Genomic DNA, 54,937 nt, shown 5'->3' with positions numbered 1-54,937 from the left:
CTCCTGTAGTTTATTGGCTTATATTAAAGTTTAATTCATTCAAGTTTTCCTTTTCGTGTTTATTCAATTTTAGTTTAGACTTAAATTTGTTTCAATGAATAATTAGTGATGATATGACCCATTTTTATTTAGGTCTCGTCAAAGCAGATGGGTAGTCGGGGAGTGATGGGACGACACTGATAATGAATAACAGGAACAAACATGGACTACATTTAGAGCCATGGACAAGTTGGCCCTGGTCTTAAAGTATATCATTCGGTTGGATCCGATAATTTTACGCAATCTCTTCAATTCAAAGTGTGCCGACAACAATTTTATCAGGCCATCCTTTTCCACAGAGAAAAGGCTTTAAAAAGAAGGCAAATTATATATAAAAATACCCGAAGACGGCAAACGCAGGAGAAAAATTTAGTTAAAATGAAATAACATTGTTTTGCTTTTTTTGTTCAATAATATTATGCCACATAGAAGTGTTATTACGTTTGTCATAGTATTATTAATCGAGAATAACAAAATAGTGTTATTCCAGAGACATGGAAGTTTTTCTCCAAATACAGAGTGCTTACACTATCTCCAATGAAAAATGTGATGAGTAAGTGTGTGTTAAAAACGAATTCTATGTATTTTAATGTGTTGGAAATGAATTTTGATTTATGTAAAGTTGGAACCGGTCCGGTTTGTTGACTTTTTTGGTCAACCTGTTTTTTTTCACCGGTTTAGTTCGATGTTTTAGTTTTCCGATCCTGATGCCCACCCTTACTTATTATGCAATCAAACATGCGTTTTATAATTGAAGTGGTAGTTTAACGAATAAAATATTGATAAAACAAAGACCTCGCCTTTGTAATAGTAATTGGTATAGATGGTTATTATTTGTGGTAATAATTTCAAAACATTATAATGGAAATGGAAATATTTTTACTTACTATTTTAATTCAAGATGTATACTTATCACTCTTCTTAATACTTGACACGTGTCTAAAATTAAAAACATTTATTGTAGGAAATATAGTTGGATACCAACTCCATTCACTTAGGTAATATGGTTCCATACCAACTCCATTCACTCGTTTGAAGTGTCAATCTCAATCTTTAAAAAACAATATCCCCAAAGTTGAAGTTAGATGTGACAAGTTTGCTGTTCTATCTCCCTCCATTTATAATTAGGCATTGAAATTTATCCCACTTTCCCTTAACAAGAAGATAAGAAAATAGCCAACGGTCTAGCGAGTGGAAATAACTTTTACTTGCAAATGTTCTCATATCCAAATTTTCATATACTTTGACAGTGTGAGAAAACCTCATCAACCTCATCGATTTATAATTGGAAATTTTTTTGGAAAACATGGACATGTTAATGTGTGGGTGTCAGAACCCACTCAATCCTCACAAGTGAGAACCGTGTGGATCCACATCCACACCGTCCGATCAGAATCCTACGCCTCACAAACGAAGGGCCCTAACTCTATCTATCCCCATACCATAAAAAGGGCAATTAAGGGAACGATTTAATTTAAATCTTTCATTCAAAGAAATTTTTTTTTAATAAAAAAGAAGGCAATTATAATCATATATGGTTGTCACTCACTAACTCACCGTCTCTTTCCCTCTGAGTCTGTTCCTCACTCGTTTTTCACCTTCTCCTTCCCTCCGACGCGCTCTCTCTCTCTCTCTCAATTTAATACTCTGTATCGCGGCGTATATTACAATACATTGCATTTCATCCTTAGATTCGTTTCCATTTCGGCTCTGAGCGAGTGAATCGGATCCATGAAATGCTTGCTCGTTGATCTCTGCGTTTGATCCGAGGCTTGCCAAGATGATGATCTTTAGCCCCGTCACTGTTGGCCAGGTACTCAATTTCTCAGCTTCTAGTGTTTTCTTTCAGATCATGCTCGGATTTGAGTGTGCGCTTTTGAATTGATGTAGTTTTGTCGGTGATTTTTGTTCAAGGATAAGTAAGGATTTTACTTCCATGCATTGCAGGTTTCGTTTTTGCTTGGAGTTATACCTCTCATCGCAGCTTGGATTTATTCTGAGTTCTTGGAGTACAAGAAGAATTCACTCTCTTCAAAATTGTGAGTTCAAAACTTTTTGCGCTATAGCTCAATTGCTTATTGTATTAATTACCCATTCAAAAAATATATATAGAACTACATTGTATGTGTATGTAACTGATCGAATAAGCGTTTTGTGTTTGTGCTGAATAAGATTGGTTTTTGACACTAGTAGGTACTCTGAAGTGAATTTGGTTGAAGTGGAAAAAGAGGCGGTTAAAGAGGATGACAGAGCTGTTTTATTAGAGGGCGGAGGTCTCCAATCCGCCTCACCGAAAGCTCGAACTTTATCTGCCTGGTCGCCTATATTCAGGTTTCTAAATTACGGTCATTGCACAAGTTTTCAATTTAAAATACTCATACCATGTGCTTATGATTATTATATCGGTGTAGGTTCATTTTGATGGATGAGGCCTTCTTGCTTGAAAACCGGTTGACGCTTAGAGCAATGTAAGTCAATTTAGTCATGGATCAAATTAAGGAGTATTCTTTACTGCTGTATTGGAATGTTGACCTTTGCCTTTCTTTCTCTCTCGTCTACAGATCTGAATTTAGTGTCCTTTTGGCATACTTCTACTTATGTGATCGTACGGATTTCTTCAACACAGCAACTAAGGTGACGTTGATAACTTAGTCGTTTGTGTGTTAAGCATTTCAGTCTTCCTTCTCGGCATTGTTTGGTTTTCAATAAAGCAATGTCTCTAAACAAATATTTGATTACAAACGCTAATTTAAATTGTAGAAAGGAAAAAAAAGCACTAGTGAAATTCATCTATGTTCTCCATTTTGCCCTTTGTTTTTAAAATATCTCTTTGTGACAAGCCTTATATATTTGAATGTCATCTGTTTGTGCAGAGTTACAACCGGGATCTTTTCATATTTCTTTACTTCCTTCTCATCATAGTTTCGGCAATGGCTTCTTTCACGATACATAATGAGAAGTCTCCATTAACTGGGAAATCCATTCTTTATCTGAATAGGCATCAAACTGAGGAGTGGAAAGGCTGGATGCAGGTTGGTCAATTTGTTTTCATTTATGACGTATGCTTGTTGATTATGCTTATATGTTGGTCAGTTGATTTTGCAACCCATGTTCAACATAAAAACCATTAGTTCTTGGTGTATGTTCATCAAATCATATGCTTCTGTCATCTACAATACTACAAGGCATCTGATTTTCCATGTCTAACTTTGTCATTTCCAGCACAAAAAGTTCATCAGTGTTAGAGTGCATGGAGGATTTCTAAACACGTGCTATTAGGACTTATTAATTATATATCCATGTTAGTCTTGTCATCATTGAGGTCTTACCCTTTGTTCCTCCATGTTACAGGTGTTATTTTTGTTGTACCACTATTTTGCTGCAACAGAAATTTATAATGCAATCCGAGTATTTATTGCTGCATATGTCTGGATGACTGGATTTGGAAACTTTTCTTATTATTATGTTCGCAAAGATTTCAGCCTTGCAAGGTTTGCACAGGTATGCAGTTCTCTAGATCCATAAGATTGTGTGGGTGAGTTTGTCACATTTAGCATATATCTAACGCATTTCATTCCTTGTTGTTGAGCAGATGATGTGGCGGCTAAATTTCTTGGTATTGTTTTGCTGTGTTGTCCTTAACAACAGTTACGTGCTATACTACATCTGTCCCATGCACACTCTGTTCACTCTTATGGTTTATGGGGCACTCGGTATTATGAACAAGCATAATGAGATTGGGTCAGTGATAGCTGTAAAAATCATTGGTTGTTTCTTGGTTGTTATCTTGGTATGGGAAATACCTGGAGTGTTTGAATTGCTTTGGAGCCCACTCACATTCCTTCTTGGTAAGTAACTGGTCGAGCATTATTTTCCATGTAAAAACATTGCACATCACTGACCCGAATTCCTAATAAAATTGCAGGCTACACAGATCCTGCGAAACCAGGTTTACCCCTCTTGCATGAATGGCATTTCCGCTCGGGCCTTGATCGATACATATGGATAATTGGAATGATATATGCTTACTATCATCCAACTGTAAGACTTGATAAAAATCCTGTTCATTTTTCCCTATTTTCTGATCTAATTTTATCTTTCATGTAAACTTTCGTATTTGACTGGTGTTCGATATGGATCTGTTTGGGTTGTCATTCCTATGATTCAGTAGATAACCAATTGACGTAAGTCTTTATAGGTTGAAAGGTGGATGGAGAAACTGGAGGAAGCAGAATGGAAGCGTAAAATGTCAATCAAAACAGCTGTTACACTGATAACCGTAACGGTATTGTGATTCTCATAATCACGAAAATTCTGCTTCTTAAACATTCATCTCTGATGCAGTCTCTGAATTTCTAGGTGGGATATCTGTGGTTTGAGTATATATACAAGATGGACAAGCTTACTTACAACAAATATCATCCATATACCTCATGGATTCCTATAACGTATGGTATCTTGCCCTGAGTATTTTAACATTTTTGACTGCCCATAATTTTTTTTTATTTGCTAATATAGCATCTTGTTCTTGCTGATCAGGGTCTACATAAGTTTGCGCAATGTCACACAGCAATTCCGCAGCTACTCTTTGACCCTTTTTGCGTGAGTGTTTCATCTTGCGATCTCTCTGATTTTAATCTGTTTTCTTCTCATACATTAGAGTCATAGCATTTGCTGCAGACACCATCGGGTGTTATTCTTAAAGATTATGGTAGCTTTATCTTTTTGGTTTTCAGTAAAAAATTACTCCATTATAAAGATGCTTGTGATCTTTAAAACTTTTGTTTTTTTTTTTCCCTAACATTACTTTTGGTTTACCAGATGGCTTGGAAAGATAACACTGGAGACCTACATCTTGCAATTCCACGTCTGGTTAAGGTAAGCTGAAGCTCACTTTGTGCTCCAGTTATTTGCTAAAGATAGTCCATAAGTGTTTACTAATGTTAGCAAAAAGGAAAAATTGTCATAAATTCCCTGTGAATCTTAGGGTAATTTTAAATATCCCCTCTCAACTTCTATTTTAAACAATTCCCCCTACACCAAAGAAAAACAAAGAAGGTGGAGCGGTAGTTCCTTCTGTTAGTCTATAGGTAAAAAGGGATCAATATCTTAAATGGGAAATGAAATTTTCTTGATGAGTCACTGAGAATTGGTCGAACTTCAGTTTCCCTTTTAATTTTGGTTTTAATGGAAGGTCGCATGGTATACATGTTTATGCCTACATTACCTACATTTCTTATTCCGACTTGCATGAAAACTTGCAGATCTGGTGTCCCTGATGCTCAGCCTAAGTTGTTGCTCTCTATGATCCCAGAATACCCGCTATTGAACTTCATGCTCACTTCTGCCATTTACGTTGCTGTAAGTAAAGGATGTTGTATGCTGTAATCTGAAAATATCTGGCCTTTCTTTTTCATGCTTCAATTTTTGCTTGCTTGCTTGCAGATCTCTTACAGGCTTTTTGACCTCACAAATACGTTGAAAATAGCGTTTGTACCCAGTAAAGATGACAAGCGCCTTGTCAACAACATAATTACAGCCACAGCAATATCATGTGGATTATACTTCATCTCTTTTGTCTTCCTAAAAATCCCCCAAATGCTGGTAAGTTTTACTCCTCTGAATTGGTTAATCTCAGTCCGTTTCACGCTGTCCAAAATGAGTATGAGTGCAAATCATTCCTTGGCCTTAAAAGCTGAAAACCTACTCATGGAAATGCATGTACTAACCTCCATCCTAGTGTTCAATATCGCATTTCTTTAAATAGAAAGTGGAATGGTGGGATATGTACACTATGGTTTTCATCAGGAAGGTCAAGTGCCAAGGAATGACGGCCCTACGTAAAGCTGAAATTTTGTTCCGTCAAAAATTTAACTTGAACACTACATTGGAAATTTAAAGTTGAAAGTTTTAATATGGTTTCTCATCTCACTTTGGAATTTGGTTGATACTTGAAAAAACTCCACAGGTCTGATAATTCAAATACAAAAAAAGATATAGCACGCAAGGCCACTTGCTTGTAAAAGTTATTCGTGAACACGGGAGAATACCGTTCCACTGCAAGAGTTCTTTGCCTCCGTAACCCATTGGAGATACGGATTCATCTGCTGCTGATCGTCTGGGTTATTAATGGAAATGCAGATCATTGTATTAGTTTTTCTTTTCTTCTCAGCAATGAGCATTGTAGTAGTATTAGATTTTGGGACATAAATTGTATAGGGAAGGGTGGGTAATTAATTTGAACTCCAACCAGGGGAATACCTTTGCCATACTTATATTCAACTTTTGCTACCATTATAGTAAAATGATCCAAGAGTTTGTCAAACATATCTCATACTTCCTTTTTTGTCTTTCCGTTATCAAAATAATTAGTCCTAAAGAATTTTACCCAGAAAAGTAGAAGAGAAATTAGTCACTTCTGTTTGGATGGGCTCTCTGATCCATGAATGCCACGGCATCTACATAGGAAGGAACTCAACTGACCCAATATATAAAATTTCATTTCTTTACGTTTATCTAACATTTGAATTCGTTAAAAGAAAACTATTGTGATTAGAATCCAACGAACAAAGCAGCTTTCATAAAACAAATGACCTAAAACAAAAAGTTCTGCAGGTACGTCAATAAGCCTAAGCATGCTAGCCTTTTAGCTGAAGTGTTTTCATAGGGAAAAATAGAGGCGGGCAAAGCCCACAATTACATTCGTTTAACAAAAATAACTTGGCCATCCCCAAAGCAGCAGCGGATTCACTTCATTCTTGATATAATAAAGAGTTAGCAGCAACGCAGGGTTCCTTCGGTTTGAGATGTTGCAGATAACTCCTCAGAATATATGCACAATGTCATAAGCAAATCTTTTTATGTCAAGGAAAACAAGGAAACATCAGAGACATAGGAATTAGCTAAAACACATGTTTACAGATTTTCACAGAAATTCGGTCTAACATGATTTTGCGAAATACCAATGCTCTTGGAGGCACCATGGTCATGCCATAAGAGTTGTCATGGCAAAAAAAGTACTAGTTTTCAGAATATTATCCCAAAATTTGAGAACTGTATGGCATGATCTGGCTGCTCCAAAAACAACTGATTTCCCCTTAGGTTGTATATTATGATGTTGCTGGCAAAAGAGATTTCCTTACCCAACAACATCAATTCAGTACCATAAATCGGTCACACACATACACACATATTGTTATTATTAAGTATGCTCTCATTTGTTTAAAGGATACGTCCAGAACAGCACAAATGACTGCAAAATGAAAAGAAAACAGTTGTTAGTCAAAGGTAAAAGAGAAGAAGGAAATCAAGAAGATGAAGGTATTGATAATGTTAGATGTGTCATCACAAATTTTACATTAGTTTAATAACTATATTAGATATATCAGCAATTACAACTAATTTAAAGTGTAGCCTATCAAAGAGAACTGTTAAATAAAAGAGGGCGTACCAAAAGCCCACCAAGAAAGCCATCAAGTATAATCTGGTTCCAGCTATCAAAATATGAATGAACTGTAAACCCTGCCTTGGCAATGAGTCCAACTGAAGTGACAGCCATAACAAGAAAATAAAAGATAAAACCAGTAAGGCCTGTGAATCCCAAAATTCCAGCAATGACCCCACCGATGATAGACATAAATGTTCGGCTGCACAAGGGGAAATACAGAATTTTTTAGTATTGACACAGAAAGTTGTAAGAATGGATTAGCTAGCATGACAAAGTCTGAAGTAATCAAATTCTTTGGAGTGAGATCTTCCCACATGTTATTATGATGAATCGAAAAGGTTATTTTGTTACACTAGCCTGATACCATATAGTAATCAACATGAGCAATATCTGGAACCACGATCCCTCCCAACATTTAACAAGACATTTCTTCATCAATTACTGGAGAAAACTGAACAAACTATAAGAGCTAAAATCTATAAAAAAAAATTCCTTGTTTTATTGCCCTCCCTCCTCCTAAGATCGACATAAAAACCAACCTTTTGAGGCTCGACAAGTCAATGTAAAGAACATATGGGGACAGAGAATAGATTCATGGTCTACGAAGTTATCAAAACAAACCTGTAATATATAACTTTCATGTTACTTTGCAAATTCTCAGCATTGAGGGTTGGCACAACATTTGCAGCCTCGCTCAGTTTCTTCTCAGATGCACTTGAGTCATTATGTCCACCCATACCTTCTGCTTTCTGTGAGCTGACAAATAATTTCTGAAGAAAAAAGACAAAATATAAACCATCCCTTAGTTTGGTACAAACCATCAGTGAATAACTAATACAGGTTCATAGAGCAACTAGTCCGCAAAAACGTAAATCATAGCATAAGAGTGAACCTAAAAAAAAAAGGAAATGGAACAGGTGAAACTACTGAGGAAGCAAATATACACAAAAATTTCAGAACACAATGGGTGGAACTCCTAGGTACTTCCTAAATTCACAGGGATGGTAAATCTGAAACTCCACCGCCGGAGGAGAAAAACTAGAGAGAACAAGGGTCAAACGGGTTTGCTTTAAGTTTTGCAAACACATAGAAGACTCTTTAGTGGGTTTATGATGAATTAAATTATCAAGATTTCAACATATAAACCTCACTTAACCAGCTAAAACCAGTCATGAATATTGGCGATCCTGGCGCCTTAAGTCCATATTAGACCTTTGATATCTCTCACTCAGCACATCAGCACCAGTTGAACTGGGTTATCTTTTTTTTTCTTCTTCTAGGAACTAAATCTAAAACCAAGAAAATTATACAGAAACAGAGATAGAATCACAAAAAAATCCAATGTTTACAATGAATTATTGGAAATTAAAAAATAAAAAATAAAACCCACGTCCCTATAAAGAAAAATTAAAACACAGAATATGGTTCCGCATGTTCCAGACTCAGTTAATATAGAATAGATAACAAACGGTAAGATCTGTTATTTGGGAACTGAAGACAACATAACATCAAATTCGTCAAAAACATAAACAACCAAAACGGAAAACAGAATTGAGGAAATTAAGATTGCCAGAGATGGATGTACGTACACTGAGGAGCGATCGGAGGCCTGCTCTTCCACTCTGCTGCTGAATGAGCTTTGTTTTTGTCTAATTGGGTTTTTGGGTCCTTAGAAGAAAACTGAGTCCGAGTCGGAGTGTGTGTCAGACTTTTTATTAATTCATATTTCGCCCCAAATATTTTTATATTTACATCAGTACCCCCACATTTTCATTCTACATACATACAACCCAAACTTCTGAGAAGACGATGGTACTCCTCTCCTGAACATGAAAATCCGGCGTTGAGCTAGAATTTGAACCATTTACTGCAAACCCAACTCTAAGAAATCTTCAAAATTTCGAACTTTCATTGTTTGCACACTCAAAATTTGATCTTTTTTTTTTGGTTCTTGCTTTGGTCACCATTTTCGAATTCATAAAGTTTGTGTTAGCTGGGGTTTGGGGGTTTTTGTTATTTGATGAGCTGAATTTGAGCTTGTCCTTATCATGTATTTGAAAGAAGGACGCTCCCTGCTGCTAAAAGTTCACAAACCATCAAGACCATTTGTGCTCAACACAAACCCAATTCTCAATTCAAACCCTAAACCCCAAATGGAACCCAGCCAAGCCTTTCTTAAAGAGTATGATGTGTTGCAGAGGTTAAGACACGAGCACCACATAGCGTCGGCATTAGAATACTTCAGGTCCATTTCCAATTCAAGAGCTTTCAAGCACACCCCATTAACGTACGAGGCCATGATTGTGAAGCTTGGGAGCCAATGTGAAATGGATGGTGTGCAGTACCTATTGAACCAAATGAAATTGGAGGGACTTGGCTGCTCTGAGGAGTTGTTCATAAGTGTGATCAACTCTTATAGGCGAGCTGGGTTGGCTGAGCAGGCCTTGAAAATGTTCTATAGGATAAGAGAATTTGGGTGCAAACCAACGGTCAAGATTTACAATCACCTCTTGGATGCATTGCTTAGTGAGAATAGGTTCCAGATGATTAATCCGATATATAGTAATATGAAGAAAGATGGGATGGAGCCAAATGTGTATACATATAACATTCTTTTGAAGGCGTTGTGTAAAAATGATAGAGCGGATGGTGCTCACAAGTTGCTTGTTGAAATGTCGAAGAAAGGATGTTCTCCAGACGCGGTGAGCTATACGACTGTAGTGTCTGCTTTGTGTAGAGTTGGAAAGGTAGAAGAAGCCAGGGAGCTTGCTGTTAGGTTTGATCCCATTGTGCCTGTTTATAATGCTGTGATAAATGGGGTATGCAAAGAGTGCAAAATTGAGGAGGCTTTGGAATTGTTGGTTGAAATGGTGGATAAAGGAATAGACCCTAATGTTATCACATACTCAACAATTATTAATTCTCTTTCTGATATGAGGAACGTTGAGTCTGCTCTTGCAGTTTTGGCTCAAATGTTTGTGAGAGGATGTAGTCCTAATATTCACACCTTTACTTCCTTGATAAAGGGTTATTTTCTAGAAGGGAGAGTCCATGAAGCTCTTGGCTTGTGGAAACGCATAATTCGTGAGGGATTTGTGCCCAATATTATTGCATATACTAGTCTGATACATGGTCTCTGCTCTAATGGGAAAATTGGTGATGCTGTATCTGTTTTACATGAGATGGAGAGAAATGGCTGCCCTCCAAATGCGACCACATATAGCACTCTTATTGATGGCTTTGCAAAAGCTGGTAACCTTGTTGGTGCATCTGAGACTTGGAACAATATGATGAACCATGGTTGCCGTCCTAATGTTATAGCATATACCTGCATGGTGGATGTTCTTTGTAGGAATTTTATGTTTCATCAAGCTCAATGTCTTGTGGAAAATATGACTGCTGAAGGTTGTCCTCCAAATACAGTTACATTTAACACATTCATCAAAGGGTTATGTGGCGATGGAAAGGTAGATTGGGCTGTCAAGATGCTTGATAAGATGGAGAAGCATGGGTGTTTTCCTAACATTACAACATATAATGAGCTATTGGACGGTCTCTTCAAGGTGAACAGATTCGAAGAAGCATTTGGACTTGTTAAGGAGATACAGGAAAGAGGGATGGAACTGAATTTGGTAACTTACAATACCATTTTGAATGGTTTTTGTCAAGCTGGAATGACCAAGGACGGTATGCAGCTTTTCGGCAAAATGCTGGTGGGGGGAACAAAGCCTGATGCCATCACATATAACATAATTATATATGCCTATTGTAAGCAAGGTAGGATAAGCACTGCTACTCAGATTTTCAACAGTATTGGTGCGGCAAAGGAGTGGCAGCCAGATGTAATAGCTTACACCAGTCTTCTGTCTGGGATTTGTAATTCGATAGGTTTAGATGAAGCCATGGTTTATCTTCATAAGATGATAAGGGAAGGGATCTGCCCCAGCATTGGCACATGGAATGTGTTAGTGCGGTGTTTCTTTAGCACTTTAGGTCAGTTGGAGCCAATCTACATACTGGACGATATACTTCGCAATGCATAAGAAACATGAGCTTGATGTTAATGTGAAGAATCATCTGTTTTATATATTCTTAGCCTAACATTGATAAATGTGCCTGATGCTAAACTTAACACATTCCATATGCTGCGACCTCCTGGCTGCTTACACTTATATGTCCTGTTACTTGTGAACATCGAGCAGTTCATATGCTAATTCCCTGCTTACTTGCTGCTTACCTTACGATGACTTTGTAACTGCAATTTTGCCCCTTCATGACCAACGTGGAAACTTGATGTACAAATGGTTCTTGCAGCAGCAGCTATTGGTTCTGCTCTGCATAAATTCGTAAGGATGACGGTTAAGAGCTTAAGTTCAACAACCATTGACACCAGAAATGCTGAATGTATGTGCCTGCAACAGGTCACTGTATATCAAAACCCTCCTCTTATGTCTTCTTGTCTTGATACGCGATTACTTTTTTCATGTAACCTACGTCCTTTGTTTCTCTTTTTTGGGTCGAGAATGATCCGTGTGGTGTGCAGACTTAACTATGTATCATGTTCATGGGGTGTATAAATGAGGAGTTTGGGATGCACCATTACCTGTATCTTCTTTATTGTCTGGTTACAAGTTATCTTGCAATCTTATATTATGAACCCCCAGTCTGTGAGTTAAGCTTACTGATTGGTTTTTCTGTTTATTTTATTTTTTTTAAACTACATTAGTGATCGAATTGAAATGTGTGCAAACTGAATCATGAAGCAATTCCTTGATCACAATCATTATTAAGAACATTTATTCTGTCTACAAACATTTATTCTGTCTACAACTACTGAAAACAAACTGTCTAAACCAGGAACCTGAATGCCATGGCAACCTAACTAGTACCATTAATTTGTTCAAGTTCTATGCATTATGTAAATAAGATTTAGCAATATGGCCATCAGCTCCTTTAGGATAGAAACCTCCAGGGACATGTTCATTACCACTCGCATATATAATTCTTAGTATCTCCTGTGGTGTCCTGTCATATCCGAGTGAGAACTCGTCCCCGGCGAGAACGTTGCCAGTGATTTTTCCCTCAGCACCTCTGTATTTGGGAACCACAAGGCCTTCATCTTTCCAACCTCCATGTCCTAGCTTATTCCTTAGATTTGAAATGCGATTAGTGAACTCAGCCACTGTTATACCATATGGTTGCACCTTCTCCAGGGCACGCTCATATAGCAATGCTCGAATCACTGCATCTTGACCTGATTCCACTGCCAAAAGCCCTGCAACAAGCTGAACATAACCCACATAAATTAATAATGAGTAATGTTAGAGCTAGCTGTTACATATATATATATATATATATATCAAATCACCAAGCAATTTGAATTTGTCAATACTACTAATAATAAATGAAGTTAAGAGCGAACCCAGATTTGATTCGATTCGAATAAACGAAACACTGTCAGATCATTTGGTGAACGTGAACAAATAATCGGGTTATATTTTCAGTTTCTTGTTATTGTGTTTGAAGCTTACCGATTTGGAAACACGACCTTGGAGCTTTGGGGCGGTTCCAACATACCCAGTGAGACCAACATAAGGAATCACATAGGATGCAAGGAGATAGTTGATTGAATTGGCATAGGGGTCAAAAGGGGGAACCAAGGGATGACCAAATGCAGAATCAAACACCTTGGCAAATGATTCTGCACTCAAATTCAACAATGGCCTTGGGAATCCCTTTACTTTACTTTTAATAGCTCTGCATAAAATAACATAATTAATACAAAGTTTGGTATGGGAAAAATACTATAAATAAAAAAACCATTAAAACAAAAGAAAGAAGATTGAACCTCAAGTGTCCAACTTCTTGCCATGCAAATTGCGTGATAACATCCCTAGTGAAGTGGTCCAAATGGGCTTTTTGAGCACCAATGGGAGATGGACCTCCCTGGGTTAAGCCTGGATTAACTTTATCCAAGCCATAGCCCAAAGAGCCATACAGAAAGAACTCAGCTTCCAAATACTCTAAATTCAGAGGAAATTCTAAAAGATCAACATCTGATTGTGTAGGTGAGTAGGAGCGAGGGTGATGGCTTAAAGTAGATTCAGAAAAATAAGATGGTGGAAGGAGGATGAGGAAGAAGGCAACAATGGCGGTGGTGACATAAGCAAATTGTGCCATATTTGTTTGTTTCTGCTATAACTACTGGTGTGGTGTATGTCTTCTTCACTGAGGGCATTGCTCATTTATAGAGATGGCCTTTGGCTCATGAACTCATGAGTTTCATGCCCAAAAACCAAAAAAATTGTGGATTTTTAATGCCAGATGGCAGAAGGAGGATACTCGGTCAAACTTGGAATGGGCACATGGGTCTTGATTTCAATTGCTACTATTTCTTTTCCTACTTTTTTATCATTTTAATTTTAATTTATCATATTATTCAATTACTTATTCAAATCAAAGAGGATAATTTAGGATCCTTGAAGTACGTTTGTCTTTGCATGCATCATGCATGGTGGGTGTAGGTGGCCTATGATCGGGGCATAATTCATACTTGAAAAGAGAGAGTTGCGTTTGCATTTGGAAAAGTTTGCTATGACTGTGTACAAAATAGAAGCTTCCTTTTTCTTCTCAAAGAAATTTATTTCCAGAATTGCTATAATAATAATAATAATAATAAATTATTCCACAAAGCCATTATTACCATACCTATCAAAAAGAAAAGAAAAGAAAATCATATATGAACATATTTATGAGACTGGCTTTATCTCATTTTCCTTATATTGTATTGAAAATGAGACAATGATTTTATGACCTTTTTGCTCTGCCCATCTAAACTGAAGTATGAGCAAAGAACACCCCATCACCTCTATATTTAGAGTTCATGCATTTATTAGTATTTCACTTAATTTAAATTATTGTAATAATTTAACGATTTAGAACATAACATGTCAACTGATAGAGTAGTGTTTTTTTTTTCCTAAATATTTTATTGCACAGGTTATGTTGTATTTCTTGGTGATAATCCAATTTCATGGTCATCCAAGAAACAAGATGTAGTCTCTCATAGTTCCATTGAAGCCGAACCATTGAAGCCGAATACCGTGCTCTAGCCAATTGTGCAGCAGACATTGCTTGGATTAGACAGATAATGTGTGATTTGCATATGACACTGCCAGAGGCACCTATTAGTCATAGTGATAATCTGTATGCATTGGCTCTTAGTGTCAATCCAGTTTTTCACTCTCTTATTAAACATTTGGAGATCGATTATCATTTTATTAGAGAATGAGTTCAATGTCGAGATCTAGTTGTGCAATATATTCCCACATATCAGGGCGGTCCTACACCTAGGGCAAGGTGGGCTGCTGCCTGCCCCGAAATTTTCAAAAATAAAAAATACCCATGTAGAATAGGCCAACCCATGTGAAACATGCAAACCAATGCCCACCCATGTGAAACATACAAACCAATGCCCACCCAAAAAGTAAGCCATATGTATGCATAACATAAAATTTCTCTTCTCTTTAATTATCTTCTCTTTAATTTCCTACCTCTAAATTTTAAGATTTTGTATGACAACATTAAATTTAATATATTCTAAATAGGTTAGAAGTTATGTGTTCTAATCTATTCTAGAATTTACTTAAAGAATGAATTATAATTTGCTGACTTTGTTGAAATTAATTAGGTCTTTGATTTTTGGAAATTTGTTGAGATATTTGATTTGATATTGGTATTTTTGAGATGTTTTGATTTGTTGTTGGTATGTTAATGTTTGATTAAAGGCATTGATGTTATTATGAGAATTTATTTGATTTTTTGATGGGATGTTGGATTAAATAGGTTATCTTTTGTTATGTAAGATCACAACTGAACCTCAAGCAAATAAAGAATTTGTGGAAATTTTTTTTAAGAAAAAGAACAGTTTTTTTTTTTTTCGCTATAATTTTATTTATGTGTAGATATGCATTTGAGAATAAGGCTCATTATGTTCTCCTACTAGGCATATCTTTTTATGTTTATTAATGAGATTCACTCATAACCTCGAATTTTTAATATAAGTTTCGCCCAATTGGATTTCAAATCATGAATCCACCACTGCCAGTGCCACAGATGGTCAAGTTGCAGATATTCTTAACAAGGACCTTCATCGTCCAGTGTAACAGTGTTCATTCGACAACGTTCCAATCAGGGGGAATGTTAGCTGATGATACAATTAACACGTGTCCTTGCTGAGGTGGCAAGTTTGTTTGCTCTTCACGTGCTTATTAGTGTGATTACTAGCCAAAAAACAGAGTCGTCAGTTTGAACTCTCGGTGTTCTTCTATTCAACATGAGGAGAGTTCTGTCTCAACTTCTCAGGTTTTACAAAATAGACTCCCACACGTTATTCTCACCCACTACAAAATATTAGATAACAAATGAAAAGCTAAGCTCTACTCATGCCACGTGGCCTTTTTAATTGTCTTGCAATCCAGAATGTCTTAAAACATTAAATATGTCGTACATAAGACTTCAGGATCAGGAGCAGTTGACTTGAAGCCATGTAATGTAGGATTATGTGGTGATGCAAAGCAATGGTAATGAATCGATCACGCAACTATCTGTTCTCGCCGCGGGAGGAGTTTGAGCAATCCACCAAACAGTCGACGGGTTTGAGATTGGGACCCCGTGTTCTGCTTTCATAGCTAATCCCTTTTCAAGGTTACAGATATATTTTGCCCACTTTTCTTGCCTATATTGTTCCATCGAATAGAGGTTGTTCACCTTGGAGACCTGATGCAGTTATGATTACGATTGGATGTGAAGTAGGAGAAAAACTTAGTTTCAATTAGGGTAACACTATTTTGCTATTTCTGACTAATAATACTATGCCACGTGGAAGTATTAACACATATGTCATAATGTTATTGACCGAAAATAGCAAAATAGTTATATCCCCGTTTAATAGAAGTATTTCTCGTAAAGTAGGGCTTTGGAATCTCTCAAAATGAACCTCACCCAAAATATCCTTATGTCAATTCAGGCCATGGTCCCAAATATCGCCGGAATATTATCAACCAAAACAACCGTCATCCATATTACTTTAATCTAGAAGAAACTCAAGGGCTTATCCAAAAATCACTTCTATGGAGAAACATGTGGACCCTATAAGTGATTCTGAATAGGCTAGAGGCTCGGCTTGAGATCCGTAAATTACATTACTCAATTTAATTAATCGGATCTAAAGATTTATGAATATCAATTTAATTAAGGGTGGTGATTTTCCCACTCTCTTTTTATCCACCTACACTCTTTTTTGTTTTTTAATACTTTTCACTATAAGATAAAAGGAAGTGTAAGTGAATAAAAGATGAGTGAGAATATATAATTTTAAAAAAAAAATAATGTAAGTAAATAAAAAGAGAGTGGGAAAATCAGTAACCTTAATTAATCGGATTTAAAGATTTCTTAAACCACTTATCTTAGCGTTAAGCAATTCCTGTCCCTTAAAGGCCATCAAGGCTTAAACAGGTTTATTGCGGACCAAATCAACCGTTTCTGTCGAAACACTGGAATATATTAAATCAACTTAGACATAAAATCAAAGCAAGCATATCTGCCATTATATACTTAAATATCATCTCTCGTTCTAAACGTTACACAAATTTATACAAAAACCAATACGCAAAACTTTCTGATTTCTCACTTGTTTCAGCCCTCAGTTGTCTCATTCCTGTTTTTCCTAAGCTACTTGTTCTACCATTCCTTGTTTCCTATCTTCTATATCAGCATTGTCAGCGTCAACAATAATAATCCCATCTTCATCTCCGTACTCTTCGTCGTCGTATTCCATATCCTCCTCCTCTTCCTGATCAGAATCCGTACCTGCACCTGCGCTGTGAAACTCAGGAGGAGGAGGGCAGTCCTCTGTGATTGCCTCATCCCTCTTCATCACAAGATGCCGAATGACTCTTTCATCCTTGTCCAACATGGTCTTAAAGTCATTTATCCATTTGGCTTCTATCTCAAAGTTCATCAGAATGTAGTAAGCATTCTTGGCTTTCTTTATTTGGTATGCTAGTCTTCGCATTCCCCAATCACTCACTCTCCATATCCTGGCTTTCTTCTCCCTTAGAAAACCTGCAACAAGTAATTCACAGATAAACATCAATAAAAAGCTTTGGCATTTCAACTGCAACTCAAAAAGGGAAACTCGTCCTACAAGAATTCTGATAAGTCTATGCATGCATCAGTAGACCATTCGCAAGTTCCTAGATGAACTTTCATTCTAAGCAATGTCAAGTTATTTATGGGTTGAGGAAATTCTGTGAGGAGCTAAAGAAATTACAAGCAAGTAGATGAGTTTTCATTCTGAGCAATTACAAGCTGCTTTCTAAGTTAATTGAACAACGAAATTATAACGTTAAAATTAAATAAATAAATAAGCTATCCATCCAAGTTCACAAATTGTTTTTTACCACTGCCCAAAATTCTTCAAATATGATATGACACCTAAAGTAAAACTGCTAAAGATTATTTGAAGGGCTAGTGCTGACCTTCTTGCCCAAAGAGACACATTGCCTGCTCTCTCTAAGAAATAACATTTGAAAAGAAACATATTACAAACTGTTGGGCACTCAGAAACTGATTTCCCATTTGAGAAATGCAAGCTAAACGTGGCACCCTTGAGAGATATTCAGACATCAGAGAATTTCACCCTGCTTTTGAACTTCATTCTTGTTGAAAATAATGCACATTTGTGGTAAAGAAATATGGAAAAATCTAGAAGCTTGAAGAAATTCTGTAAGCTTCATGGGAATGTCGGCAAACTAAATGAATATGTAAGAATTTTCTCAATGAAGTCACAAGAAGCAAGCAGCTAGAGAACAATGTCTATGGCGGTGGAGCTAAGAGCTATCCAAAACTAAGTTACAAGGGAGCTACAAAGAGAGCTACCCAATCTAAGGGGGTGTGGTCAAGCCAAGAGATCTCCCAACAAAGGGAGCCAAGTGTTAAGAGTGACCAATAGTCACATAGAGGTCAAGAGCCTTGTTCTATAAAACAAAGAGTTGACCAGCCAATAGCTATATGAATGAAGGGCCAATAGCCTAGAGTCATGAACTAGAAGATAGGTAACCGATAGCTACACCACTAGGAGGCCAACTAGCCTACAAAAGCCATGTACTATTCTCCTCCATTCTAATAAAAACACTATGTTTAAACTATTGTCCTATTGTTCTATAAGACAAGATAGTATAGAAGAACAAAGAAGCATGCCAAAAGGAAAAATAAATTTAAATACATCAAAATCCATGGTGAATTCTATCATATTTGGTTCAGTAATAACGTACACAGTACTAAGAGATTAGAAGTCAACCTTCAATTTTCTCCTTGACACTCCCAACCTCTTCCACATGCTTCTCATTAATCAGATAAACCACCTCATAGTGGCGCACTGTGACAAGGAAAACAGTGAGTCATAAAACATGTCAGTCTAGAAGGCAACATATCGTAAATCACGCAGTTAAAAACTCATAACATTGTCCATTTGCTCTATGAATTATTAAAGGCAATTTATTCCACCATTTCAGTATAGTAAAGCCAAATTGCATCTCAAAAATCCTACTAGCAAAGAAGTAGATGCAGCCTAGAACATAAAAGTGCATTATCCTGCCCCCTAAGGAACCACATGACAATCCTACTAGCAAGAAGAAGAAGCAGGAAGTACACTTACTTCGTTCCTCATTCAAATCGCTTTGTCGCTGAAGCTTCAAAAATTCATACACCTTCTCTGCATAGTGATGAAAACAAAATCAATAACAGCAATCCCCATAGGGCCAAAATCTTTCTTCAGAACAAAGAAAACTAATATTGCATCCTTTTAAAAAGATAGCAATCACCTGTAACACGTTTGAATCAGAATAACTCACCTTCTTCTGCGTCAGCAAACTCAGGGAGAAGTTTACCATCTTCCTGAACTTTCTTCTGCAATTCATCATAAAAATTCATCTCAAAATCAATTACAATTAGAGTCATCTCATCACTGTAATACTACATGCACCTAAACTTAAGCAACCCAAAACCTTATCTTATCCAACTTCATTTAGTTTTTCAAGAAAAAGAAGATCCCTTTGTACACAAGGTTCATACTTTAATGGTGAAACATTATAGTCCAAAGAAACAGAACAAAGGAAAGGCCAACTCAGATGCCCACAATATGAATGTACTTAAGCCACAATTTACATAGCTTGAATCTCAGATAACCAATATGAACATTCTACAGCGGTGGCTGAAAAGTAAAGGGTCGCACTAAAAAGTCTTTATATTTCAGAAACCGAAATTCGCACAGAGGAAAGGAAATTTAAAAACTCATAATACCAAATAAAGAAGGGAAAAAAAGAGTAAAACCATGGAGTTGTGTCAAAATTCAAAAGGCAACCTCTTTAAGCAGCACAGCTTCAGGGAAAGGGCCAGTGGCCTCATCCGGTTTTGATACGAAGCTATGATTGTCGTTCTTCTTCTTCTCCTTGTTATTGTTCTTCTTTGCACCAACAATCACCGACTTTCTACGTCCAACAGAGAGCTTCTGAGAGGTAAGTGGCCTACGAGAAGAAAACGAGGAGTACCCATTTGCGAATTCCAAGCTTGAAATTTGGTTTCTGGAGGACCCATTTCCCTTGACCAGTTTTAAAGTTTTTAGAGTGATAAAAGCTACAGAGAAGGAGTGTAAGAGTGCCCCCATTGAACCAGCTTTGAAGCAGACTACACTGCTGCTAGGATATGCGATTTGCGGTAAAGTGGAAGGAAAAAGGGTGGTTTAGTAATTTCGATGGAGTTATATATCATGGTTAATCCTGGTCCACCGTTCGATACATCAACTCCTTCATAGTACGGATCCGACGGCCTAAGTTATTGGCTTTTCTTCTATTTGTTTTAAATCATAATTGTTTTCTTTTTCCCTTTTATAATCGGGTATGGGCAAACTCTCTCCTCTCTTTTTTGTCTTTCTTGTATAACTACCCCTCTTGGCACACGCTCACGTATGTGCCAATTAATTTTTTATTTATTTATAATTTTATTTTTAGAATTAAGAAAAGATAATCTAGATAGTTATGTTCCATAAAAGTAAGACCTATTATCTGATTTTGTTTTTAATTTTAATTTTTTAATATGAAAATATATGAATTTACCATATTATCATCATTTAATTAATAATTTCAACTCTATGTTTGAATTAACAAAGAGTATTTTCTGGTATTTTGAATGTTTCATCATTCTCTGCCTTTTGCTTTATATATATAGATGATATTGTATAATGATATTGGATTTCTTTGACACAAATGATGTCTGGATTTTGAACATAAGACCACAAGTATAAGGATAATTGCTCTTATCCACTTGACTTACGAGTCCTTTGTGACGCTGCTTAGGTGACGCCATCCCAGCAAGGAGGTGTGGGCTGGGTTCTTAGAGATAATTTTGGGCTCTCAATAGGAGCATGTGGTGAGGGTGGACTTCACGACTCCTCTGGCAATCAGAGCTGTTTGACGGTATATTATCGTATGCGTTTTTGGGATGTGGTTGTGGAATTTGATGCACAACGGTGTATTGCAATGCTAAATGGTGAGTGTGAACCTGATGCAAACATTGAAGGTATCCTTTTTGATATCTAACAGTGTGTTACCCAATTTAACAAGGTTCTCGTCACTTTTGCTCTTTGTCTTTGTAATAAGGTAGCACATGTTGTTGCCAGATTTGTAACTAAGCAAGGAGGTAGTCATGTTTGGGACCATGTTGGTATAGAATGGTTTTTTGATATACTCGTAGAAGATGTAAACCTTGATATTTGTTTTTAAATGAAAGTTTCCCAACGTTTTGGACTCAAAAAATATATATATATAGAACTGATCTGGCCTGGACTAGGCCCAGATCTGGCCCTAATTGAAAAAAGACATCTTCCAATGTATGTATTTGGACCAGTCCAGTTTGGTTTAAAGCAAGATGAGGGGTTAGTTTTTCCCAAGTGTTGGCCCGAGCAAGAGTGGGCCCACAGTCAGTTTTTTTTTTATTAAAAAAAAAGGCGCAACAAAAATTGACTTTTTCATGCAATGACCTATGAGAAGCTGCCACATAGCGCTCTCAATAACAATGGAATGAAAAGGCTAGTTGCTGGGCTTTTTATTTATTAAATTTTTTTTTCCAGTTCAGCCTTCTTTTTTTTCCAAGGCTTTTTATCACAAAATGTCCCTGACGTTTACGAAACTATCAGATTGCATCCTAAAAAAATTTTTGTATCACTCATGGCCCTTGATGTTAATATGGGTGCTCTTAAATGGCTCATATGTATAAAAAAAAACTGTTAAATCCAGGGACATAATCGTCAAATCAATCCCTTTAGATTTCACCTTTGTTGGAGCCTAGTTTGGAGGTAGTGATATGTGTGAGATCTGCCCAAGAGTTTAATGGTCAGTGCATTTGTCCAAGGTTTGCAAAGTCGGTACATCGCATTTGTCCAAGGTTTGTATCAACAAAAATTACATTTTAGAGACAAAGAAACTAGAGAAATTGAGATATCGTGATCATAGATGTCTCTGATCATGATGACATTTGGTTTGAAGTTGATCTGGAAATTTGACTTTTAGTGACGAAAAATCTGAAGAACACCACGAAAAATCTGATGAACATCCGTCGCTAAAAACCTTTGGTGATGAAAAATCTTCAAATTTCTAGGCAAAATATAGCAGTTGGGTTTTTTGGAAAAGAAAAGAACTTAGTACATACTTTTCCTAGTGTTTGCACCGCCCAAGAGCAATGGAGACACTAGCTAATGGAGGAAGGATCCCCTGGCCCTCCTCCCTCGATTTCTCGACTGGCGAAATGAAGCCGGGCGTCTGAAGCTTGAGAAGTGCACTGTGCCTAGACTGCCAACCCGCCCCTGCTACCTGAGTCAATGAAGGACTTTGTACCTGTCCTGTTGGTTAACCCAGCCCCAGGTGGAACGAGCTTCCGAGATAAATTAATGAATCAGGTGAATGTGAATAAGAATGTGAGTATTGACATAAATTGCTTGGATGATGACTGTACTGATCTGAATGATGATGAAGATGTGGTCACTTCTCGTGGGAAGAAGGGGCCAACTATTCACTTATATGACCGGGCGATAAACCGACTTTGCAAACCTTGGACAAATGCACAAATGCACTGACCATTAAACTCTTGGGCAGATCTCACACATATTACTACCTCCAAACTAGGCTCCAACAGAGGTGGAATATAAAGGGATTGATTTGACGATTATATCCCTGGATTTAACAGTTTTTTTGACAGATAAACTATTTAAAAGCACCCATATTAACGTTAGGGACCGTGAGTGATACAAAAAAACTTTAATGATACAATCTGATAGTTTCGTAGACGTCAGGGATATTTTATGATAAAAAGCCTTTTTTCAATCCAACGACTAATCCAGCCTTTAAAATATATATATATATATATATATATATATATATACTCCAAATAGTTTTACTTGTTTATCCTTTTTATATTTCTACATTCAAACCTCAATAAATAAACATTTATCTTCATCTTCTTCTCACATAAACTCATCTTTATACTTCAAAATCCAACACTTGGATATCTTTTCTTATCATTTCACAATGAAGATGAAAAAAAAAAAGTGTTTCTATCACTAATAAAATAATAATAAACTAAAAGAATAAGTTTTGGCCTCGTTTGGTACACTTCCCAAGTCTGGATTGGATTAGATTAAAATTAGGCCCATGTTTGGTTCACCTAATTCTAATTCTAAAAGCATGTCCACCCCAAAAGGTTAAGGTTAAGGCTAAGGCAAGGCAAGGGTTGCTACTATTCACGTGAATAGTGACAGCCTTACCTTTTTTGGTTCCACCCCAAAAGGCTAGGGCAAGGGCAAGAAAAAAAAAAGAATATGCAACAAATTATAAACTTGTTATGTATTTATAGGGAAAGTGAATAAAATTGTTCTGTATTTATAGGGAAAACATCCATAATTTTTTGGTATTTTTTTATAAAAATAATTGAATTTTTTTCCTTTTTTTTTTGCTCACTGACGTCAGGGTGACGTCACTGCTGACGTCAGCTCCTTCGGGCTGAAGCCCAAGCAGGATCCGCCTTTGGGCTTGCCATGGCTGCTGATTGCGCACTGGAGGTGCAAACCCCTGCAAAGGGGCCTCTTGCCCTGGCAAAAGGGCCTGCGCTGGACATGCTCTAAGCAGGGATTATTAATGTGGGGCCCACTAAAGAGTCTCCTTAGAAGGTGTTAGTTAATCCCGTGCAAAGAGAGGGGACTGAACAATCCCATGCGTTTTCAGGAGAAAAAAATAAAAAAAAAATCTTGTGCATTCTGTGCTAGCTCATACTCAGTCATTCAATTCAAGTCATGTAATCACCATCATCCCCATTCCGATTCAACACACTGGCTTCACCATTAACATCATCATCATCATTCACTTATTGAAATCAAAATTGAGGATGCTCATCCTCCTGCTCCCCATGTCCGTCAAATTAGCCGAGTTCTTGATCGACAACGACTCCAGAACACAATGTAGTGCCGTCGAGCTTGGACCCAATTGCCGAGCAAATCCCATGGATCTAAGTCTGTGCGAGGGCTTGTGCTGGTGCCTGCAATGCCTCGGCGAATCTGAAATCGCCATGGAATGGAAGAACCAAAATTGTGTGTGTGTGTGTGTGTGTGTGTGTGAGAGAGAGAGAGAGAGAGAGAGAGAGAGAGAGATGGTAGGATGGTGGTGATAATTTTTGGGGAACTCTCGCTTTCCTTGCAGAGATCCAGTGGCTGCTTGTTGATGGTTTTGGGTGATTGTGGCTTTGGGTTAAATAAAAAAAATTTATTTTTTATTTTTTAATTAATTAAATAAACATATTTTTATTCAAGTTCCAGTCTCACACGCCCTCGCACGCGTGATGAATTTTCAAGCCTAACACGTGGACAACACATATTGGGTGACGTGGAGCACGTGTGGCCGTTGAGCTTTCACACGTAGGCTAACCTGGCTCTGATACCATGAAGAAGTTGAGGTTTCACTCCAAAACCAATTGGCAATGGGGGGAGTAACCCAACTCCTTATAAGTCCTTGCTAGGTTTCTTAACTTTCCAATGTGGGACTCTTTACCTTCACATTCTCACATGCCCCCGCACGTGTGACGAATTTTCAAGCCTAACACGTGGACAACACATATTGGGTGACATGGAGCACGTGTGGCCGTTGGGCTTTCACACGTTGGCTAACCACCTCTGATACCATGAAGAAGTTGAGGTTTCACTCCAAAATCAATTGGAAATGGGGTGAGTAACCCAACTCCTTATAAGCCCTTTCTAGGTTTATTAACTTTCCAATGTGGGACTCTTTATCTTCACATTCTCACATCACCAACCACAAAAAATTTAAAAAACTAGATTTTGTGAATTGTACCATTTTAAGAGGCTAAAACAGCACCTTACCCTTGCATTTGACATGCAGAGGGTCTTTCTCCTTCTTGACAAATATGTACAAGGATGATAATTTTAGACATGAAACAAATCAAAGACAAAGCTCGTAAATAGGTTAAGATTGTTATAAAACTAGAGGGAGAAAATGTAGAGAGAAGTGATATGCTAAAGATAAAGCTTCACCATGTTTATTCATCTCTTAATCTTTGGTAGAACCACCTATTTATAGGCTTACAAGATAGAAGATTGAATACCATCATTTACAATATACCTATAGGTTACAAGTACTAATTACAAATACTTAGTGCATAGGTTACATAAAATCCAACGGTGGAATATTAAGAGGTATGGTGGTCATCCACCAACTCATGCATTTACAACACTCCCCCTTGGATGTCCACCATACAATGACATTGTTTCCTCATTAAAAACCTTGCTTGGAAAACCCAGTGGGACAAAACCAAAGCGAATGGAAAAAGAGTGAAACTTTCTTCTGAATCTCAAATATTTCATGAGCTTTGAGGATTTCCATGTACCATATAGTCTTAATAAATATGCATTTAACACATACTATAAGTTTTGCGTTAAAGTAACAACCGCACTTATAGAAATGTGGATGCATTTACGATAAGATTGGAGACTAAAACCACATGTCTCTCCCAGGAAACCTTATGTCATATTAGTGATCTTATTTCACTTCACAAACACCAATTCGTAACCTTCATACTGAGTATTTGTAATTTGGTGTTTGAGTTATAGGTTCAATATCCAACTCTTCTTATTTAGTGATAAATGGAATTGCCTATTTCCATTTTTGGCCAATCACTTAACTTGTCAACATTCATGAAACGTGATTTAATATAATCATAGCCCTTGATGATTGTAGTAGCTACTAATAAACCAAATGTATCATCAATTTGTGATCCCACAATTCTTATGTGCATGCGCATGCATAATTTATAATCATCTCATTGCTTTGGGGTATCAATGCCTCTTCAGGGGCTTATGTTGTCACTCATGGGACAAAGACCTCTTTTACAATGAATTATTTAGAATATGTGGATCATAACCTCCTATAGAGCGTTATTTTTTTATAGGGCTTGAATTTTTCAAATAATCTCCACTTCTAGGGAGTTAAGTTTTTAGAACCTATATTTCTGACATGCTTCAGGCATGCATTATATATATAGTCACCATGTTAATGGATTGTGATACGAGAATATCAATCCATGTTAGCATATGTACAACTTATATATGCATTATCTTGATGAGACAAAAGCGAATTGATTCAACACTATTTCACGACGTTCTTTAGGAATTGTCATTTCTCCCCCTAACGGCGGGAAAATTGTCTCAAAATGTAGGAAAATAAACTCACAGTCGTTATCAAATATGTGACCATTTTAGTAGGCACATTCAGTAAAACTGGTGAAGTGATCCATAATTAGATGTTGTATAGGCTCACAAATATCCCCTTGAATTATTTTAGGAAAGATGGCTCAAAGTCAATTTTTGACTGAGATGATCTTATGACAACTTTTATTTGTCAGCGTTCTTTGTAATAATATTGTTGGACAAGACAATAATTTGAGTCTTTAAACGATGTCCTTACAAATTTATAAAAATCTTATGCATCATTGTGGGACATGGATTGCCAAGATAGTCATGTCACAACATAAAAGTTATTCGGTCAATGAACTTCTAGTTCATGACATCATAATCTTCAACTATAATAGTTGTGTAATATTGGGGCCTCAAGAACTTTTGGTTCATAACATCATAAACTTCCTACCCATAAAAGAAAGTAGGAAGTTTCTCTAATAGACGCCTCTGGCTATCAATATTGGGGCGGTAATACAAAACATTACCATTGTAAAACGAAATTAATTAATAACCTAACATAAATAAAATAAAATATAATAAAATAAGTAAAGTGGTATAAACAAGGAATAAAATAAATCAATTAAAGATTATGAAATTCCAAGATAATCCAATATTAATGTGGATTCAATATGTAGATAAAACTACAAGTTTAAGAATTGGATTTCCAACCAATTCAGGTTCATATAGGCACAAATAAGTAATGAACTTCAAGTTCATATATAGTATTAAGATCCATGAAAAACTATGAACTTCAGGTTCATATCAATATATATTCGAAACTTCAGGTACGAATACGTAGATCTAAATAAATTGAATTAATAGTTGTGCTTTGAACTTCATACTCAAATCGATGTATATGCACTCGAAACTTCTGGTTCAAGTTCTTGACATATGTAGGCCTCATGGAATTCTGATTTTGATTAATACAAAATCGAGGAGTTTTATGTCCTTATGTGCTCTTTAAATTCGCGGAACTTCACGCCCTCAATTATTTGGAATCAAAGAACTTCAGGTTCTGATTCAATCAAAAGGACTCTATATCCTAATCTAGTTATATGATGAGGATCACGGAACTTCGGGCCCCTGATCTTTTGTATAATTCAAACTCATCATAATAATTAAGATCATACTTAAAATTAAATAAACAAACAAATAAAAATAAAAACATGGCATTATATTCATGTGTAATAAGAATAAGAATTTTTTTTCTTAAACAAGCATGATGAAGTCTGATGGTGAGTACAAAGAAACTCTATACCATGTGATGACTCTAGCTCATATAAGAAGAAAGAAAATTCAGAGAAAGAAAACATACCAAGAGCAATGTCGTGCTGATAACGTGTTATAAAACTAGAGGGAGAAAATGTAGAGAGAAGTGATATGCTAAAGATAAAGCTTCACCATGTTTATTCATCTCTTAATCTTTGGTAGAACCACCTATTTTGTAGGCTTACAAGATAGAAGATTGAATACCATCATTTACAATATACCTATAGGTTACAAGTACTAATTACAAATACTTAGTGCATAGGTTACATAAAATCCAACAGTGGAATATTAAGAGGTATGGTGGTCATCCACCAACTCATGCATTTACAACAAAGATTGATTTTTTACTTATTCCTCAAAAATACGAAAAAAAGGTTGAGTGACACTTAACATGAATACGAAAATGACATAATCCTATTGACCCAAAAAAACACATAATTGTTGTAAAAGTTTGAAGGTGGAGCCCACAGAGGAAGTTTCCTTGCATCTTCCAGGAACTTTCCCTTCCCTGTATTTATCAATTCAGGAAGTTTCCTTGCATCTTCCAGGAACTTTCCTTCCCTGTATTTATCAATTCAGGAAGTTTCCTTGCATCTTCCAGGAACCTTCCCTTCCCTGTATTTTGCCTAAACATTAGCCTATAAATAGGCATACCAATTGTAAAAGGGAGTGTGACCAACGGAGAAAAGAAAGAAAGGGGAGAAGAGAAAAAGAAGAGAGAAGAAGAAGAGAAAAGAAGAAAGAAAAGAAGAGAAAAAGAAGAAAGAAAAGATAGAAGAAGAAAGAGAGAGAAAATTCAGTGAGCCTCACATATTGTAAACTCTAAAGTTGTAGCCCTATTATTTCATATAGTGAAAAAGTTACTGCTGTTGCTCTCCGAGGACGTAGGCATAGCCGAACCTCGTTAAATGCTGTGTCTCATCTACTTTTCGTGCAGCTCAATATTCGTACATATTTCAGGTTATTTTTATAACACGTTATCAGCACGAGAAGCTCTCAGGTATAATTTTTGTGCTGCACTATTATCTATACTACTAACCACATGGACCCTTGGTAATACTAAACATATTATCAGTGGGAGACCGTTACTAATACTAACTTTTTTCTTATTTTATTCGGTGGTGGTTTTAACCCCACATTTATTTACTGTATGGTGTAGGTTTATTACCCATACATGCACCTTTACTTTATCGCAAATTTATTTTACCGCATATTTATATTTTCAAAATTTCTAAGAAAATGTCACTATCTTCCCAAACTACCTTTAAATACACCACAAGCTGAAAAAATAAGAAATAAAAGAAATTTTCTATTTAAACCCCAGAATTTTATTTGTTTAGCCTAATACTTAAATCATTAAACAATATTTGTGGTATACATGAAATTGTTGTTTTCACAAGCTGTTTTTATCATGTGATTAGATCATATGAGAAATTGTAATTTGTTATGGAGGTCTAAACAGAGAAACATGTATAAATCCAATACCGTCGAAGGGAGTGCCAAAAAAAAATATCAAATAGCAATTGAAAAACCTGCTGAAAAATTTATCTCCATCCTAGATGCCCAAACTTATAAACAGATAAAGGTAATGTGGGGGCAATATATTGATGAGCGTCAATAAATCTCAGCCATGGGTATTAACAGCTTCCAAGGCCAAGTTCTTCGGGATTGGAAGATCCATGTCCCAAGCCTTCCGGGCAGCAAGACTTTAGAAGCCTAATAGTGGTTACATTGGCATCCCAAAAGGACAAACGCTTGTAAGGCAAATTGTGCTTCTTGCATAGGTCATTCTAAAACTTAATATGGAGAGTGATAGAATGTGTGTATAGATGTACTAGGTAGGGTTAAGTATTAAGTTAGATGACCTTTTTTGTCTTTTTACACAATAATAAAACTTACAGGTTAATGATTAAGTATTGGGATGAACAACAAGAAGTGCGGGGTTTAAATAGAAAATCTCATTAAAATTGACTAAGAATTGACACAACTCCCATTGTCACTTTCCTCGCTTTAATTAGGTGCCCTGCAGAGAATCAAACTCAAATTGAGCCATTGGAGATTGGAAAAACATTCCACACTACAAGTTCAAAGATATAATCATCTTGTTTTAATGGATTTTGGATTTTGAAGTGGGTTGTATTCATCAGGGTTTTATCTGATGAGATAAAGGCTAACCATCAGATCAAGTTTCATAAAAATAAGTTGGCTTCATATATCCATCCATTTCCATGAACATAACAACAATGCATTGTCTAACGTCATTCTTTCTCGATCATCATTCCATGCGTCCAACCCTTCCAACCAATTCAGATCCCTCCACATACCAAATGCAAAATATAGGCAGTGTGCAAGAACATTATTGCCTTGCTCCGCTGCGCAAATGTAACTGCCTAAACTTCTGGCAATCTATTTTGAATGGGTATAGCGGTCCACAGTTAATTCTAAGACGATTGAGAATGATGAAACGATATACAAACTCTGTAGTATGCAGGCTAATGGGGGATTCTATACTTATGATTAATGAAGTCAAACTTTCCTCAGGCCTTCTTTTTTCTGAAAAAAGACAATAGGCCAACATTGAAACATATGTTTTTATCAGATTCACTAATGCTTACAAAGATTAGTGAGAAACAATGGGAACAACTTGGATACTCACCATTGCTTCTTTCCCTTTTTCTTCCTCTTGTTAGCACTGCCACTGTTGCTGCCACTACTACTCTTGGTGGTACCATTTCCAGATTTGGCAGATGGGCTCTCAGTGGAGGCGCCGGCACTAAAATTTTCAAACATGCCTGTTTGCACTGCATTCTGTAACCACTCAAAGAATTCTTCCTCTGTCATGTTCTCTTCCATGGATGCCGGCATCCGGCCTCCTCTTTGTCCTGAACTTGCTCCCTTTCCAGTATTATGCTTGGAGGTCACACTAGTGTTCACATGAAAACTTGGCTTGTGAGTGTTGGCTGGACATCTCATTCCCTGCAACAAAAATTAGCTTCATGTACATTTTCTTTCAACATGACAAGAACTTTGTGTGGGTGTGGAGCAGGCATGAGTGTTTTTGAAAAAGGAGAAAAGACATCAATGAAAAACTAATGAAGAAAAAAGTTAAAATTGAATTACCTGGCATATATACCACTCGGTAGCATTATATATCTTGCTATCTGCACAAACAAATGCGGATGGAACATCTACCTGCACGTGCAACATTATTCAAAAAGGATTATCTGGTATTAGATGTATTTCAGATACTAATGGACAATAATCGTAACAATTCATTATCATTTTCTTAAAGGGTTAATTTTTTTTTTTTTCCCACTAGCAAACAATGAATCATAATAGCACATGAAGATGACAACTTAGTAAGAGCAGACAATCCAAATGCACATATATAACAAGCTTTCTCCAACATATATAAATACACATACCTTCTGCAAAAATCCAAAGAAGAAGGGTTGGGAAGATTGTTCAACCCACCCATCACCATCTTTTGCTTGATGCAAATCCTTGCAATCCTTTCAAAAGAGAAATTCCACAAAGAAAACATCAGAACCAGGCGCAAAATCTCTCATCTTTATGAAAAAGGAGCATCATGCTTAAGGAGGATTTGATGAATGCAAACTCAGAAAACATCATTAAATGCTGTAAAGGTAAATGACAACCTGACACCATCGCGCTTGAGATTTTGACTTCCTAGTGAGTACCCAGACATGAAAGTTGCCACACTTATTGCAGGCGATCCGCCTAGAATCTCCAAATGGGTCCTCACCATCAGCTTCCGGGTGTGCAAATCCAGAAGGAAAGACACCATGTCCTCCATTCTAGGAAACACATTGCAGTAAAAGCTTAGGTAAACACATTGCAGTAAAAGCTTAGGTAAGGTGGATATGTAAACAAACTTAGAACGAGTAATGATTTACAGCCCTCAGAATTATATTGAGTTAAAACGAGCATATAATTCCTGGCAGAAGCCACATCTATGGGATGGGACCAAAATTACACGACTTTCTACGAACAATTCCAAGTTAATGACAAAGTTGAAAGGAAGGACCCCCTTGGATTTGGGGGAACCAGCTGACACGTGTCACTTTCAACCTTAATCCTCATGGTTATTGAAGAGATTGGTCAGCAGATTTCATTTTCTCACACCAATTACAACAATGCATACAAAAAGGATGTATATTACCTTTTGTGAAGCACTTTGAAATCTACGGAAAATGTTCAGCAGTTCCTCTCTCCTTAATTCGTCATCATATGCTTTTCGCTTCAATGAATCAAGTAAAACCTAGAAAAGATAAAAACAAAAAAGGCAAATGGTACAATCAGAATGAAAAATCAAATAGATCATAGAAAAAATCTCGACGGGTATCAAAAGATCACCTCATATGCATTCTGAAGTTTCTTGAAAGCTTCAGCAGCCTTTTCATTTCCCATATTTTTATCAGGATGGACCAACATTGCCTGATAAGAAATATAACAACCTCATTCAAAGAAAGTATTTTAACATATTATATAACATGTTATCCAGAAACAGTAGTTCTATATAAATAAACCAATCTCAGGAAAGAGAAAAGTCATCATTTAATATAACGAAAATAAAATTAGATCTCAGCCTTGGCCATACAGATCTTGAAACTTCGAAGAGAATAACATAACAAGAAATTACAAATAAGTTAGAAAATATCCCTTTTCATGCCAATTATAGCAAACAAAAAATGGCACATACCTTTTTCCTATACTCCCGCTTCAGTAAAGAAACATCTATATTCTCAAACCGGGACAATCCCAACACTGAATAGTGATCAGTACAGTTTAGCAGCCGAACTACTTCATCTTCAGAGGTTATCTCAGAATCAGCCCCACTGGTTGAAGGTACTCCAGGGCTACGATCAGCAGAAAACCATGGCCCATTTTCAGAGGATGAAGCATGCTCCTGCTCATCATTAAAAAAGCCTGGTTGACCTTGCATTCCAGATGCTTGTTCAGGGAATCCGGTGGGTCTTCTCTGCTGATTTACATTGTTCTTTAAGAAATATATCAGACAATCACTTGAGATAAAAGATAAATTCAACCCTATAAGCAAACCAAGCCATCCAACATATGTCCAAGCACAATAAATGGAATAAACAGTGGCGACAAACAGGGCAACACGCTCATGGCTCAGTGTGAATGCCAAACCTGAATGTTGAAGAATGTTAAAGCTCAGCAAGCTGTAATGAGGAAGTATGCATAATTGCAATAGATGATCTGCAGTTGTAAGAGGGTAAAAGAATCACCTGCCAAGAAGATTACAAGTGCTGTTGTCCAAAAGCTTCCATAGAACCACAGGAAAATAGCTCCAGAAATAGCAACCACCAAAATCGAAAGCATGAAGCCAATGAAAAGTCCAATCAGAGCAGCGAAGACCTATGTATTTACAATAGTTATGAGAGCATATTAACACAAAACTTAACAGATCATCTTAACCTCAATCATCAATGCACCCTTTGCAGAAAATAATTATTCCAAAAGGAACATTCAGAAAGTCTGGATGCTCAACAAGTCATAAGCAAACAGAAAGAACCAAATAGGTGTAAAAGGACAAGGGACCAGACACGGGTGCATTTTGTTGAAAGAAATAAGTAAGAATAATCCCAATTACAATAATGAAAAGAAAAAAAAAAAAAAACAAGTATAAAAAGTTTCTGGTTATAATGAAGTCAGTTGTCAGCAGCAACTTAGCAGTACTAGGGCTTACCAACACAATCAGAAACTTAAACATCCCAACCATAGCAACTACTGAGAGAATGCTGCACCATATAACGGAAAAGAAGGATGTTGTCCCCATCCGGACTAGGCTATCGATGCCCCTTACGGTACAATCCAACCAAGCCATTGATAAAAGAAACAATATACTCCCAAACTGCATAAGCCACTTCAGAACAATGGGATATGCCTGCTCAAACTTTGTATTGACATAATCGCGAGCATTCAGTATGTTACTTTTGACGGTAAGAAACATAGGCTCGTGCCTCTGCAGCCATTCACTAGCCACCTTCAAGAAGGACAATGTTGATGCCTTCAAGTTTCTAACCAATAGGCTATCTGAAAACTCTACCCGACTCAGCAAAGTTTTCATATGCCACCGTTTCAGGGAGGACCCAAATTTTCTTTTTGTATGTTTACGGCGTAAGTCACTCCGAGGTAATGACCCATTTTCTTCTCTAGTACTTGGAGCTTCATTGTTTCCATTGCAATCTCCTGAATCACTCCCTAAAGACATTGCCTCCTCTGGACCCCACGTTGCATCCATACCTTGCTTATCTTTCCTCAAAAGCTTTCCAGATTTTTGTTTGCTTTTATTCTCATCTCCAGGATGATTGGTTTTACTCCCACTGGCTGAAAGAGGACTGCTTGGCTGGTCACCATTTGGTAGTTCTTCTCCCGGGAACACTTTCACCTCACTTGCTTTCCCTTGTCCTTTTGTTTCCGCTAGTGTACACCCTGAATCTGTACCCTTCTTTTTGTGCTTCGATGTCTGGCGATCTACCCCATTCTTTTGTTGATTACCCTTCCGAGCCATAAGGTAAAAGGCCTTGACGTACTGTTTTAAAAAGAAGTCAAGCTAAACGATCATAGTTGATTCAAAGCAGTGATGTCATGGATGCTAGATTCCATGTGAGAAATACAATCTGCGATTAAAAAATAAATACAATTACAAGGATGCATATATACATAAAATCAAGGTTTTGTATAGAACTACAAAACATCATTTAAATAAATAAAACTTGGATTTGTTTTTATAAATTAATTATCAAACTGAAAAATGGTAATGACAGTCATATATCAGTAAAGATCTAAGCTTCCCACATTTGATGATAATAGGGCCTTCAATTAGAGTTGGAGTTCTACTAAAGAGTAGAAGTAGTAATAACACAGTATGCAACCCTCATGCAAAAAGGATCACTATAGATTGGTTATGGAAACCATATCAGTATTGGGGTAACCTGCATAACTGCTGAAGCAATAAGAAAAACTCAAGAATTTCAAGCCAACAAATATCCAAAAGCTCACGCAAAATAAACCCACAAAAATAGTTTCTGAGACTTACATTGTTCATTTCGCAAGAAACAAAAAGAACCCAAAAAAAATATTCTTGCGAAGAAATATGTATTACACTGAATTATAAACACCATGGTTATCATCCATGAATTGAGTTAAAAGAGAAAAATGAAAAACCCCATTTGAGATTTAAAGCCCCAAATATCTGAAAAAAAGAAGAAAGAATAAAAACCCATTTCCAACTATTCAGCAACGCAACATAGCAAATAAAATTCGATGAAAACAATGAAATCGAGGAGAACCCACAAATTATAATCACTGGTAGATAAGTATTTAACATTAAGATTTTTGTACGGACAAACCTGGAGCAAGAAGAGATTTCTTTGTATGAAAGAGAGAGGCACACAAAGGGATTAGTGAGATAATAAAGTGAAGCCAAAGGATATGAAAGTGGCAGGCTTGACCAATTGGGTTCTTCTGGAAATGAAGGAGCTGACCATCAGCATGTAATACACATGTCAGAGTTTTTGGGTCTGCAAAAAGACAGAGAAACACTCATGAAGCTCTAAAGCCGAAGGAGTTTTCTGTGTGCCTCATCCAAGACGTTGAATGTAGGTCTGTTTGGCCGACTGGAATTCCTTATTCCAAATCCGGATTGGGCTTGGCCGGGCCGCAGATTATAGTTGTCATCAGGCCTCGAAATCCCATGTGTCCTTTTTTTTTTTTTTTTTCTTGAGTCTGAGTCTATTAGAGCTTGTTTGATATTCAACTTGAATACAACTTTTTAAACTTAAAAACAGCTATTTTTTAAAACTCAAACTCAAGAACAACTAAAAAACACCCCAATTTTTCTAACAATCCACAAATTCTCAAATTTCTAAGATTTGAAAACAGTTTTCAAATTGCATACCAAACAAGTTTTTGAATCTTAAAAATAAATTTAAGAACTCCTTGTTTTTAAGAAAAATTAAGGCCCCGTTCGTTTACGTTTTAGAGCAACTCCACCCATTTGCCCTTAGCCATGGCAAGGGTGGAGTTAGGGCAGCCACTATTCACGTGAATAGTGGCTGCCCTTACAAATAGTATTTTGTGTTTCCACCCATTGCCATGGCTAAGGGCAATTACTATTCATTTTTTTGTTTTTTTCACAAATTTTTTAATAAAAATAATTAATTTAGATAATATTTTCGGATAATATTTTTGGGTTCGTACATATCAATATTTATTATAAAATTCATATCTCAATCGGATAAAATTTTGGTTTTTATAGAAAAAAAAAAAAGAGTATTTTTTTGGTTTTTTTTTAAAAAAAAATTCAATTTTTTTCATTTTTTTTATTGCACAAAAATTGACTGCCGTTGGATTGGAGAAAAAAATCTGATCGGAGAGCCCAGAGTGCGGCACGTGGACTTTTAGTGTACTGTAGCGCCAGACACTGTAGCATCACTGTAGCACTGCGGCACTGTAGCGGCACTGTAGCGATGACGTCAGCACCAAAACGAGGGCTGGAGCTCGGGCCAACCTTGCCCTCGGGCCAGCCCAGGTTGCTGGGTCCCACCTTGCGCTCGGGCCTGGGCTGCACGCTGGAACACCTTTTTTTTTTTTTCTCTCCTAGCCTCGGGCTGGGCTGTGCCGCTGGAGTTGGTCTTAGAGGCCCATTTTCATTTTCAAAAAACAGAAACAAAGCAAAAACGTGTTCGGTAGGCAAAAATAGAAAACATTGAAAATATTTTCATAAAATGAGACCAACTTCACGTTTACTTCTACAAAACAGAAAAAAGATGTTTTTATTCTCCCAGAAAACAAATGCTCAAAACACACTGCTTATGCTCAATCTTCTCTTCCTATCAGACCAAAAACCAAAATTCTTCTCTGCTTCTTCTGACAACCGATAAACCCACCAACAGGAACAAAACTCATCTTCTCCAACCCAAAATAACACAAATATGCAAACTAAGATAAAAAAAATAGAGAGGAAGAAGAAAAGAAAAGAAAAACATAGACAGGAAGAAGAACTACCACATACCCAGCTCAACCACCATCATCACCCAATCAAACCACTACAACCATTAATTAGTGGAACTAGAGAGAGAGAGAGAGAGAGAGAGAGAGAGAGAGAGAGAGAGAGAGAGAGAGAGAGAGAGAGATGGGTGGGTATATGGGATTCATGCCATGGAAGGAATGAGGAGTGGGTGTGGCCTAGGAAGGAAAGGAAGAAGAAAAGAGGAAGAAAAGGAGAAAAAAGAAACAGCCTTGGGAAGGAAAGGAAGAAGAATGAGGAAGAAAAAGAGAGAAAAGAAACAGCCGAAGGAAAAGAAGAAGAAAAGAGGAGGAAAAAGCGAGAAGGAGAAAAATAAGAAAAACGAAAGAAAAAAGAAAGGAGATAAGATAGTTTTTTAGCTTTAATTTTTTTTCATTGTTTATAATAATTTTAGCCTCTAAAAAGATCAGAATTTTTTTTAAAAAAATTAGAACTGAAATTATCAAAAATACACATGAAAAACAATTGTACTACCAAACACATTTTCATTTTTTTGTTTTATAATTAATCTACCAGATGCATTTTCATTTCTTGAAAATGCAAATTTATTTTCTTGTTTTCATTTTCTGAAAATATTCTCAGAAAATACTCTCCGAAAACGTTACCAGATAGGCCCTAAAATTTTTGAATTCCCTATTTGAATAGGATACCAAACGCACCCTTAGTTTTCTTTGACAGTCAATAAATCAATAATTTTCATGTACATTTTGATTACTCTGCTGCTTCTTTTTTACTTTCTTTTTTTCCCAACGGGAGAGGATACCTCTCTTCTATTTACACTTTCTATTATTATCTAATTCTAATTACACTTTTACTTTTTATAAATTACCTTGAATGATAAATAACACAACTCTCTAAAAGACGTTACATGCATCATAGCCGTGTGTGTAACGCCCTATTTTAACTAGGACACACATACAGTCAAGGTGAGTTGCATTCCAGTTTTCCTTAACTAGGGCGCCCCTCTCAGAGGGATGGTGGTGGTGGTTATGGTCGCAATCAGAACAAAATTTATATAGCGCCAAACATGATATAATCAAAAGTTGTTTAAGACTTAGGGTTAAACTTGTCTTCCTCGACTTAAAAATTGTTCTTCTGATTTTTGGATCACAATTGATTAACAAAATAGTAAATCGCAATAACCTTCCTCAATACAATTGCTTGCACATACTCATCTTAAATAGATGTACGAAAAAGAGAGTTTTTCTTATTATTTTTATTTTTGTTTAGCAAGGGGGATTCAAAGATAGGGCATGTTTCAACACACGAAAGAGAGCTATCATTAAGCTAGTTAGTCCAAAAAACAGAGTTTGGAGAAAGTGAAACACCAAATTCGTGCTCCCAACAGTTGCTGCACTCAAATATCCAGAGAAGATGTCAAAATCTCTGTGACACAAAGACCAAGTCAAATATCCAGAAGAATGCTGAAGGATAAAGTTTTCAACTATAGCCATATCTAAACAGGCAATCATGCCAGAATTTGATGAACAACTTCATCCTGAAAAAATCCATTCATATCTTCATGAATCATCGAGTCTTAAATAGTTTTCGTTACAGAAATATGGGCAAGAAATAATTATGATAAGGCCCAACATTCCAGCACAACATGAAGATGCATAGGCTAAAAATAGTTGAAGAACACAAAGGATGTAAAGTAAAAGAGTAAGCCAAAGCCAAACACATAAGAACATAATTTACATTTCATAAGTCAAATGTTGATAACTGTTGACAAACAACAATCGGCCAAACGAATAGAGATACTTGACATAGGAAATTTATGTACACAAGTTCATTACATGCAGTCCACGTCTTAACGACAGGAAAAAATCGTGCTCCGAAATGCATGTGCCGAGTACCACAATGGGAGTGTAGAGCTGTTCTTCACAGAGTACATCTCCTTCCACACACGAGTCTTGCGATAAAACACCAAAATCTGCTTATGGGTTGCTAGGAAAACATATTCACCAGTTTGACATATGGGGAATATGCCTGGCACAAGTCCTTTGATACATCTAAGACTCACTGTATTCACCAAATGCCATTCCTCTCTCTCATATTCTCTCAACACCCAAATTCTCATCCAAGCATCCGAAATCTGGACCACAGACAAGCAACCATCGGACTCTAACAAATAAAACCTATTTCCAGACCCGCAACTCACTTGTTCGGGCAACGACATCTTCCTCCAAATGTCATAATCCAAATCAAGCACAAGAATACAAGAACAACTGCCTGTCAACCAATGAAGAGCACCATTTACATACACAACTTGATTCTTGTTCATATGGGTGAACTGATCATCCTGAAACGAAACGAACTTCCTCCATTTGTTTGACTCAGAATCATATACCATACAAATAAAAGTCCCATCCGGCCTATGACCAAAAGTACGGTGATAACCGGCTAAAACAACATTAAACTTCTGGGTGGATAAATTGCAGGCCAATCCCACTAGAGTGGCCTCACCATCAGGGTAAAATCGAGTCACATGCCTTTCCCTACTCTTTGGAAGCAACTTGAACTCACGGGTCATAGGATTGCATACATAGTAAACACCCTTATCAGGTATGCTAGAGCAACACAACAGACCATTACATGAGGCTCTAACCTTAACTCTGTCTTTCAATAAATCTAAGGAAAATTCAGAAACACCCCTCTGATTGTCAACAACAATCAGATTTGATCTTGATCCCAATGAATCAGAAACCTCAACCAATAGCATGGGGTTCTTAGCAGACACTTCATTGTACAGATGAATGAAATACTTATCAGAAACCAATCTATACCAAAGTTTACAAACAGTTTTGCTCCTGAAAAGTGACTTAATGGGGAGTCTTGAAAGAATTTGAAGGACAACTTCGTCCGGAAAAAAACTACATCTTTGGGAATTCATTACCAAATTCCAATAAACATGAACAAAATTCAGATTACCCAGTTACCTAAATCATGAAAAGGGTATGGAATTTTCTTACCAGATGGTGATTTCGAGATGGTATTTGATCAAATTGCGTTTGATGCAATGAGATGAAGTGGGCTTTCACTTCTGAGTTTCAAAGTTCACCACTTTTACCTTCAGAAAGGAGGAGGGAGCATCTTTGATCTTAGTTTGGGGAATATTATTATAAAATGGGATTGGAAGAAAATAAGGATTGTCCATAGAATTCAATCCAGAAAGAGAGAAGTAGATCCGTGGACAAAGCAAGCACATGCGCCAGGATGAAGTTTTATAAACGGTGGCAATCTAATTTAGGCTTGGTGGGCTCTTAACAAGTTGCCCAATGACAATGGGCTACATCCGCGCATAGCAGGCTGAACCCAAGTGGATATTACATAAAGTCACTGAATTTGAAACCCAACTTCTTTTTTCGCTCCAACAAAAAATAAAAACTTCTTTATTTGTTGGAAGTTAAAAGACAGAAAATAAGGAAATGAAGACATTTTTGTATGTTCCGAGTACTCAACATTTCCCAATTATTATTTTTTGTTGAGTTCGTATTCTTTTTATTCAATAAAGAAGGAGGCAACCTTCATATTCTTGCCATTAGCATGGAGGTAAAATGTTCCTTATGAGACTTGTACAAAGACAAAAATTATAACAAGGATATTGGTAGATGTTAAGGACTTCAAGATTACAGAACAACTTTAGGTTGCCTGAGGAACCTTAAGCAACATATGATACTATCTTATATATAAGGACGTCCACTACTAAGAAAGAACAGAAGAATAAGAAGTTATAACGATTTACTTCAAATCCTTGATCGTTACAGATGGTCATTTCTCCACAGAATAGATTTCGTCACAGGAGATAATATCAGAGAGGGAAGTCCAGATCCAGAACAACAATGCCTAAATGATGTAAAGAAACTGCTAGAAATGATTACATGATGCTGAACTGAGATTATCCTGAATGGGGAACTTTGGTACTATCCAGGGGTTACAATCAGTCAAGCACATAAGACTTGTGACAAGATCAATTATAGATTCAAATATGCCTGAAATGTGTAAAAGAAAACAACCTTCATCACTATTGACCTCTACCTCTGTTGCCCTACTGAACTTTGGCATAGTTTCTTTCAGCTATGCATCTACTGTTGAAATTTACTGATGTAGGTACCGCCTCACGAGAATTTTCCTGCATTTTCAAGAATTAGTGCTGGTTTTCAACCAAATAATGAATTTCGTGATCATGATGGAGGACCATTAAATTTGATAAATTCAGTGGCATAACGTACCCTCCAGAATATCCTCATACAACAGTTGTTACTGGCCCTAAACCTACTTTATACATTATTAACATATTGGAAAAAGCAACATAGTCGAGATGCCTCCTTTGCTTATTTATCTATTTCCTTTTGTCAGCAAACTCTTTGTGATCATATCCGTATATATTGACCTGCACCAAACAAAAATATGCAGCAATTAATTAGAGATCCTCAATAATATAGCTTCTTGGTTTTCATAAAGCCTCCCATAAGTAATGCTTTCTCATTTTTTGATAATCTCAAGCAAACACACACAAAAAGAAAAAACAAAACAAAAAAGAAAAAGAAAGTCAAAAACATTGCTTCATGATTTTGACATGGACAATAAACAGCTTTAAGTCATACCATGTAACCATGGATCCATCGTCCATTAATCCAGTCCTGATGAGGCCTCAAATTGGAATGTTTAAACTCTAATTCCTCATTTGTGGAGCTGAAGTAGACAACATACTTTGAGCCACTTAGAACTTTGGAAATGGTACCCTTCCACCATCCATCATTGTACAAAGTATCGACTTGCTGGAGCACTTTGAACTGAGCAACTGGTGGAAGCCGAGGGGGGCAAGGTCTAATATAACTTGCACATGTTTCTTCTCTCAAGAGCTCTGTTCCATCATCGGTTACCAGGTGCTCATATTCCACCAGAAACTTGTCGCTTCCTATATGGTCAATTATTTTAGCAGTGTACCAAGCACCCTCGTAACCTTCCTCATCACTGCTAACCTCCACCACAGTCCCATTTTCGAAGCTTGCCCCCGATGTTCTGTTGCTGCACTTAAGTTTCAATACCAACTTTCTGGACTTCACCGGTGACGTTTTCTGCAGCTCAAGATTTCACAAACTGAGTAGACATTCGAAACCAAGAAAATTATAGAAGAACGATCACACAGAAATGCATAACTAGACCATACACACATGGCAGGCATTAGCAACCAGTGAATTACCATAACGTCAATATCAGAAATCAAATACCATAAGCCACTTTACATAGTTGCACAAACATCAAGAAACAAAGCAAAGCATAACAGCTGACAACATGTGCAATTTAAAATTGACTTATGATTTCAAACCATTTTCCTTAGTTGCCTGCCTGAGACATATTTGCTTGAAAATATATATACAATATAATAATTGAATGTTAATCACAACCACTTGCAGCAAGAATCTACATACACATATAACAAATTATATAATGTCATTGCACTCTTATTATAGCTTTTCTATCTACCAGAAAACACCGTAAGGATATAAAAAGGAAATTAAAATAGACTTGAAACGCATCAATTTCAGAGTGAACTTCAAAATTTTCATAAATAAATTAAAACCTAGCACCAGAAGCACAAACATAAAACTAAAAGCACCAAAGTTTCACCAGGAAAAAAAAAAAACAAGAACCCATCAAGCAAGAACATAGAAAACAAGTTTAAATTTTTTATAAAATAAATAAATAAATAAACCTCTTCTTGAAAATGAGGGACCCAAGAGTCATCTTCCCACTCTCTATGCAGCCTCAAATTAAACTGCTGACACTGAAATTCTTGACCCTGGAACGCAACCAAGTACTTGGAATTCTCCAAAATATCCCTGACAGTCCCGCGAGACCACCCTTTATCTCTGTAGGCGTCGACGTCGTCACCGACTTTAAAGAACTGGTAGAGCTCTCTGGGCGGCACTAGCCTGGCATTGCGCAATTCGACAATCTCGATTAGGGTTTTTGAGCCGTCGGCGTTGGGGTTGGTTAGCGTTTGGTGCTGGACCAACATGTGCGCCTTGTCCTTAAATACAGGACGGAGCACCATGGCTGGGTAGTAGGGCCCAGTGGAGCCATGGCCTGGCCTTGTGACTTCCACTTGGTCTCCCTTGTTGAAAAGGGTCTGCGACATTGGGAAATTGGAAACCCTAGGAAGGAGGGAGAATAATATTATAAAATGGAGGTAACGGGAACTTGGCGGGAGAGGGAGGTGGTGTGATCTATGTTGCATCCGACACTCCACTAAATCCGAGTGTCGAAGTGTCGAATACTTAGACACTCGGACACTTTTTGGACACTCTTCAGATATTTGTGTCCAAGGATTAATGCCCGTGTACACTATCAAGCCAATCTTCATGCACAGTTAAACAACTCTTCAAACACGGGTCAACTCATATTCAAAGTCAACTCATGTGTTAATTCAATTATAATTCATAGAAGGTGTGATATAATGTGGTACAAAGTTTTCAGACCCATAAGAGAAAAAATTGAATCAAATAAATAGAAAATCAATAGACAAACACGAAGTATAATCGGACACTGAAAATGATGTTGTTCGCTGCATGCAGTATGTTCTTTTTTTCTTTTTCCTATTCCTATTAGAGCACTTCCATCTTTATGGGCAAGGGCAAGGTAAAGACAAAGCAAGGGATGCCACTATTCTGAATAGTGGCAAATAGTGGCAACCCTTGCAATTTTGTTTCCACCCATATGGACAAAGGCAATGGCAATTACTATTCACTTTAGTTTATTTTCTATTTTTTATACTTAAACGATTAATTTTGATGAAATTTTCAAATAAAATTTTCGGTTGCCACGTGTCACTATTTATTATAAAATTCTCATCTCAAATTTCAGATAAAATTTTCGGATAAGATTTTCGATTTCTACATGTCCATATTTATTATAAAATTCACATCTCAAATTTCAAATAAAATTTTCAGATGAGATTTTCGGTTGCCACGTATCTATATTTATTATAAAATTCACATCTCACTCATCATACAGTTGAAATACCTACTCACTCATCATACAATTGAAATACATACTCACTCATCATACAATTGAAATACTCCCGGTACTCATAGTCCAATACAATCGAGTACAAGGACGACTCAATCATTGGCAGATGAGGTTTCACCGGATCACGACGTGGGGGAGTATTTTCCTTCAGATGATGTAATAGTGCCATTATTTCCGACACGAAACGCACTACTGGAACTGACTGCGGGTATTGTTCACTTGAGGAGCCATGCGTAATGGTTTTCCTCTTTTTTGTTTTGCCTTGAATAATCTATTAAAAAATGAAATTGGAAATGTAAGAAAATATAAATAAATAAAAATGACATTAAATTGAATAAAACGAAATTTAAATTTTTTTTACCTCGTCACCTAGATTTTGACCTCTTCAAACATTTGTCCACAACCCTCCAACTTCGATGGAAGAGGCCATTTGTATTTTCACACAAATGGAATTTTATAGTAGAAAATGTGATGTGGAAAGTGTTTGGGCCTAAATTTACAGAAAGTGAAAAATATTGGAAGGAGATGAATTTGTTTTGATATTTTTTTAACAATTTTTTTTTAATTTTTTTACCCGAAAAATGGACATCTGTTGGATTTGAGGATATTTTTGGATCGGAGCCTCCAGGAGAAGCCACGTGTCTTATAGCTGTTGGTTTTTTGGTAGTGTTGACGTCAGTAGCCCAAAGGCAAAGAGACAAGCCAGGTCTCCCCGTGAGCTTACCTGGACTCGGGATCCCAAGCCTTGCTTAGTAAAGTAAATGGAAGAAAATTATTGCATGCAGCATATGATATGTTCTTATAATTTATTCACATAATAAACTATTCTTAGATCTAATCATCTTACTGTTCTTAAGAATTTTGTTTCCAGATGATTGCAACCCAAGTTTCATGCTATGTTTTTAGTTTTTTATATTATGATTTTGACATAGTTAACTACTTTAAAGTGTGAAATTGTCAAATTGCCGTTTTAAAGTTTATAGTTTGAATTTTAGGTCTTTCTCTAAAAGTTAAACCCAAACCTAAGCGAATCAATCTTCAATTGGATTATTAGCTGCCTATTTCTTTTTTTTCTTTTTTTTGAAAAAGGAATATTTTAATTATAAGGAGTATAAGGAAATAGACACACTGCTTTGACTAACTGGCTTAACCCACAACTCATCTCTGTATAATTATAACGAGTCATTCTATACTAAGGGCATTATTTAAGACCCTTATATGTGGCCCTATCTTTTAACTATTTGATCAAATTAATCAATTTAATCTAATAACTAACTAAATTGGTCTAATAATTAAGAGATAAGGCCTTTAAATAGAGCATCATCTAAAGAGCTTATAGAATTCTATTTTAAGAGCAATGCTAATACTCCAGCCCAAAGTTTTGTGGATTTAGATGAGTTGGGCCTTTTTGTTTTCAGGCCTAGTCATTTAAACCATCAACCAAACAGTGTGGTGAAAAAAAAAACAATAAAAAATACTTTCCGAGAAAGTCAGGTCAGGGCTCTTACCTTTTTTATTTGTCAAAGTTAAGAAGATGAAGGGAAAAAACTCACATACGCGGAATTGAAGCCAGGTTGCTTGACCACTCCCTTTTTATGAAATTGCAAAGCACATCTGAAATTTGGTACAAATCATTATTGAAAACGTCAATCACCCTCCTCCTTTTCACTAGTCTTCAAAGGAATAATTTGAGAAAGGAAAAAGTGAATATAAAAAAGAAAGGATAAAAATAAAATGAAACAACCCTAAGCAAAGAGAAGAAGAGGCATCCATGCATGTTAGCATGTCACCCAAAGCAGGAAAAAGGGGTGGAAGAAATGGGGCCAATGCTGGCAATACCCAACACAAAATAGCTATAGTGGGATATGAGGGAAATCATGAGATTTTCCCCTCTCAACTTCTCCTCGCTACTTTAATTTTTTGTTGTCATGGAGAAGGTTAAAAGGAATTTAGCTTTTCAATGCCCACTTGTGAACATCATCATTTTGTGCTACAAGTCACCACCACCCTCTTTCTGACCTCCTTTTAGTACTCAAAAGCTGTAAATTTATTTATTTATTTAAAATAAAATAACAACTAGGGCAGGCAACAATTCAATTAGTACCAACTTTGCCTAAATGCACCCCTACCTTGGCCATTACAAGGAAGGTCCCCTAGGGACCTTTAAACCAACAAATCAAAATACGTAGAAAATATTCGAAGGAAAATTCTGAAATCAAATATAAGTATCTTAAAGTACGTAGTATGATCATTTTTAAGCGTCCGCTACTTGATTAGTTTCTCTCTAAGCATGAGATAATAAGTATTGTCGGAAATCTTGTAAGAGTTGCCAAAGGCCATACGTTTTCATTTCTATTATTATTCAACCCACCTTTTATTCTATTATTTCACTCAAAATGTATAAATTGAGGAACCTAATTTGTGTGAAAAGTACAAGGTAGAAATTTCACCCTAAAGATTGCACAATATGCGCAAAAATAACAACTAGAATTGGACACAAACATCATTTTCGCGACACATGAAATTGAAATAAAGCACGAACACTTGCGCATGAATGATTGACTAATAGGTCTGGCAACCTAAGCCATTATGTGGTCTACAAGGCATGCAAAATTTTCAATACGATGCTGACATATGTTCCAAATTTAGCATGGGAATCTTGATCAATAATATATGGAAAGTTAAAAACCCACCATTTTCACCCCACAATCAGGTTGGTAAAAACTTTTTTACCTAACACGTGTCATGATTTAAGCATTAGTTAGTTCTAGCTGTACCTTGGTGTTGGTAGGACATGCACTTTAACATATTCTTCAGTCAATAAATTTTTATTTTTATTTTTGAATTTCTGAATATTAATTTACTAACTTTTTTTAAATTACATTGGAGGAAATCAAACCCTAATCGCTTGACCTAACCCAAATGCGAAGATTGCTTAGTATCTGCAACCCTAAATTTGGGTGAGAGTAACATAAGGGGCCATCAGCTTTTGTATGAAGCAGAAACTTTCTGTGGTACAGAAAAGTCTTTAGAGAAGAAAAAGGAGAAAGCGGGTCTCCACTCTCCAATAATAATAATACAGTGGATAGATATATTTTGTACAATGGAGCAGAGCAGTCACGAGTTCAACTCTTCTTACAGAGATCTGAGAGAAAATATATTCTCCTACTTTCTCAGCCAACAACATATAAAACAACGAAACTGATGCCTCTCTCTCTCTCTCTCTCTCTCTCTCTCTCTCTCTCTCTCTGTCTGCAACAGCATATTTCTGCATATCCAATAATACAATATTGAAATTGATGGTTCTTTTAACAGAATAATAGTAACAGCAGAGGAGGCTAGTAGCAGGAAGTGATAATAATAAATATATATTAGGGTAATTTGCATTTTTATTCTTTTTCTATAATGACACATGGAGGACCACACACACACACACAATCAGCATTTCCCTGACCCAAGTGGAATTTAATTGCATGAACCAAGCTTGAGTTGAGATAGTGTTTGTTGCAAACAGGTCCTTGAGTTTTATGGAAATTTGCTATGGTGGGCTTCATATAATTAACTTCATCAAATAATTGTGGAACAGCTCAGGAGGGATAGACAAGGAAGGAGAAGATGAGTTGGGCGGCAACAAGGAGGAACGCTGGCCAAGCTCTACATGAGATAATTCTCACACAGAGCTTGGACCAAAACAACAAACGAAGACAACAGACCCGGCGTGACATCTTACAAGGTCAAGAAAAGGTCTTACAAGGTCAAGAAAGAAAGAAAAGAATTTGACGAAAAAGGAAACGAAATGAAAAAAAAAACAAAAAAAAAAAAAGAATGAAAAAGCTCAGCTAGGATAGCGCCCAGTTCACATCAACCATCACCAAACAACATCACAAAGCTCCAGCTCTGATCGCTTTCTGAGCTTCCATTTCGGCCTCTGCTTTCAAGCAGACCTCCTGAAAAAAAATTATACAAAACACAGAACATATATGAATTATCAACGCGTGTGATGACATTTTAGATTGTTACACGAAAATGGTAGGGTTGAAACTTGAAAATGAAATAAGGGCGCATTCTAAAACGAGCTTTGGTTTGGGTTTTTTCATACCTCGCTGTGGAAATTTGTGTCTGGCTTTCATCTTTGATGAGATGTTGAAAAACTCCCACATCGAGAGATTATGAAGAGAGGGGGAAGAAAGGGAAAATATTTATGTGGAAAAAAAAGTGAGGAAACGGCGAGTGTTTATAAAGGAGGGGGACTGGCAGTGGGCTGACAGCGACACGTCCAAGGCCCAGAAAGAATGTAAACGGAGCGGGTGACGTCAGCCCAGAGCGACCTCTGCCCGCCGTGTGGCTGCCCGGGCTGCCCGGCCGACCGCTGGGGGTGAAAAATAATGAAAAGGGGTAAGTAAATAACAGTCAGTCAATAAGCCAAAATGTGCTTGGCCCAAATATTATTATTACCCCCACACTCTGGAGAGTCGTGTCCGTACCATCAAACAGGGACCATCTCTGAGCTCTTCGTGGTCCACGTGGCAGGTTGTGGACCGTTGGGCCATGGGTCGAGTGCTCGTGTGGTTCTCAAATTTTGAGATTTCTGTGGCGATAAATTAATAAACTTTCCTTCTGTTTTTTTTAACCCCCAAGTACGGCAGACTCAAAATTTAATAATTTGTTTAATATTTTTTAATGAATAAAAAACAGCCTGCTTAAAGGCCGTGAACATTGACTATTATTAACGAAAGCCAGCTGGCTTAGCTATGAAATCATCAAACATTAATCTTATTTTACCAAGGACAATGACATTAATGTAAAAACTACCATAGAGAGTTAGTATTGCATGTATATTATGCTTACATTTCACATTTGTCTGTACAAAAATATGTATGAACATTCATGTTGCCAACAAAATTTGCGCATGAATTTCACATTTCAAATTTTACATGTAACTTTTATACGAAAGACGCACAAAGAAAATCTCGCACAAAGAAAATCTCATTTGTACCTTTTTTTTTTTTTATTTTTTATAAAGATCTTTCTTATTGAGAAAGACGATAATATACTAAACTCACATACACAACACGAATATTAGGATTCGAACCAGGACCTTTTTTTTAAAAAACAATTACTCTAAATTACTGCACTAGTGAGTCTTTTACCAATACATTTGTGTTTTTAACTGCAAACAGAGAGAATCTCTGATTCTATATAGACACAAAAATATATTGGAGGTAAGTGCCATCTCTAGGTTGAGGCATAAAAGCAAATACAAAGACGGGGGAACAGGGAATCTTGTTAACTGCAAGAAACCTTAAAATTCACTATATTTTATTATTCGACTTCAAAAATATGTTTGCTCACTTTTCACTCTAATTCATATTTATGAACTAAATGCAATATTTTTTTTCTATAAAAAATTATTGAGGGTTGTGGGAAATGGAGCCTCAAGGGCGTGCGGGGAAGGGGTAGCATTAGAATCACAGTCTCCCAAGATATATATGGTCAAAGTAAAGGGAAGAGATCACCTTCCCCAGTATTCCTTGGCCTGCGTTCTCTAATATTTTGTTAATATTGAATTATTAATTAATTAATTTAAAATTTGTTTTTAATCACAAGGAGGTTTGGCTCCTCTCAGCTTTGGGAGATCCTTACTGGCTTGTTTCTTTGTAAAGCTGGCGGCAACTATGAGTCTATGTATTTGATTTGCTCACAAGTCCCACGTATCTAATTTTGAGATCAGAAGTTGAGTGCATATGCCCTAAAATTCTGAGCTCAACTTCTGCTTATTGCAGTGAATTCTCTCTCTCTCTCTCTCTCTCTCTCTCTCTCTTGTACTGTATTGATGAGCTGCCTCTAAACTAGTCTATGAGGGCGGCAGCTGCAGGATATGGTTGACCTCTTCCACCACCATTGCTTCAATTCTTGTTAACATATATCCATATATTTTCTGTCTTGGCTTTTGTCCCACCTCATGATGCCATTGCCATACCTCTCATTGGGGTTTTTTTTTCCTTTAAAAAGTTAATATCCTCAGTGTGAATATTTTATGATTAGTGGTACTAAAATTAGGCACATTAATTGGTACAAGAAATAGATATTGCTGTAGCACAGAGCAGGTTAATGTGTACTGATATAAAATGAATGAATGAATGAATGGAACAGCTGCAAAATGCAATAGAACTTCAAGATATTTCATGAACAGCTCAGTTTGCCTTGCGCAGATGGGGAAGGTGATGTGACCTATGCATGACTAGGTTGAAGCTATATATTACACAGTAGTTATTTTGATGTTACTTGAATATATATATATATATATATATATATACAGTCCTGATTTTTTGGACTTTGGTCACTCACCGATATTTATATATATATATATATATATATGAATTTTGAAAAAACCGTGTGTGTTTTGTTAAATTCAAAGAGACAGACCAATAGCTCACTCTACTAACAATAATGATATTATCCCCAACTTAACTACCCACAAAGCTCAGTAGGTGTGAAGTTTTATCATAAAAAGTATCGGTAATATTAATAGTGGAACCATTCATTATATCTTGTATTTTACTTAGTAAAAGTCTCGGTAATATTAATAGTGGAACCATTCATTATATCTTGTATTTTACTTAGTTAAGTTTCCAATGTGGGACTTATATTCTTCGAACATGTTTATGTCAAAGCAATCAAATGATTTAGTAATTTATGATTTTCTTTATTTTTACTAAAACGATTTGTAATTCCATTAAAACTTGAAATTAGATGATGGAATTATTGAAATACAACATGGAGTGGTTTATATTTAAGGAATCTCTCAATTGAAGCTTCCTTTTGTATATATCGATCTATAAAGGATGAAGATCACAGGACTGTATAAGTACTGTATATAAGTACCATGTAGACAGATCACAGGACTACTAAGACACAAGTTGGATGAAGAACCAAGTACCTAGATGCACAACAACACTTAACACTATATAGCTATATAGTGGAAGGCAGAGTAGGCTTTTGTTCCATGAGGTGACTTGATAGTTATTCATTACCAAATGAGGAATCCAATCATGTTCGATTTGGGGATAAAGCAGAGCCCTGAAGACATGTCCTAGGGGGAACTATTTGGGTATAGTTTTTTTTTTTCTTCTTTGCTTCTTTGGAGAGAGAGAGAGAGAGAGAGAGAGAGAGAGAGAGAGAGAGAGAGAGAGACGCATTTGCATGGGTTTTGGTCTTTTGTAAAAGGAGAAGATAGAAAGGAACAAAGCAGAACCAGCCCTGTAAAGATTCTGCAGAGACACACACAGAGTGTGCGTGTGTGAATTATTTGAACTTCTCTCCACTCAGAATTTGCAGGCAAAATAGTGACATCCATTTCGTTTTCATTTTTACAGTGTTTGCTTGTGCAGATTCCTTATAAAGTATTGATCCAGAAAGAAAATTGGAAGAGGAACTCTTAGTAGTTGCATATTAATCACAAAACATGTTGTGGATAAGTTATTATTACCTGATTTGATACAACTTTTATCCAACTTTTTAACACTTATTTAATCACTTCAAGACAAAGAAGCGTGCTAAAAATAAAACAACATACTCTTTCTCTGTAAAATTGTAATCAAAGGAAGAATATTTGATTACTGGATTATTTTCTCTTTACAGTATCAAGGGTATCTATACCCAAGTTTCATACAATCAAGAGACTAATAAAGGAAAGCAAATCATGTACAATCATTTACATATAATTTGGCTAATCACTCAATCCTAAATATATTGGGATTTAGTTGACTTCTCAACACTCCCCCTCAAGTTGGAGAGTGAATATTGTGAACTCCTAACTTGCACACCATAGCTGAAAAATCTTCTTTTCCCAAGGCCTTCGTAAACACGTCTGCTACTTGTTGTTGGGATGAAATATATCTTGTAACCACTGTTCTATCCAGAATTTTATCCCTGATAAAATGACAATCGATTTCAATGTGTCTAGTTCTGTCATGGAACACTGGATTGGCAGATATGTGCAGCGCAGCTTGGTTATCACAGTGTAAAGTAGTTGGTCCTGGGTCTGGGAGTTGTAGGTCTTGCAATAGATAATGCAACCAAGTAATTTCACAGCAAAAACCTGTCATTGCACGATATTCAGCCTCTACTGAAGAAAGAGATACTGTTTTTTGTCTCTTTGTTCTCCATAAGATCAAAGAATTTCCAAGAAAGACGCAATAGCCACTTGTTAACCTTCATGTGGTTGGACATCCCGCCCAATCTGAGTCACAGTATGTCGTCAACTTCATCTCATTTCCAGCAGGAAAGAAGAGTCCTTGTCCTGGTGTACTTTTCAGATACCTCAAAACTCTCATGGCGGCATCTAAGTGTGGCTTGCAAGGCTCATGCATGAATCTACTGAGTATATGTACTAAATACGTAATATCAGGTCTTGTTATGGTGAGATAAATCAGACGTCCCACCAATCGTCTATACTTTACTGGATCATGAAGTATCTTACCTGTATCATAAGAAATTTTGGAATTTTGTTCCATGGGAAAGTTTACTGGACGTGCTCCCAAAGCCCCTCCATCTTTAATAATGTCCAGTGCATATTTCCTTTGACAAATAGAAATACCTTTCCTGGAACGTGAGACCTCAATGCCTAAAAAATATTTAAGATCACTAAGGTCTTTGCTCTTAAAACGAGTATTAAGAAATCGCTTGAGAGCATCAATGGCAAGCAAATTATTTCCTGTAATCAAGATGTCATCAACGTAGATCAAAAGAGCGGTGAAGGACTTGCCATTTTTGCAGGTAAAAAGCGAATAATCGACTTTGGACTGAGTGAAACCAGCAGCTTTATGGCTTCAGTGAACTTAGAAAACCATCGGGGAGATGCTTGCTTCAATCCGTACAAGGATTTGTGAAGGCGACATACCAAATGCTCCCCATGTCGCCGAAGACCAGGAGGAGGTGACATATAGAGTTCCTCATGTAAATCGCCATGGAGGAATGCATTGTGGACGTCAAGTTGATGGAAAGACCAGTTGTGGGCAGCGGTAAGAGCAAGAACACACCGAACAGAAACCATCTTGGCAGTAGGAGAAAATGTGTCATGGTAGTCAAGACCTTCAGTTTGAGTGTATCCTTTGGCCACGAGACGAGCCTTATAGCGCTCAATTGTGCCATCGGAACGATGCTTGATTTTATAGACCCATTTGCATCCAATGGGTTACTTCCCTGGGGGAAGAGAAGTGAGGGACCAAGTGTGATTGGATTCCAAAGCTGCAAGTTCAGATTGCATGGCCTCTTGCCAGTGTGGATCAAAAACAGCCTCCGCAAAAGTGTTAGGTTCCACTGGCCGACTAATATTGGCAATGAAAGTAAAGTGTGATGGTGAGTAGCGGTGATAAGAAAGAAAATTAGAAATGGGATAACAAGTACCTTTTGTGCGACATGGCAAGGATCCGACGATTGGTCAAGCGTGGGTAAAGTAACCTGTGAGCAAACATAATCTTGGAGATGAGCTGGTTTAACCTTGTGGCGAAGAGAGTGGCGGATGGAGGCTGGTGGTGCAGAAGGAGAAGAAGGTTGTGATGGGGCTGGTACGACAGTGGTGTTGGAGGGAAAATAAGGGCAGCGGTGTCAAAAGAAGCCGTGAGATCGGGTGGGGTAGAAGGAGATGGAGGACGTGGGAAGTGTAGGTCAGGAGATATACATGGAGGAGATGACAAATCAGATAAAGGAAGAGGTAAAATAGGAGGTGGAGGTTCCGTGGGAGAGGAAGAAGGTAGAGTTTGGAAAGGAAAGTGACTCTCATGAAAAACGACATCGCGACTGGTAAAAAAAAATTTGGTGGTAAGATCAAATAATTTGTAGGCCTTTTGACCGAAAGGGTAACCGAGAAAAACACATCGCTTGGCTCTAGGATCAAATTTATGGGAAGGTTGGACAATGGTGGCATAGGCTAAACAACTAAAAATGCGGAGGTGGGTATAAGAAGGAGGTTTATGGTACAGCTTCTCATATGGGGGGATATCTTGGATAAAAGGGCAGTGGGTAGACGATTAATCAACTAAATGGCGGTGAGAACACACTCTCCCCAAAATGAAATAGGGAGATTTGCCTGAAAACGTAAAGCCCTAGCCATCTCTATGATATGTCGGTGCTTGAGCTCTACAACACCATTTTATTGTGGTGTGTAGACGCAAGTATGTTGATAGATGACCCCATGTTCATGAAAGAAACAACGAATGGAAGAAAATTCACCTCTATTATCAATGCATATTTGTTGTACTTGAGTATGGAATTGTGTTTGGACAAAGGCAAAAAATGATTTAAGCAGGTTCTGTGTTTCAGATTTATTTTGCATGAGAAATAACCATGTGAACCTAGTAAAATCATCTACAATAGATAGAAAATAACGGGCCCCTGAAAAAGATGCAGTTTTATGTGGCCCCTAAATGTCGCAATCAATAAGAGAGAATGGTTTAGAAGAGGAAATAGAACTTAAATTAAAAGGTAATCGAGTTTGCTTTGTCAAGGGACAAACCTCGCAAGCATGATTTGAAAAAGGGAAATTTAAAACATTCTTAGCTAAAAATTGTAAACGAGAAGATGATGGATGGCCTAAACGACTGTGCCAGAGGTGAGTTGAGGCATGAGCATGGTTGCAAGATGGTTGGAGAAGGGAAGGCTTGTCTGATGCCAAAGAAACCAGGTAGTAAAGACCTCCTTGCTGTTTACCCAGATCAATCGTCTTCCTCGTAGCCAAGTCCTGCAAAATGCACCAATTAGGAAAAAAAAAAAAAAAGATGGAACAATGAAGTCCTTGTGTAAGTTTGCTTACTGACATCAAATTAACTTTGAAGCTAGGCACATACAAGACATTGTTTAAAGAAATAGCTGAGTTGAGAGAGGCATTCCCAACGGAAATAATAGAAGCCTTTTCACCGCTAGGCAATACAACTGGTGGAATGGAAGGGTTGTTATTTGTGGACGTAAAAGAATGTGAGGTGGATGTAATATGATCTGTTGGGCCACTATCAATCAGCCAGCGGTGTAAAGGTAAAGGATAATATGACAAACTTGCAGAGTTTATTTGTGGCTCTTTCTTATCATTCATCATGGTAAGAATTTGTTGATAATCACTGTCAGATAGGTTGGGCATGGCAGACTTCAATTCTTGCATAGTGGGATTGTTCTGCACGTGATTGGCAGAGGAACTTGAGCCTTTCTTGTTTTAGTTGGA

At 36.8% G+C, this 54,937-nt stretch overlaps 8 protein-coding genes and 1 long non-coding RNA gene across 14 annotated transcripts; 2 read left to right on the top strand and 7 right to left on the bottom strand.

Annotated features, from left to right (window-relative positions):
• Positions 1,572 to 6,366, top strand: LOC18789910 (protein REDUCED WALL ACETYLATION 2). 2 transcript variants are annotated; one of them, XM_020555193.1, is made up of 16 exons: positions 1,572 to 1,852; positions 1,987 to 2,078; positions 2,233 to 2,370; positions 2,451 to 2,507; positions 2,601 to 2,673; positions 2,913 to 3,071; positions 3,391 to 3,540; positions 3,632 to 3,887; positions 3,965 to 4,080; positions 4,238 to 4,324; positions 4,399 to 4,487; positions 4,579 to 4,641; positions 4,861 to 4,917; positions 5,304 to 5,400; positions 5,485 to 5,643; positions 6,008 to 6,366. In XM_020555193.1, exons 1-16 carry the CDS (start codon positions 1,820 to 1,822, stop codon positions 6,011 to 6,013), a joined length of 1,632 nt encoding a protein of 543 aa, XP_020410782.1. In that variant the 5' UTR covers positions 1,572 to 1,819; the 3' UTR covers positions 6,014 to 6,366. The 2 variants fall into 2 exon arrangements, with proteins under 2 accessions (XP_020410782.1, XP_020410741.1); XM_020555152.1 differs by having other exon boundaries at positions 2,230 to 2,370.
• LOC18790851 (ER membrane protein complex subunit 6) lies at positions 6,519 to 9,181 on the bottom strand. Its single transcript, XM_007223412.2, has 5 exons — positions 9,076 to 9,181; positions 8,108 to 8,256; positions 7,490 to 7,685; positions 7,272 to 7,291; positions 6,519 to 6,893 (listed from the first exon to the last, which is right to left on the bottom strand). The coding sequence occupies exons 2-5, from the start codon at positions 8,221 to 8,223 to the stop codon at positions 6,863 to 6,865; spliced, it is 363 nt and encodes a 120-aa protein (XP_007223474.1). The 5' UTR covers positions 8,224 to 8,256; positions 9,076 to 9,181; the 3' UTR covers positions 6,519 to 6,862.
• On the top strand, positions 9,277 to 12,124 carry LOC18789452 (pentatricopeptide repeat-containing protein At3g48810). Its single transcript, XM_007224380.2, has one exon. It carries the CDS (start codon positions 9,535 to 9,537, stop codon positions 11,527 to 11,529), a length of 1,995 nt encoding a protein of 664 aa, XP_007224442.2. The 5' UTR covers positions 9,277 to 9,534; the 3' UTR covers positions 11,530 to 12,124.
• On the bottom strand, positions 12,245 to 13,711 carry LOC18789656 (desiccation-related protein PCC13-62). The gene is made up of 3 exons (XM_007222926.2): positions 13,335 to 13,711; positions 13,018 to 13,243; positions 12,245 to 12,771 (listed from the first exon to the last, which is right to left on the bottom strand). Exons 1-3 carry the CDS (start codon positions 13,664 to 13,666, stop codon positions 12,394 to 12,396), a joined length of 936 nt encoding a protein of 311 aa, XP_007222988.1. The 5' UTR covers positions 13,667 to 13,711; the 3' UTR covers positions 12,245 to 12,393.
• Positions 17,050 to 20,276, bottom strand: LOC18791625. The gene is made up of 5 exons (XM_007223150.2): positions 19,911 to 20,276; positions 19,402 to 19,456; positions 19,206 to 19,262; positions 18,849 to 18,926; positions 17,050 to 17,611 (listed from the first exon to the last, which is right to left on the bottom strand). The coding sequence occupies exons 1-5, from the start codon at positions 20,211 to 20,213 to the stop codon at positions 17,214 to 17,216; spliced, it is 891 nt and encodes a 296-aa protein (XP_007223212.1). The 5' UTR covers positions 20,214 to 20,276; the 3' UTR covers positions 17,050 to 17,213.
• LOC18788626 lies at positions 29,533 to 35,297 on the bottom strand. 4 transcript variants are annotated; one of them, XM_020570168.1, is made up of 11 exons: positions 35,009 to 35,297; positions 33,343 to 34,276; positions 32,882 to 33,011; positions 32,332 to 32,783; positions 31,986 to 32,066; positions 31,792 to 31,890; positions 31,268 to 31,426; positions 31,034 to 31,120; positions 30,729 to 30,800; positions 30,265 to 30,584; positions 29,533 to 29,631 (listed from the first exon to the last, which is right to left on the bottom strand). In XM_020570168.1, exons 2-11 carry the CDS (start codon positions 34,165 to 34,167, stop codon positions 29,619 to 29,621), a joined length of 2,238 nt encoding a protein of 745 aa, XP_020425757.1. In that variant the 5' UTR covers positions 34,168 to 34,276; positions 35,009 to 35,297; the 3' UTR covers positions 29,533 to 29,618. The 4 variants fall into 4 exon arrangements, with proteins under 4 accessions (XP_020425757.1, XP_020425760.1, XP_020425769.1 ...); XM_020570171.1 differs by having other exon boundaries at positions 33,343 to 34,188; positions 35,009 to 35,281; XM_020570180.1 differs by lacking the exon at positions 29,533 to 29,631 and adding an exon at positions 29,758 to 30,161.
• Positions 38,338 to 39,916, bottom strand: LOC18788138 (F-box protein At5g49610). Its single transcript, XM_007222050.2, has one exon. It carries the CDS (start codon positions 39,578 to 39,580, stop codon positions 38,498 to 38,500), a length of 1,083 nt encoding a protein of 360 aa, XP_007222112.1. The 5' UTR covers positions 39,581 to 39,916; the 3' UTR covers positions 38,338 to 38,497.
• On the bottom strand, positions 40,521 to 42,950 carry LOC18788303 (DUF724 domain-containing protein 3). 2 transcript variants are annotated; one of them, XR_002269984.1, is made up of 4 exons: positions 42,407 to 42,950; positions 41,295 to 41,768; positions 40,920 to 41,080; positions 40,521 to 40,819 (listed from the first exon to the last, which is right to left on the bottom strand). XR_002269984.1 is itself a non-coding variant. In XM_007221544.2 (3 exons), exons 1-3 carry the CDS (start codon positions 42,929 to 42,931, stop codon positions 41,030 to 41,032), a joined length of 1,050 nt encoding a protein of 349 aa, XP_007221606.2. In that variant the 5' UTR covers positions 42,932 to 42,950; the 3' UTR covers positions 40,521 to 41,029. The 2 variants fall into 2 exon arrangements, 1 of the variants encoding a protein (XP_007221606.2); XM_007221544.2 differs by having other exon boundaries at positions 40,521 to 41,080.
• Positions 46,750 to 47,942, bottom strand: LOC109947819. The gene is made up of 2 exons (XR_002270593.1): positions 47,822 to 47,942; positions 46,750 to 47,669 (listed from the first exon to the last, which is right to left on the bottom strand). It is a non-coding gene; the product is annotated as an uncharacterized LOC109947819 (long non-coding RNA).

Source organism: Prunus persica, chromosome G1, assembly GCF_000346465.2.
Source record: "Prunus persica cultivar Lovell chromosome G1, Prunus_persica_NCBIv2, whole genome shotgun sequence".
Classification (NCBI taxonomy): Eukaryota; Viridiplantae; Streptophyta; class Magnoliopsida; order Rosales; family Rosaceae; genus Prunus; species Prunus persica.
This window is presented reverse-complemented; position numbering and strand designations above follow the sequence as displayed.

Coding starts and splice junctions, on each gene's coding strand:
- LOC18791625 (XM_007223150.2), bottom strand. CDS start 20,213: ATGGGGGCACTCTTACACTCCTTCTCTGTAGCTTTTATCACTCTAAAA. Junction 19,263..19,401: donor GTTTGCTGACGCAGAAGAAG/GTGAGTTATTCT, acceptor ATCACTATGCAG/AGAAGGTGTATGAATTTTTG. Junction 17,612..18,848: donor TGTCAAGGAGAAAATTGAAG/GTTGACTTCTAA, acceptor TACTTGTTGCAG/GTTTTCTAAGGGAGAAGAAA.
- LOC18788626 (XM_020570168.1), bottom strand. CDS start 34,167: ATGGCTCGGAAGGGTAATCAACAAAAGAATGGGGTAGATCGCCAGACA. Junction 33,012..33,342: donor TTAAGTTTCTGATTGTGTTG/GTAAGCCCTAGT, acceptor GTAAATACATAG/GTCTTCGCTGCTCTGATTGG. Junction 31,891..31,985: donor AACTTCAGAATGCATATGAG/GTGATCTTTTGA, acceptor TATCTTTTCTAG/GTTTTACTTGATTCATTGAA.
- LOC18790851 (XM_007223412.2), bottom strand. CDS start 8,223: ATGGGTGGACATAATGACTCAAGTGCATCTGAGAAGAAACTGAGCGAG. Junction 7,686..8,107: donor ATGAAAGTTATATATTACAG/GTTTGTTTTGAT, acceptor CCCCTTGTGCAG/CCGAACATTTATGTCTATCA. Junction 7,292..7,489: donor GCTTTCTTGGTGGGCTTTTG/GTACGCCCTCTT, acceptor TTCATTTTGCAG/TCATTTGTGCTGTTCTGGAC.
- LOC18789452 (XM_007224380.2), top strand. CDS start 9,535: ATGTATTTGAAAGAAGGACGCTCCCTGCTGCTAAAAGTTCACAAACCA.
- LOC18788303 (XM_007221544.2), bottom strand. CDS start 42,931: ATGCAACATAGATCACACCACCTCCCTCTCCCGCCAAGTTCCCGTTAC. Junction 41,769..42,406: donor TCCCTCATTTTCAAGAAGAG/GTTTATTTATTT, acceptor CTTGAGCTGCAG/AAAACGTCACCGGTGAAGTC. Junction 41,081..41,294: donor GATGGATCCATGGTTACATG/GTATGACTTAAA, acceptor TGTTTGGTGCAG/GTCAATATATACGGATATGA.
- LOC18789910 (XM_020555152.1), top strand. CDS start 1,820: ATGATGATCTTTAGCCCCGTCACTGTTGGCCAG. Junction 3,888..3,964: donor CCCACTCACATTCCTTCTTG/GTAAGTAACTGG, acceptor ATAAAATTGCAG/GCTACACAGATCCTGCGAAA. Junction 4,918..5,303: donor CAATTCCACGTCTGGTTAAG/GTAAGCTGAAGC, acceptor GAAAACTTGCAG/ATCTGGTGTCCCTGATGCTC.
- LOC18789656 (XM_007222926.2), bottom strand. CDS start 13,666: ATGGCACAATTTGCTTATGTCACCACCGCCATTGTTGCCTTCTTCCTC. Junction 13,244..13,334: donor CAAGAAGTTGGACACTTGAG/GTTCAATCTTCT, acceptor TATTTTATGCAG/AGCTATTAAAAGTAAAGTAA. Junction 12,772..13,017: donor AAGGTCGTGTTTCCAAATCG/GTAAGCTTCAAA, acceptor GGTTATGTTCAG/CTTGTTGCAGGGCTTTTGGC.
- LOC18788138 (XM_007222050.2), bottom strand. CDS start 39,580: ATGAATTCCCAAAGATGTAGTTTTTTTCCGGACGAAGTTGTCCTTCAA.